This window comes from Zea mays, chromosome 8, assembly GCF_902167145.1.
Source record: "Zea mays cultivar B73 chromosome 8, Zm-B73-REFERENCE-NAM-5.0, whole genome shotgun sequence".
Classification (NCBI taxonomy): Eukaryota; Viridiplantae; Streptophyta; class Magnoliopsida; order Poales; family Poaceae; genus Zea; species Zea mays.
The window spans coordinates 138,764,398-138,836,486 of record NC_050103.1 but is presented as its reverse complement, the minus strand read 5'-3'; the positions used below and the strand labels follow the sequence as shown (position 1 = coordinate 138,836,486).

General features: G+C 47.8%; 2 protein-coding genes across 2 annotated transcripts; both read left to right on the top strand.

Annotated features, from left to right (window-relative positions):
- Nucleotides 1-11,564: 11,564 nt before the first annotated feature.
- Nucleotides 11,565-11,846, top strand: LOC109941887 (VAMP-like protein YKT61). Its single transcript, XM_023300824.1, has one exon. It carries the CDS (start codon nt 11,565-11,567, stop codon nt 11,844-11,846), a length of 282 nt encoding a protein of 93 aa, XP_023156592.1.
- A 46,741-nt stretch (nt 11,847-58,587) lies between these two features.
- Nucleotides 58,588-62,492, top strand: LOC100501293 (uncharacterized). Its single transcript, NM_001362594.1, has 9 exons — nt 58,588-59,096; nt 59,748-60,280; nt 60,376-60,501; nt 60,694-60,793; nt 60,920-60,984; nt 61,091-61,193; nt 61,271-61,409; nt 61,500-61,714; nt 61,796-62,492. The coding sequence occupies exons 1-9, from the start codon at nt 58,674-58,676 to the stop codon at nt 62,369-62,371; spliced, it is 2,280 nt and encodes a 759-aa protein (NP_001349523.1). The 5' UTR covers nt 58,588-58,673; the 3' UTR covers nt 62,372-62,492.
- Nucleotides 62,493-72,089: the final 9,597 nt, after the last annotated feature.

Here is a 72,089-nt window from a genome sequence, read left to right as displayed (position 1 = left end):
ATTAACCAAGTTTTGTGGCTTAAGTTTTCAAGTTTCACAGGATCACCTATTCACCCCCCCCCTCTAGGTTCTCTCACTTAGGCTCAGCCCCAGAAGACGACGAACTCCGCTCCGCCCGACCCAGGGCTCGGACTCGAGCTAAGCCCCGGAAGACGACGAACTCCGCTCCGCCCGACCCAGGGCTCGGACTTAGGCTCAGCCCCAGAAGACGACGAACTCCGCTTCACCCGACCCTAGGGCTCAGACTCAGCCCTGGCCTCAGCCGACGGTCTCCGCCTCGCCCGACCCAGGGGCTCGGACTCGACCACGGCCACGGAAGACAGACTCGACCTCGACCTCGGAGGAGCCTCCACATCGCCCAACCTAGGGCGCGGGCCGGCCACGTCAATGGGAGGCGCCATCATTACCCTGCCCTAAGCTGACTCAGGCTACGGGGAACAAGACCGGCGTCCCATCTGGCTCGCTCCGCTAGATAGGCAATGATGGCGCCCCACACGTTCCCTGACGACGGCAGCTCTCCGCCCCCTTACGGAAGCAAGAGGACGTCAGCAAGGACTCGACACCCCTGACAGTTGTCCCTCCGCCAGGCTCCAGCGCTCCTCCGACGGCCACGACATCACACGAACCGGGCGCCAAAACCTCTCCGGCCGCCACGATGGCGTGTACTCAGGGCGCTAGCTCTCCTCCGCTAGACACGTAGCACTCTGCTACACCTCCCATTGTACACCTGGATCCTCTCCTTACGCCTATAAAAGGAAGGACCAGGGCCCTCTTAGAGAGGGTTGGTCGCGCGGGGACGAGGACGGGACAGGCGCTCGCGTGAGGCCGCTCGCTCCCTCTCCCACGTGGACGCTTGTAACCCCCTACTACAAGCGCACCCGACCTGGGCGTGGGACGAACACGAAGGCCGCGGGATTTCCACCTCTCTCACGCCCGTCTCCGGCCACCTCACTTCCCCCCTTCGCACTCGGCCTCGCGCCGACCCATCTGGGCTGGGGCACGCGGCGACATTCACTCGTCGGCCCAGGGACCCCCCGGTCTCGAAACGCCGACAAGTCTCAACAAAACACAATAACCACAAAGATATCAATCACAGAGATGGCACAGTGGTTATCCCGTGGTTCGGCCAAGACCAACACTTGCCTACTCCACGTTGTGGCGTCCCAACGGACGAGGATTGCAATCAACCCCTCTCAAGCAGTCCAAAGACCCACTTGAATACCACGGTGTTTTGCTTTGCTTTTCTTAATCCCGTTTGCGAGGAATCTCCACAACCTGGAGCCTCTCGCCCTTACACTTGAAGTTCACAAAGAAGCACGGAGCAAGGGAGGGATTAGCAACTCACACAAGACACAAAGATCACAGCAAATACGCACACACAAGACCCAGACTTGAGCTCAAGAGACTAGCACACTAGAACGGAGCTCAAATCACTAGAATGTCGAACAAGTGCGCAGGAATGGAGTGTGAGTGATCAAGAGTGCTCAAGGAATGCTTGGTATTCTCCTCCATGCGCCTAGGGGTCCCTTTTATAGCCCCAAGGCAGCTAGGAGCCGTTGAGAGCAATCTGGGAAGGCAATTCTTGCCTTCTGTCGTCTGGCGCACCGGACAGTCCGGTGCACACCGGTCAGTGTCCGGTGCCCGATTTCTTTCCTTCTACGGTGAAGCCGACCGTTGGCAGCCAGAGAGCCGTTGGCGCACCGGACATGTCCGGTGCACACCGGACAGTCCGGTGCCCCCTTCTAGTCGTTGGCTCAGCCACGTGTCCCGCACAGATCGTGCGGCCGACCGTTGGCCCGGCCGACCGTTGGCTCACCGGACAGTCCGGTGCACAGCGGACAGTCCGGTGAATTATAGTCGTACGTCGCCGGTGAATTCCCGAGAGCAGCCAGTTCGCTCAAGCCAGCCTGGCGCACCGGACACTGTCCGGTGCACCACCGGACAGTCCGGTGCTCCCAGACTGAGCAGACTTTAGCTGAACAAAGCCATCTCATTTCTAATTCGATTTTTCCTGTTTCCAGCACTTAAACACAATACATTAGTCCATAAAATAATGTACTAAGTCTAGAAACATACCTTTTGACATGATTTGCACTTTGTCCACCCCTTTTCATAGTTTAACACAAAAGCACTTGTGTTGGCACTCAAACACCAAAATACTTAGAAATGGCCCAAGTGCACATTTCCCTTTCAATCTCCCTTTTTGGTGATTTATGCCAACTTAACATAAAGCAAGTAGAATAAGTGCAAAATCACTTCAAATAAAAACTCAAATTTGTTTTGAATCAGATTTGGCATATATGGATCATCCTTTGCCACCACTTGGTTTATTTTCGCAAATCAAACTCAATTTCCTATCTCTAAGTCAAACACACATATTAAGACATAAAGAGAGTCATTCCAAGAGAAATTGATTCAAGATTTCAAAAAAAACTCCCCTTTTTTCATAATCAACACTTCTCCCCACAAGAAACCAACTTTTGACAAGAGAGACAATAACAGAGTTTTGACAAACAAAAAGCTCTATTCTTCTATTTTCAAACTCTCTCATTGACAAACAAAAAGCTCTATTCTACTATTTTCAAACTCTCTCAAGTGGTAGCTGATCCATTTATCGCTTTGGCCTTTATTTTCTCCCCCTTTGGCATCAAGCACCAAAACGGGATTAATCTTGGCCCTTTAACCCCATTGCCTCACCAAAATCTTCAACGAAGAGCAAATAGGCAATAAGAGTATAAAGATGAACTTGGAAAAGTTACTCTTTTCATCGGAGTGCAGTGGAAGTCTTGCATGGTCCAAGTCCACCTTTTCCCTTTCAATTCACCTTCGAGACTAAATCAAGCAAACTCACACACATGGTTAGTCTCAAAGGGTCAAGTTGTAACACACCTCCCCCTAAATATGTGCATCACATGCATAAGGACTTGTGAGGTCCGGGGAGTGCTTGTACAACTTGAGCACCACAATAAGCAACAAAATGCAGAATGAACATGATCAAGGGCATAAACACATGTATGCTACAATTCAATCCACGTTCCGCGAATCTAAGACATTTAGCTCACTACGCAGCCTGCAAAAGGTCTTCTCATCTAGAGGCTTGGTAAAGATATCGGCTAGCTGGTTCTCGGTGCTAACATGAAACACTTCGATATCTCCCTTTTGCTGGTGGTCTCTCAAAAAGTGATGCGGATGTCTATGTGCTTTGTGCGGCTGTGCTCAACAGGATTTTCCGCCATGCGGATAGCACTCTCATTATCACATAGGAGTGGGACTTTGCTCAGATTGTAGCCAAAGTCCCTGAGGGTTTGCCTCATCCAAAGTAGTTGCACGCAACACTGTCCTGCGGCAACGTACTCGGCCTCAGCGGTGGATAGGGCAACGGAAGTTTGTTTCTTAGAGTTCCACGACACTAGGGACCTTCCTAAGAATTGGCACGTCCCTGATGTACTCTTCCTATCGACCTTACATCCAGCATAATCGGAATCTGAGTATCCAATTAAGTCAAAGTTAGACCCCTTAGGATACCAGATCCCGAAGCAAGGCGTAGCGACTAAATATCTAAGTATTCGCTTCACTGCCACTAAGTGACACTCCTTAGGATCGGATTGAAATCTAGCACACATGCATACGCTAAGCATAATATCTGGTCTACTAGCACATAAATAATGTAAAGACCCTATCATTGATCGGTATGCTTTTTGATCAACAGACTTACCTCCTTTGTTGAGGTCGGTGTGTCCGTCGGTTCCCATCGGAGTCTTTGCGGGCTTGGCGTCCTTCATCCCAAACCGCTTTAGCAAGTCTTGCGTGTACTTCGTTTGGGAGAGGAAGGTGTCGTCCTTGAGTTGCTTCACTTGGAACCCAAGGAAGTATTTCAACTCGCCCATCATCGACATCTCGAATTTCTGCGTCATCACCCTGCTAAACTCTTCACAAGACTTTTGGTTAGTAGAACCAAATATTATGTCATCGACATAAATTTGGCACCCAAACAAATCACCATCACATGTCTTGGTAAAAAGAGTTGGATCGGCTTTCCCAACCTTGAAAGCATTAGCAATTAAAAAGTCTCTAAGGCATTCATACCATGCTCTTGGGGCTTGCTTAAGTCCATAGAGCGCCTTAGAGAGCTTACACACGTGGTCGGGGTACCGTTCATCCTCGAAGCCAGGGGGTTGCTCCACGTACACCTCCTCCTTGATTGGCCCGTTGAGGAAAGCGCTCTTCACATCCATTTGGAACAACCTGAAAGAATGGTGAGCGGCATATGCTAGCAAGATACGAATGGACTCTAGCCTAGCCACAGGAGCAAAAGTCTCCTCAAAGTCCAAACCTGCGACTTGGGCATAACCTTTTGCCACAAGTCAAGCCTTGTTCCTCGTCACCACCCCGTGCTCGTCCTGTTTGTTGCGGAACACCCACTTGGTTCCCACAACATTTTGCTTGGGACGAGGCACCAGTGTCCAAACTTCATTGCGCTTGAAGTTGTTGAGCTCCTCTTGCATGGCCAACACCCAGTCCGAATCTAGCAAGGCCTCTTCTACCCTGAAAGGCTCAATGGAAGAGACAAAGGAGTAATGCTCACAAAAATTAACCAATCGAGATCGAGTAGTTACTCCCTTGCTAATATCACCCAGAATTTGGTCGATGGGATGATCCCTTTGAATCATCGCTCGAACTTGGGTTGGAGGTGCCGGTTGCGCTTCTTCCTCCATCACATGATCATCTTGGGCTCCCCCTTGATCACACGCCTCCTTTTGATGAACCTGTTCATCGTCTTGAGTTGGGGGATGCACCATAGTTGAGGAGGAAGGTTTATCTTGCTCATGTTGTTCCTGTGGCCGCACATCTCCAATCTCCATGGTGCGTATTGCGGCCGTTGGAACGTCTTCTTCATCTACATCATCAAGATCAACAACTTGCTCTCTTGGAGAGCCATTAGCTTCATCAAATACAACGTCGCTAGAGACTTCAACCAAACCCGATGATTTGTTGAAGACTCTATATGCCTTTGTATTTGAGTCATAACCTAACAAAAACCCTTCTACAGCTTTGGGAGCAAACTTAGAATTTCTACCCTTCTTCACTAGAATGTAGCATTTGCTCCCAAATACACGAAAGTAAGATACATTGGGTTTGTTACCGGTTAGAAGTTCATATGACGTCTTCTTGAGGAGACGATGAAGGTATACCCTGTTGATGGCGTGGCAAGCCGTGTTCACGGCTTCCGACCAAAAGCACTCGGGGGTCTTGAACTCTCCAAGCATCGTCCTCGCCATATCGATGAGCGTCCTGTTCTTCCTCTCTACCACACCATTTTGTTGTGGTGTGTAGGGAGCGGAGAACTCGTGCTTGATCCCTTCCTCCTCAAGAAACTCCTCCACTTGAAGGTTCTTGAACTCGGACCCGTTGTCGCTTCTTATCTTCTTCACTTTGGCTCAAACTCATTTTGAGCTCTCCTTAAGAAGCGCTTGAGGGTCCCTTGGGTTTCAGACTTATCCTGCAAAAAGAATACCCAAGTGAAGCGGGAAAAGTCATCAACAATAACTAGACCATACTTACTTCCTCCTATGCTTAGATAGGCGACGGGTCCGAAGAGGTCCATATGTAGCAGCTCTAGGGGTCTTGATGTGGTCATCACATTCTTGCTGTGATGCGCTCCTCCCACTTGTTTACCTGCTTGACAAGCTGTACAAGGTCTATCTTTTTCGAATTGCACGTTAGTCAAACCTATCACGTGTTCTCCCTTTAGAAGCTTGTGAAGGTTCTTCATCCCTACATGTGCTAAGCGGCGATGCCACAGCCAGCCCATGCTAGTCTTAGCTATTAAGCATGCATCTAGACCGGCCTCCTTTTTTGCAAAATCAACTAAATAAAGTTTGCCGTCTAATACACCCTTAAAAGCTAATGAACCATCACTTCTTCTAAAGACAGACACATCTACATTTGTAAATAGACAATTATATCCCATATTACATAATTGACTAACAGATAGCAAATTATATCCAAGGGACTCAACTAAAAACACATTAGAGATAGAGTGCTCATTTGAAATTGCAATCTTGCCTAAGCCTTTCACCTTGCCTTGGTTCCCATCACCAAATATGATTGAATCTTGGGAATCCTTGTTTTTGACGTAGGAGGTGAACATCTTCTTCTCCCCTGTCATATGGTTTGTGCATCCGCTGTCGATAATCCAGCTTGAACCCCCGGATGCATAAACCTTCTTCTCCCTTGCCATAAGGCATGTGTGACGCTCGTTGGGGAAGAGGGATGACTTGTTGAAGGCGGTGGCGGCGAGTCCTTCATTGTCGGAGTCGAAAGAGGAGCAATCTGAATCCCACTCCTTGCCTAGATGTGCCTCGCCCTTTGCCTTCTTATAGTTCTTCTTCTTCTCCCTCTTGTTCCCTTGATCCTGATCACTATCATTGTCGGGACAGTTAGCAATAAAATGACCAAGCTTACCACATTTGAAGCATGAGCGCTTCCCCTTTGTCTTGGTCTTGCTTGGCTGCCCCTTGCGACCTTTTAGCGCTGTCTTGAATCTCTTGATGATGAGAGCCATCTCTTCATCATTAAGTCCGGCCGCCTCAATTTGTGCCACCTTGCTAGGTAGTGTCTCCTTGCTTCTTGTTGCCTTGAGAGCAAGAGGTTGAGGCTCATTGATTGGACCATTCAATGCGTCGTCCACGTATCTTGCTTCCTTGATCATCATTCGCCCGCTCACGAACTTTCCAAGTATCTCCTCGGGCGTCATCTTGGTGTACCTAGGATTCTCACGAATATTATTTACAAGATGAGGATCAAGGACAGTAAAAGACCTTAGCATTAGGCGGACGACGTCGTGGTCCGTCCATCGCGTGCTTCCATAGCTTCTTATCTTGTTGACAAGGGTCTTGAGCCGGTTGTACGTTTGGGTTGGCTCTTCTCCCCTTATCATAGCGAATCTCCCAAGTTCGCCCTCCACCAACTCCATCTTGGTGAGCATTGTGACGTCATTCCCCTCACGAGAGATCTTGAGGGTGTCCCAAATTTGCTTGGCGTTATCCAAGCCGCTCACTTTGTGGTATTCATCCCTGCACAATGAAGCTAGAAGAACAGTAGTAGCTTGTGCATTTTTATGAATTTGCTCATTAATGAACATGGGACTATCTGTACTATCAAAGTGCATTCCACTCTCTACAATCTCCCATATACTAGGATGGAGAGAGAACAAGTGACTACGCATTTTGTGACTCCAAAATCCGTAGTCCTCTCCATCAAAATGAGGAGGTTTACCAAGTGGAATAGATAATAAATGAGCATTTGTACTTTGAGGAATACGAGAGTAATCAAAAGAAAAGTTCGAATTGACCGTTTTCTTTTTCTCGTAGTCGTCGTCGTCCTTTTGGGAAGAGGAAGATTCGTCGCTGTCGTAGTAGATGATCTCCTTGATGCGCCTTGTCTTCTTCTTCTTCCCGTCTTTGCGCTTGTGGCCCGAGCCTGAGTCGGTAGGCTTGTCATCCTTCGGCTCGTTGAAGATAGACTCCTTCTCGTTGTTGTTGACCACCATCCCCTTTCCCTTAGGATCCATCTCTTCGGGCGATTAGTCCCTTCTTGAAGAGAACGGCTCCGATACCAATTGAGAGCACCTAGAGGGGGGTGAATAGGTGATCCTGTAAAACTTAAAACTTAAGCCACAAAACTTGGTTAAGTGTTAGCACAAAAATCACCAAGTGGCTAGAGAGGAGTCTCAACAAAACACAATAACCACAAAGATATCAATCACAGAGATGGCACGGTGGTTATCCCGTGGTTCGGCCAAGACCAACGCTTGCCTACTCCACGTTGTGGCGTCCCAACGGATGAGGATTGCAATCAACCCCTCTCAAGCGGTCCAAAGACCCACTTGAATACCACGGTGTTTTGCTTTGCTTTTCTTAATCCCGTTTGCGAGGAATCTCCACAACTTGGAGCCTCTCGCCCTTACACTTGAAGTTCACAAAGAAGCACGGAGCAAGGGAGGGATTAGCAACTCACACAAGACACAAAGATCACAGCAAATACGCACACACAAGACCCAGACTTGAGCTCAAGAGACTAGCACACTAGAACGGAGCTCAAATCACTAGAATGTCGAACAAGTGCGCAAGAATGGAGTGTGAGTGATCAAGAGTGCTCAAGGAATGCTTGGTATTCTCCTCCATGCGCCTAGGGGTCTCTTTTATAGCCCCAAGGCAGCTAGGAGCCGTTGAGAGCAATCTGGGAAGGCAATTCTTGCCTTCTGTCGTCTGGCGCACCGGACAGTCCGGTGCACACCGGTCAGTGTCTGGTGCCCGATTTCTTTCCTTCTACGGTGAAGCCGACCGTTGGCAGCCAGAGAGCCGTTGGCGCACCGGACATGTCCGGTGCACATCGGACAGTCCGGTGCCCCCTTCTAGCCGTTGGCTCAGCCACGTGTCCCGCGCAGATCGCGTGGCCGACCGTTGGCCCGGCCGACCGTTGGTTCACCGGACAGTCCGGTGCACAGCGGACAGTTCGGTGAATTATAGTCGTACGTCGCCGGTGAATTCCCGAGAGCAGCCAGTTCGCTCGAGCTAGCTTGGCGCACCAGACACTGTCTGGTGCACCACCGGACAATCCGGTGCTCCCAGACTGAGCAGACTTTGGCTGAACAAAGCCATCTCATTTCTAATTCGATTTTTCCTGTTTCCAGCACTTAGACACAATACATTAGTCCATAAAATAATGTACTAAGTCTAGAAACATACCTTTTGACATGATTTGCACTTTGTCCACCCCTTTTCATAGTTTAACACAAAAGCACTTGTGTTGGCACTCAAACACCAAAATACTTAGAAATGGCCCAAGGGCACATTTCCCTTTCAGCAACCCCCCCCCCCCCCCCCCCCCCCCCCCGCCGCCACTGTGCCGAGCCGTCCCCTCACCCCCACCTGCCCGAGCCATCTCAATCGGCATTAGTGCCATTCCCGCCATCATGGCGAGCTCACCGGTGCTCGCCGTCTCCTCCATCCCTCTCCCTCCCCCGGGCGCCTATAAAAGGACCCGCCCGAGCCCCGTCTTCACCACACAGCCCCGGCCATCTCCACTGCCTTCTTCCCCGAGCCTATCGAGCTAGCGCCGTCGTGCCTCCCTCATCGCTCCGGTGAGCTCCTCTTCCCCTTCCTGGTGATCCTCTGTATAATTAAGCTAGCGCTTGAGCTCCGCCACACGATCACGGTCACGAGGCACACCTCCCCGCCCCCGATTGCACCCAATTGCCGCACCAGCGACCACGCCGCCGCGGACACTCGCCACCGCACCGCGGACCGGCTGCCATAGGCCACCGCCGGTCCAATTCACCCCACCCCCGTGACCCCCTTCACCCGCCCGTGCTTCGCCACCGCTTCCCTGCCGAAGAATCGGACCCACGGCGGAGAACCGCCGCGGGACTCGCCGCTGGCCGGACCCCGGTCGAACCCCCCCTCCCTCCGTTGCCGTCAACGCCGTCAGCCCCTCCCTCTCTCTGGCGTGCGGGCCCGCGCCACGGCGCCGTCCCCCACCGTCGCCCCGCACAGCTGGGCCAGCTGGGCCGCAAGCGCGCGCACACTCGCGCCCAGGTGGGCCGAAATCCCCTCCGGCCCAGCTAGCTGGAAATTCCTTTTTCTTTTTCTTTTCCCATTTCTCTCCCCCATTTTTATATATATACTTATATGCTGATATTTTATGCACCAAAAATAGTCTAAATAAAGTATAGGGCACCAAAATAATGAGATATAAGAAATGACACACCCCCTAAAGTCACCATGTTTGATGTATTGTTATTACCTGTGTTTGATTAGCGGAAGAAGGATCCGATCCTCCGGAACTTATAGCTCCGGAAGAAGGGCAAGAACTCGACCCCACCCCTAGATAAACCTCTTGTGTCAGGAAAGCTTCGACGAAGGCAAGTCCATCCTTCCCTTGATGCATTATTTACCTATTTCTCTCTACCACTGCCTAAGCCTGGAATATGGGATGGGAATCGAATTGCATGATGAGCATGAGAGAGCCCGCATTAACTATTACCCTTGATTACAAGATATGGGATAAATACAAGGGTGCAAGTAACATGTTTTCCAAAAAGTGTGCGATGAAGGGTATTCACCCTCATCACCTGGTGAGTAGGATGATCAAGGACTCTCTGGTTTAGGGGAGGGCCTAAGGTGTTGGCTCAGCTGGTTTAGGCGTGAGCAGAAGGATTGTCCTCTCGTATAAGGACCGGTTTGTCATCTTTCATTACCTGTACTCATAAAAAGTACAACCACTCGAGGCTGTGTGGGCAGCCACTCGATCTGAACTCGTACGATCCAACCCCAGGGTTATGAAGGCTGGGGAGCACCGGGAGGATAAGGAGGGGGAAAGTTTTGTCCGGTTTGGACATGGCGGTGGCCTAACTCCTTCCGGTATAACCGTTAAGGTTAGGACGTGCAAGGAAGGAAAGAGTTTTGGATTAGGATCTCATTGGCCATGAGATTGCAGAGCCGGACTAGTGGGTAAAGTGTACCCCTCTGCGCAGAGTCTAAACCTATTCAAATAGTCTGTGTCCACTGGTATGGACGAGTCTGGTATGGTATGACAATTAGTGTTTCTACTACAACCGGGAACAGGGAAATGTGTGTGTATGTTCTGGAAAGAAAGTGGTGCCACGGGAGCGGGAAGCTCAGTGGTGGTCAAGCAAGTGTTATTTCTATTGTCTTGGGAAAACCTTAAACAATGAGTACTGCCTTTCTCTGAAAAAGTAAGAGTGACTCCAACTCCACCATATAAAGCATGTATAATATAGGTCACTTTCTCTTTACGGGAGCCGGGTGGGCTTGCGGAATACCTAGTGTATTCACCCAGATTTATTTATGTTTTTCAGCAGCTGAAGACTTCTTTTCTGCTATGCTTGATTGATGGGGTTGTGTCTTCACCCAGTTCTGCATGTGGCCTGGGCTATTTTACCTTCCACTGCGCTTTATGATTTTCGGCTCACTCTCGAGCTTGTATCCCCCGGTATTGTAATACCATTATTCAGACTCCGTAACTATTTGAAGTAATGAATGTGGTTACTAGCCTCCTGGGACTAGTAATTATATCACATTTGAGTCCCAAAGGATCGGGACGCTTCAATACCGAATTGCATAACTATCTACACAGGGTAGCATATTTAGTAGCAGTATATATCATAAAATCCCTACTACTAATTAAGCATAGACCGTGGGCGCCCAGCGTGTCCATGCCCCCGCCTCCCTTACACTGGCATGCTGGCCCCACCGCGAGGTCTCGCCTCCCACGCAGAGCAAGCATGCAGATGTCTAAACCCTAAACACCTCAACTCCGCTGCCGCCATCATCGCCCCCCGCCATCACGCCCGCGACCGCGACTGTGCTTCCAATCTCGTTCGTCGCACTTCCAATCTCGACCGCCATCAACGCCCGTAGCCAGCGCTTCCAATCTCCACCACCATCAGCGCCCGGCGCTTGCTTTATATTCTTTCTAGCCTGCGATATCCGTCCATCCAGCCGAGAGGTCGTGTGCGTGTGGATCTCTGCATGGAAGGGATGAAGAATACGACACTCATGGTGCTAAAGTTGTCATCCTCTGGAGTCGGGAGCTCCTCGTCCGGCGGCGAATCGGGCTCGGAGGCGGTGGTGCTCGCGAACGCTATGGACGTCAACCACTTCGGCTACTTCCAGCGCAGCGTCGCCCGCGAGTTCATCGTCTTCGTTGCTCGCACCATCGCTCAGCGCACCCAGCCAGGCCAGCGGCAGTCCGTCCAGCATGATGGTAACCTCATATCTGATCGGCTTTCAAATCTCTATAAGATCTGGGGTCTGTACTAAATTGTCCACGGGCAGCCTTCGGCTATAGATCCGCAGGTGTTTTGATGGCCAGCAAAGAGTAGTGAGATTGTTTGTGCTGCGTGTGGGGAAAATAATGCGGTCTGTTGGTTCATCTAATGTGTGCAACTGATCTTACTATTGTTGAAGTTGTTTTTGGTCATCTGAAGAGAATTCGAGCAACGCTTGAACCAATTGCGCTTGCATCTTGCAGTAGCTGCTAGGCGACCATAACATTATGGCTGACCATGTTTGCTTTAGAGATATGGAATACATTTTTATGTTCATTTCCACCCGCTATTGTGATGTACAATCTCTTTTCATTTAAGAATACAAGGTCCACTCAAACATAGAAATGGGCTTTGTGCAGTTGCATTCATGGATGATCATTATCCTGTATGGAGTGCATTTTCTCTTCTGAATCAGGTACTATCGGGGACCATAATTAGGGGTACCCTCAAGGCTCCTAATTCTCAGCTGGTAACCCCCATCAGCACAAAGCTGCAAAGGCCTGATGGGTGCGAACAAGTCAGGGATCGGTCCATTCGAGGGACTCGATCACGCCTCGCCCGAGCCTAGCCTCGGACAAGGGCAGCCGACCCCGGAGGATCTTTGTCTCGCCCGAGGCCCCTCCAGCAACGAACACATTTTCGGCTCGCCCGAGGCCCTGTCTTCGCCAAGAAGCAACCCTGACCAAATCGCTACGCCAACCGACCAGATCGCAGGAGCATTTAATGCAAAGGTGGCCTGACACCTTTATCCTGACGCGCGCCCTTCAGTCGACAGAGCCGAAGTGACTGCAGTCACTTCGCCGCTCCACTGACCGACCTGACAGAAGGACAGCGCCGCCTGCGCCGCACCGACTGCAGTGCCACTTGACAGAGTGAGGCTGACATGCAGTCAGGCCCGACCTCAGGCACCATAGGAAGCTCCGCTCCGCCCGACCCAGGGCTCGGACTCGGGCTAAGCCCCGGAAGACGGCGAACTCCGCTCCGCCCGACCCAGGGCTCGAACTTGGGCTAAGCCCTGGAAGACGGCGAACTCCGCTCCGCCCGACCCAGGGCTCGGACTTGGGCTAAGCCCCGAAAGACGGCGAACTCCGCTCCGCCCGACCCAGGGCTCGGACTCGGGCTAAGCCCCTGAAGACGGCGAACTCCACACCGCCCGACCCAGGGCTCGGACTTGGGCTCAGCCCCGGAAGACGACGAACACCACTTTGCCCGACCCCAGGGCTCGGACTCAGCCCTGGCCTCAGCCGACGGTCTCCGCCTCGCCCGACCCAGGGGCTCGGACTCGACCACGACCACGAAAGACAGACTCGACCTCGACCTCGGAGGAGCCTCCACATCGCCCAGCCTAGGGCGCGGACCGACCACGTCGACAGGAAGCGCCATCATTACCCTACCCCAAGCTGACTCAGGCTACGGGGAACAAGACCGGCGTCCCATCTGGCTCGCTCCGCCAGATAGGCAATGATGGCGCCCCGCACGCTCTGTGACGACGCCGGCTCTCAGCCCCCTTACGGAAGCAAGAGGACATCAGCAAGGACTCGACAGCCCGGACAGCTGTCCTTCTGCCACGCTCCAGCACTCCTCCGACGGCCACGACACCACACGAACCGGGTGCCAAAACCTCTCCGGCTGCCACGACGGCATGTACTTAGGGCGCTAGCTCTCCTCCGCTAGACGCGTAGCACTCTGCTACACCCCCCATTGTACAACTGGATCCTCTCCTTACGCCTATAAAAGGAAGGACCAGGGCCCTCTTACAGAAGGTTGGCCGCGCGGGGACGAGGACGGGACAGGCGCTCGCGTGAGGCCGCTCGCTCCCTCTCCCGCGTGGACGCTTGTAATCCCCTACTGCAAGCGCACCCGACCTGGGCGCGGGACGAACACGAAGGCCGCAGGATTTTCACCTCTCTCACGCCTGTCTCCGGCCACCTCTCTTCCCCCCTTCGCGCTCGGCCTCGCGTCGACCCATCTGGGCTGGGGCACGCGGCGACATTTCACTCGTCGGCCCAGGGACCCCCCGGTCTTGAAACGCCGACAGTTGGCGCGCCAGGTAGGGGCCTGCTGCGTGTTGACGAACAGCTTCCCGTCAAGCTCCAGATGGGCAGTCTCCAGCAACCTCTCCGGCCCGGGACGGTGCTCCGTTTCGGGAGTCTTGAGTTCATGTCCTTCGACGGCAGCTATGACATGATACTCCTTCCACCGCCGTGCAACGGCGACAATGGCGGCCGACAGCCCGCCCGCCGGCGGCGGAATCAACGACGACTTCCCCGCGTGGAGGAAGAACAACATTCGAGCTCACCCCGTCCTCTCCCCCGCCGATGGAGGAGGAGGCGGGGCAACCAAGGCCAAGCAGGAGGCAGCGCCTCGTCGGCTGTCGAGCGAGTCGACGGCGCCATCGCCCCAATGGGGGGCGCGTCGGGCATCGACCTCGCGTTTGAGACGAAGACGAGCGTCGTCTCCCCGCAACACGTCGATTCCGAGCAAACAGACGACGCCAGCACGCTCGCGAAAGGCTTGCTGGACGTCACCCTCGTACCTGAGACGACGGTGCAGTCAGTCCCCGACGTGACTTCATCACCGCCCGTCGACCAAGAGGTACCGACCGATTCCCATCTCATGCCCCTTGGATTCAGCCTCGACCCGCCAAGCGGCTTCGCTTCGGCGAACGCTCTCGTAGAGGCGAGTCCAAACCCTCTGGGGTATCGTATGCGGTCACCCTGGGACCGGCTGACGGACGTCTCGACCTACGGGCCCTCGAGGTCCGAGGAAGATGACGAGCCCGACTTCTGTTGGGATTTCTCTGGACTTGGTGACCCCAGTGCCATGCGGGACTTCATGACCGCATGTGACTACTGCCTTTCCGACTGTTCTGACGGTAGCTGCAGCCTCGGCGACAAGGACTGCGGCCCAAGCCGCGAATGTTTCCACGTCCATCTAGGGGGTCCCTCTGAAGGCAACCATCTCGGTATGCTGGAGGACGGTGATCTCCCTAGGCCAGTGCCTCGCGTTGACATCCTACGGGAGCTAGTTGTGGTCCCCGTTCAGGCGGGGGGCCATGACCCACAGCTCGAGCAAATCCGCGGGGTGCAGGCCAGGCTTGACGAGGGAGCAGGAGCACTTGAGCCGATCCGCCGGGACGTCGGGCAGGAATGGGCGGGCCAACCTCCGGCCGGAGAAATGCGTCATCTACCCTAGGGCTTCCAGCACCGCATCGCCGACGATGCTAGGATGAGGCCGCCACCCGCTTCCAGTGGGGTCGGCCAGAACCTAGCTGCAGCAGCAATGCTTCTCCGTGCGATGCCGAAGCCATCAACCACCGAGGGACGGCGAATCCAGGGAGAGCTCAAGAATCTCCTGGAGGGCGCCGTGGTCCGACGGGCCAAGAGCTCCGCCTCCCGAAGGCAGGTGTACCCCTCGGAACATCGCGCCGCGACTTCCCGATTCATGCGGGAAGCCTCGGTCCACACCGGGCGCACGCGCAACACAGCGCCTGCGGCCCCGGGATGCCTCGGCAACGAGCACCTTCACCGCGACTGTCGGGCCCACCTCGACGAGAGGGTGCGCCGAGGCTACCACCCCAGGCGTGGAGGACGCTACGACAGTGGGGAGGATCGGAGTCCCTCGCCCGAACCACCCGGTCCGCAGGCTTTCAGCCGGGCCATACGACGGGCGCCGTTCCCGACCCAGTTCCGACCACCGACTACTATCACAAAGTACTCGGGGGAGACGAGACCGGAACTGTGGCTCGCGGACTACCGGCTGGCCTGCCAACTGGGTGGAACGGACGATGACAACCTCATCATCCGCAACCTCCCCCTGTTCCTCTCCGACACCGCTCGCGCCTGGTTGGAGCATCTGCCTCCGGGGCAGATCTCCAACTGGGACGACCTGGTCCAAGCCTTTGCCGACAATTTCCAGGGCACGTACGTACGCCCCGGAAATTCCTGGGACCTCCGAAGCTGCCGACAGCAGCCGGGAGAGTCTCTCTGGGACTACATCCGGTGATTCTCGAAGCAGCGCACCGAGCTGCCCAACATCACCGATTCAGATGTCATCGGCGCGTTCCTCGCCGGCACCACCTGCCGTGACCTGGTGAGCAAGCTGGGTCGCAAGACCCCCACCAGGGCGAGCGAGCTGATGGACATCGCCACCAAGTTCGCCTCTGGCCAGGAGGCGGTTGAGGCTATCTTCCGGAAGGACAAGCAGCCCCAGGGCTGCCCACCGGAAGATGCCCCCGAGGCATCAACTCAGCGCGGCGCCAAGAAGAAGGGAAAGAAGAAGTCGCAAGCGAAACGCGACATCGCCGATGCGGACCTTGTCGCCGCCGCCGAGTACAAGAACCCTCAGAAACCCCCCGGAGGTGCCAACCTCTTCGACAAGATGCTCAAGGAGCCATGCCACTATCACCAAGGGCCCGTCAAGCGCACCCTTGAGGAGTGCGTCATGCTTCGACGTCACTTCCACAGGGTCGGGCCACCCGCGGAGGGTGGCAGGGCTCGCGACGACGACAAGAAGGAATGTCACCAGGCAGGAGAGTTCCCCGAGGTCCGCGACTGCTTCATGATCTACGGTGGGCAAGCGGCGAACGCCTCGGCTCGGCACCGCAAGCAAGAGCGTCGGGAGGTCTGTTCGGTGAAGGTGGCGGCGCCAGTCTACCTAGACTGGTCCGACAAGCCCATCACCTTCGACCAAGCCGACCACCCCGACCACATGTCGAGCCCGGGAAAATAACCGCTCGTTGTCGACCCCGTCATCGGCGACGTCAGGCTCACCAAGGTCCTCATGGACGGAGGCAGCAGCCTCAACATCATCTACGCCGAGACCCTCGGGGTCCTGCGTGTCGATCCGTCCTCGGTCCGGGCAGGCGCTGCGCCTTTCCACGGGATCATCCCCGGGAAGCGCGTCCAGCCCCTCGGACAACTCGACCTTCCCGTCTGCTTCGGAACGCCCTCCAACTTCCGAAGGGAGACCCTCACGTTCGAGGTGGTCGGGTTCCGAGGAACCTACCACGCGGTACTGGGGAGGCCATGCTACGCGAAGTTCATGGCCGTCCCCAACTACACCTACCTCAAGCTCAAGATGTCGGGCCCCAACGGGGTCATCACCGTCGGCCCCACGTACAAACACGCGTTCGAATGCGACGTGGAGTGCGTGGAGTACGCCGAGGCCCTCGCCGAGTCCGAGGCCCTCATCGCCGACCTGGAGAGCCTCTCTAAGGAGGTGCCAGACGTGAAGCGTCACGCCGGCAACTTCGAGCCAGCGGAGACGGTTAAGTCCGTCCCCCTCGACCCCAGCAGCGACGCCTCCAAGCAGATCCGGATCGGCTCTGAGCTCGATCCCAAATAGGAAGCAGTGCTCGTCGACTTTCTCCGTGCGAACGCCAACGTCTTCGCGTGGAGTCCCTCGGACATGCCCGACATACCGAGGGATGTTGCCGAGCACTCGCTGGACATCCGAGCCGAAGCCCGGCCCGTCAAGCAGCCTCTGCGCCGATTCGACGAAGAGAAGCGCAGAGCCATAGGCGAGGAGATCCACAAGCTAATGGCGGCAGGGTTCATCAAAGAGGTATTCCATCCCGAATGGCTTACCCACCCTGTGCTTGTGAGAAAGAAAGGAGGGAAATGGCGGATGTGTGTAGACTACACTGGTTTAAACAAAGCATGTCCGAAGGTTCCCTACCCTCTGCCTCGCATCGATCAAATCGTGGATTCCACTGCTGGGTGCGAAACCCTGTCTTTCCTCGATGCCTACTCCGGGTATCACCAAATCAGGATGAAAGAGTCCGACCAGCTCGCGACTTCTTTCATCACACCCTTCGGCATGTACTGCTATGTCACCAAGCCGTTCGCTTGAGGAATGCGGGCGCGACGTACCAGCGGTGCATGAACCATGTGTTCGGCCAACACATTGGCCGGACGGTCGTGCCTACGTCGATGACATCATAGTCAAGACGAGGAAAGCCTCCAACCTCCTTTCCGACCTTGAAGTGACATTTCGATGTCTCAAGACGAAAGGCGTGAAGCTTAATCCCGAAAAGTGTGTCTTCGGGGTACCCCGAGGCATGCTCTTGGGGTTCATCGTCTCCGAGCGGGGCATCGAAGCCAACCCGGAGAAGATCGCAGCCATCACCAGCATGTGGCCCATCAAGGACTTGAAGGGCGTACATAGGGTCATGGGATGTCTCGTGGCTCTGAGCCGCTTCATCTCACGCCTCGGCGAAAGAGGTCTGCCTCTGTACCGCCTCTTAAGGAAGGCCGAGAGCTTCACTTGGACCCCTGAGGCCGAGGAAGCCCTCGGGAACCTGAAGGCGCTCCTCACGAATGCGCCTATCTTGGTGCCCCCAGCTGCCGGAGAAGCCCTCTTGATCTACGTCGCCGCGACCACTCAGGTGGTTAGCGCCGCGATTGTGGTCGAGAGACGAGAAGAGGGGTATGCATTGCCCGTTCAGAGGCCAGTCTACTTCATCAGCGAGGTACTGTCCGAAACCAAGATCCGCTACCCACAAGTTCAGAAGCTGCTATACGCGGTGATCCTGACATGGCGGAAGCTGCGACACTACTTCGAGTCTCATCCGGTAACTGTGGTGTCATTCTTCCCCCTGGGGGAGATCATCCAGTGCCGAGAGGCCTCGGGTAGGATTGCAAAGTGGGCGGTGGAAATTATGGGCGAAGCAATCTCGTTCGCCCCTCGGAAGGCCATCAAGTCCCAGGTCTTGGCGGACTTCGTGGCTAAATGGGTCGACACCCAGCTCCCAACAGCTCCGATTCAACCGGAGCTCTGGACCATGTTCTTCGACGGGTCGCTGATGAAGACAGGAGCCGGCGCAGGCCTACTCTTCATCTCGCCCCTTGGGAAGCACCTACGCTACGTGCTACGCCTCCATTTCCCGGCGTCCAACAATGTGGCTGAGTACGAGGCTCTGGTCAACGGGTTGCGGATCACCATCGAGTTAGGGGTCCGACGCCTCGACGCTCGCGGTGACTCGCAGCTCGTCATCGACCAAGTCATGAAGAACTCCCACTGTCGTGACCCGAAGATGGAGGCCTACTGCGATGAGGTTCGGCGCCTGGAAGACAAGTTCTACGGGCTCGAGCTCAACCACATCGCCCGGCGCTACAACGAGACTGCGGACGAGCTGGCTAAAATAGCCTCGGGGCGAACAACGGTTCCCCCGGACGTCTTCTCCCGAGACCTGCATCAACCCTCCATCAAGATCGACGACACGCCCGAGCCCGAGGCGCCCTCAGCCCAGCCCGAGGTACCCTCGGCTCAGTCCGAGGCATCTTCGGCACGGCCCGAGGCACCCTCAGCCCAGCCCAAGCCACCCTCGGTTCGGCCCGAAGCACCCTCGGCACCCGAGGGTGAGGCACTGCGTGTCGAGGAGGAGCGAAGCGGGGTCATGCCTAATCAAAACTGGCAGACCCCGTACCTGCAATATCTCCACCGAGGAGAGCTACCCCTCGACCGAGCCGAGGCTCGGCGGTTGGCGCGGCGCGCCAAGTCGTTCGTCTTGCTGGGAGATGGGAAGGAGCTCTACCACCGCAGCCCCTCAGGCATCCTCCAGCGATGCATCTCCATCGCCGAAGATCAGGAACTCCTACGAGATATACACTCGGGGGCTTGCGGCCATCACGCAGCACCTCGAGCCCTTGTCGGAAATGCTTTCCGGCAAGGTTTCTACTGGCCGACGGCGGTGGTCGACGCCACTAGAATTGTCCGCACCTGCAAAGGGTGTCAGTTCTACGCAAGGCAGACCCACCTGCCTGCTCAGGCTCTGCAGACCATACCCATCACCTGGATAGGCGCAGAGTTGGCTGAAAGGTACCAACTCCCACGGAGTTGTGTTCCCCCAACGACAAGGCGGAAGGACTGCAGGCATCCCCCATCCGAGGGCTCGGAAGGTGGAAAGACACGATGCATAAGGGAGCACGAAGACATGGTCACCTTTCAAGGGGGTCACCCTCCTTTTAAAGGCGACTCTCCCTACTTGCGTCCCCAGCCGTCGTGGACTGAGTCTTCTCCAACACGCTCCAAGGTCCTCCCCCTACGGCGCGGGGGTTGGGTCCCACGCGTCATAAAAGCTGGCCTAGAGCAGAAGAAGCCAAACCGCCGTGCGCGGTGCATGCAACGGGCGAAAGGGCGGGCAGCCATGCAGGCGGCATGCAAACCGCGCCAAGTGGGCGCACTTCTCCGACTCCCAACACGCCCAGCATGGAGGCCCAGGCCCACGCGTCATGCAACCGGCGCGCCGGATGCTGCGTGCGAGCAACTGCACCGCCGCCCGCGCCACTACCGCGCCTCCTCGACTGCGGAACCAATACCGCGACTCGAGGCGACCCAGCGCACGACCCAGCAGCGCCAGCCTGGCGCGACGGTCAATGCGGCCAAAAATGGGTCGGCAGTAATGGCGGTGGCAGGCGGGCAGGAGCAGCGGTCACGTCGTCAGCCAAGCTTACGTCCCACCCGGGGGCAGCGAGAGAACCCTCTCTCACGGCGTGAAGACGACGCACCCGTGTTCCGTCCCTCGAACGGCTCGCGCACGCGCAACGGCCGCCCCGCGAACCGCACGCCCCGTCGCGTTAACTCCGCGGCGAGAAAGGCGGCGCCTCTGGCAGGGGAAGCGAGCGATGCTTCGCCTTCGCCATAATGACCGCGTCAAAAAAGGTACGACACGTCGTTCAAATTCCGCATCCTTTTCCTTTTCCTCTTCCTCTCTCTTACAACAGGGACCGGGAAAAGGGGATACCCCGAAAAGGATCCTTCCCCGTGAAGGAACCAGGCTCCGAGCCTCCCTACTGATCAGAGGTTCGAAGGCTGGCCCCTCGGAGGGGTTCAACAGCTGCCTCAGAGCGCGTGGGCTCCACACCCACTACTGGTCAGAGGTTCGAAGGCCGGCCCCTCGGAAGGGTTCAACGACCGCCTCAGGCTACTCGGGCTCCGCGCCCACTACTGATCAGGGGTTCGAAGGCTGGCCCTCGAAGGGTTCACAGCCGCCTCAGACGCAGAGCGAGGGATGACCATGGGTACGTTCGATACATAACCAAGGCTCGGGCTGCGCTCCCGAGGTACCCTAGGACATTTCCGAGACCAGCGGGAACGATCTTGTAACGGAATCCCATCAGAGGGAGGCATCGAGCCCTCGGACCCCGTCGACAGGGGACCGGGTCCGGCAGATCACCCGCAGGTACTTTTGGGCGCGCCTCTGGGCCTCTAGCCGACCCCTAGCAAATGGGGCACGGACGTCCGCTCGGATTACCCGCCAGCAGCTCACCGGAGACACCATGTTCGGCGCCCGCCGATGGCAACATGGCGCTTTCCCACCCTCCTCCTTGCAGAAAGGCGACGCAGGGGCGTATGTAAAAAAGTCGAGTCTGTCCCTGATCGCCCTCTCGCCCTGTGCAGAGGCTCGGGGGCTGCTCTCGCAAACCCGGCTCCGGCCAAACCGTTGACAGCGTCAACATACCAGCCCGAGAACTTAGGACCCGACCGTGCACCCGGGCTACGGCCAGCTCGCATGAGGGAACGACCAGACCAGCCAAGGCATTGCGCGAGGCATTAAGACCTCGGAGGAGTCAAACCACTCCTCCGAGGCCTCGGGGGCTACACCCGGCGGGTGCGCTCGCGCGCACCCACCGGAACAAAATGCAACCGAGAAAGGCTGGTCCCCTTGCAAAAAAGTGCGACAAAAGCCTCCAAGCGAGTGTTAACACTCCCTTCAAGGCTCGGGGGCTACTGTCGGGGACCATAATTAGGGGTACCCTCAAGGCTCCTAATTCTCAGCTGGTAACCCCCATCAGCACAAAGCTGCAAAGGCCTGATGGGTGCGAACAAGTCAGGGATTGGTCCATTCGAGGGACTCGATCACGCCTCGCCCAAGCCTAGCCTCGGACAAGGGCAGCCGACCCCGGAGGATCTCCGTCTCGCCCGAGGCCCCCTCCAGCAACGAACACATTTCCGGCTCGCCCGAGGCCCTGTCTTCGCCAAGAAGCAACCCTGACCAAATCGCTACGCCAACCGACCAGATCGCAGGAGCATTTAATGCAAAGGTGGCCTGACACCTTTATCCTGACGCGCGCCCTTCAGTCGATAGAGCCGAAGTGACTGCAGTCACTTCGCCGCTCCACTAACCGACCTGACAGAAGGATAGCGCTGCCTGCGCCGCACCGACTGCAGTGCCACTTGACAGAGTGAGGCTGACAGGCAGTCAGGACCAACCTCAGGCACCATAGGAAGCTCCGCTCTGCCCGACCTAGGGCTCGGACTCGGGCTAAGCCCCGGAAGACGGCGAACTCCGCTCCGCCCGACCCAGGGCTCGGACTTGGGCTAAGCCCCAGAAGACGGCGAACTCCGCTCCGCCCGACCCAGGGCTCGGACTTGGGCTAAGCCCCAGAAGACGGCGAACTCCGCTCCGCCCGACCCAAGTCTCGGACTTGGGCTAAGCCCCGGAAGACGGTGAACTCCGCTCCGCCCGACCCAGGGCTCGGACTCGGGCTAAGCCCCTGAAGACGGCGAACTCCGCACCGCCCGACCCAGGGCTCGGACTTGGGCTCAGCCCCGGAAGACGACGAACACCGCTTCGCCCGACCCCAGGGCTCGGACTCAGCCCTAGCCTCAGCCGACGGTCTCCGCCTCGTCCGACCCAGGGGCTCGGACTGGACCACGGCCACGGAAGACAGACTCGACCTTGACCTCGGAGGAGCCTCCACATCGCCCAGCCTAGGGCGTGGACCGACCACGTCGACAGGAAGCGCCATCATTACCCTACCCCAAGCTGACTCAGGCTACGGGGAACAAGACCGGCGTCCCATCTGGCTCGCTCCGCTAGATAGGCAATGATGGCGCCCCACACGCTCTGTGACGACGGCGGCTCTCAGCCCCCTTACGGAAGCAAGAGGACGTCAGCAAGGACTCGACAGCCCCGACAGCTGTCCTTCCGCCAGGCTCCAGCACTCCTCCAACGACCACGACACCACACGAATCGGGTGCCAAAACCTCTCCGGCTGCCACGACGGCATGTACTTAGGGCGCTAGTTCTCCTCCGCTAGACGCGTAGCACTCTGCTACACCCCCCATTGTACACCTGGATCCTCTCCTTAGCCTATAAAAGGAAGGACCAGGGCCCTCTTACAGAAGGTTGGCCGCGTGGGGACGAGGACGGGACAAGCGCTCGCGTGAGGCCGCTCGCTCCCTCTCCCACATGGACGCTTGTAATCCCCTACTGCAAGCGCACCCGACCTGGGCGCGGGACGAACACGAAGGCTGCGGGATTTCCACCTCTCTCACGCTTGTCTCCGGTCACCTCTCTTCCCCCCTTCGCGCTCGGCCTCGCGCCGACCCATCTGGGCTGGGGCACGCGGCGACATTTCACTCGTCGGCCCAGGGACCCCCCGGTCTCGAAACGCCGACAGGTACCATTCGTTATCCACTAGACTCCCACTTGCCTTTGCTTTTGGTTTAAGCTCAGGATACCAATTGTAAGCTTTAGCCAGTCACTTTTCATTATGTTCAGTTAAAAGTTTGTGTTTCTAAACAATCTCATAAGATTGTTAGTATAACAATAGATTTGTATGAATGACACTATTAGTTTGCTGCTTGCTAGCATACAACATACTATGTAGTTGCAGTTGCACTCAACACTGCTACAATGTTCTGTGCACTGGACATTGGCAATGCCAAAACTGTTTGCTCCTCCCTAGATGTCTATTGGTTGTGTTAACTTCAAATAATTAGTTGTGCCTGCATACAACTAATGGAATCTTTTTACATGACACAATTTATGCTTTCTATATTCAAGAGATTAGTTTTCTAGGGAGATATCTCATTATGGTTTCATATTTTGTGGTTTTACACATCCCTTAACCAGAATGATTTAGAAATTTGGCTGTAGTTTGCAGAGAAAATTCTCTCAGCTTTCCTTTTTGTGGCATGGTTTATCATTAAAATTTCACTTCACAAAATGGAAACCTAGAGACTAACATCAACACTAAGGGACCAGTGGAAAGAAAAAATGAGCAAACGATAGAAGAGAATTATATACCTTATTTTTAGATTGATATCTACAGCTACAGAGATGCTAGATAAAAATGTCGACAACTTTATTGCTATTTTCAAGTAGTTAACCTGGATCGACACGCCTTGACTATAAGCATGGCAAAGCACGACTATCTTGTCAAACCGTTATAGCATGCTACCGAGGAAGGCCGCAGGTACATATGTGGTCATTTGTCATCATTTTTCATTTGATTTGGTGCCTCCATGGTCTATGTATGGATGTCATATTTCTCATGACATGATCATTGCTAGCTTAGCCATGTTGTTCATTTGACCATAGTACTCAGCAGTGGGAGTCCATAATATTTTAGTTATTATTTGTTACTGACACATGCTATTTTTCCTTACCATATTGTTACTTGGTGATGGAGTAAATGATGCCCCTGCTCCAAAGAAAGTTGATATTAGTATACCAGTTGTTGATGCCATTGATGCAGCCAGGTTTGCTTTTGATTTTGTCCTGACAAAACCTAGCTTCAATGTGATAATTAGTGTCGTTCTTACCGGCTGACCAATTTTCCAAAGGATGAAGAACTACATTGTATGTCAGAAGGAAACCTAATGAAATAGATTTCCAAAAAAACAGTTACTTTCTTTGATCCACCTTCACCTTTGCAATCTATGCTATTTCCATGACAATATGTATTGTGGTATGTTTTCTTGTCTTGTTCTTTAAAAGTAGAAGTTGCGCAACTTTTTGTATTAGCCTTCTTTGACTATAGTTGTTTTGTAACTTTCTGTTGCTTAGTTATGTAAAATATGTTTCTGTATTTATTTGAGTACTTATTTTGGTTGTTATTTAATTAGGTATAGTTGATTTTGTTATGCAACAAGTTTTAATTAGAACCACACATGTAATTAGATTCGTCTTAGATCTTTAAAGTTTTGTGAATAGTCTATCATTATTGCATTTGGCTGCTCAGTGTTTAACGACTACTCCATCCATCCCAAGTTAAAATTCGTTTTAAATAATTACTAAATTCATACAATACAGGTGTACACGATTTATACATGGTCTAAATTTATTATCATCTATTTGATTATAGACATAAAAATCAAGAGCTATTGTATGCCGTTGCAACGCACGGGCACCCAACTAGTAGTCCTTACGAGTCTAGCTGCATGGCTGTTGCAGCGATCCTAAATTTATGGAGAAAATAAAGCATTTAAAAATAGAAACCGCCACATATATGTTTCCTAAATTTACGCGCATGTAAGGGAACGTGTTTGACTCATGCATGCATTTCCTTTTTTACGCGCACAGACGTGGGCGCGGGTGTTGCAACCGACAGACTGGTCCAGTCGGTGCGCTGGGTTGAACCAGATTGTAGGGTGATCGGTCTGGGCTTCCTTTAACTATTAGAAGCCCAGGGCTCCCGTTATACCTGCCCTATATATATTGTATATTAGTAGCCCTGGACTTCCAATAACTAGAGGAAGCCCAGGCCAGACAGTGCAATCCGGTCGAGCCGGACCAGGTCCAGACGTCTATAAAAGAAAATCTGAAGTGCTAAGGTTCTGTTTTTCACGTCCAATCCCGATTCATTAGCAACGGCGGTTGCCCGATAGCACGTGCGGCGGTGGACCCCCGGCCAGTGGTGGCGGTGGCGGTGGTCGCGGCTCCCCGACCTCGGCGTGCGGTGGCGGCGGTTCCCAGGCCACCGGTGGCGGCTCCTCGATCTAGAGGGCGAGCAACGGTAGTGCCCTTGTGCGGGCAAGCAGCGGCGTCCCCGGGGCCCCGAGGCGGCTGCACTTCTAAGGCCGGCGAGCAAGCGGTGCCTCTCGATGTGCGAGTAGCGATGGCGACACATGAGGCGCGAGGTTCGAGCGACGTCACGGAAGGTGCGAGGTGCGTGCAGCGACGATCGCGCATGACATCCTCCGATCCGGCGCAGTTCGGGTGGCTCGAATGACGACATACATCTGTGCTTATGTCGTCGACGACGTCCTCCGGTGACTACCTCCTACGATTTGTGTTTTCTTTTCAATTATTGTGTTTTATGCCTACCACATGTATTATTTACGCTAAAAACTGTACGATTTTATGCTTGAACATGAAGTTCGTATATCAATTTGCTGCATGCATATTTTTTGTATGCACATTGGAAAGGTAATTCCTTGATTTATGTTGTTTGTAATCACCATAAAAAATCAAATTATTTATGTTTATAAATGCCAGATTTGTAAGTATTTATGCGACGATGTATAAGAATTTATGCTCTATGTGACTTATGTCATCCAATTCTTTGCGCGCATGAACTGGAAAGAAAAATATAATCCAAAATTTGCGCGCATACAATGAAAACTTTCACGATTTGCCATAATTTTTTGATGTGTATAAAAATAGAAATCGCATGCATGCGACTGTCATGTTTTTCGGATTCGCCATAAAAATAGTATCATAATAACAACCTACTAGAGCTATCAACCTCTAATATTGGATCGATATTTACGCTTATAATTGATGGATTTTATGCTCAAAACTTAAGGGTTTTACGCTCCAACCTGGAGATGTGTCCACCAGTGAACAACATGCCATATTTTTTACGTAGTGTATCGAATTGCATACATATCTGCACTGTGTAGTATAATTAGTATCAGTATATATCATAAACTAGTTCTAATGTGTTTAGCTGTATGGCTGTTGGAGGGATCTTATATTTATGAAGAAAATAAAACATTAAATACGATTTTTTGTTTCTATGCATGCAATTCATTTCATTTCATTCCACATTTTTTCATCATAAATTCGTGCGCATGCAGCTGGTAACAGATTTTTACGCAGTATACCGAATTGCATAATTATCTACACAGTGTAGCATATTTAGTATCAGTATATATCATAAAATGGTACTTACGAGTCTAGCTGCATGACTGTTGCAGCGATCCTAAATTTATGGAAGAAATAAAACATTTAAAAATAGAAACCATCACATATATCTTTCCTAAATTTACGCGCATGCAAGAGAATGTGTTTGACTCATGCATGCATTTTACCATAATTTTTGGATCTGTATAAAAATAGAAACTGCATGCATGCGGCCGCCATGTTTTCGGACCTGCCATAAAAATAGGATCGTAATAACAACCTACTAGAGCTATCAACCTCTCACATTGGCTCGGTATTTATGCTTATAATTAAGGGATTTTATGCTCAAAACTTAAGGTTTTTACGCTTCAACCTGGAGATGCGTTCACCAGTGAACAACATGCCATATTTTTACGCAGTGTACCGAATTACATAAATACCTACACCATGTAGTATAATTAGTATCATTATATATCATAAACTAGTTCTAATGTGTTTAGCTGCATGACTGTTGGAGGGGTTCTATATTTATGAAGAAATAAAACATTAAATACGATTTTTTGTTTCTATGTATGCAATTTATTTCCTTTCATTGCACATTTTTCCATCATAAATTCGTGCGTATGCAGCTGGTAACAGATTTTTACGTAGTATACCAAATTGCATAATTATCTATATAGTGTAGCATATTTAGTATCAGCATATATCATAAAATGGTCCTTACGAGTCTAGCTGCATGACTGTTGCAGCGATTCTAAATTTATGGAGGAAATAAAGTATTTAAAAGTAGAAACCGTCACACATATCTTTCCTAAATTTACGCGCTTGCAAGGGTACGTGTTTGACTCGTGCATGCATTCCTTTATTGCGCACACAGACGTGGGGCGGGTGGCGCACCCAACAGCCTGGTTGAGTCGACGCGCTGGGTTGAACCAGGTTGCAGGGGTGGTGATAGTCGCCTAGAGGGGGGGTGAATAGGGCGAAACTGAAATTTACAAATATAAACACAACTACAAGCCGGGTTAGCGTTAGAAATATAAACGAGTCCGAGAGAGAGGGCGCAAAACAAATCCCAAGCGAATAAGCAAGTGAGACACGGAGATTTGTTTTACCGAGGTTCGGTTCTTGCAAACCTACTCCCCGTTGAGGAGGCCACAAAGGCCGGGTCTCTTTCAACCCTTCCCTCTCTCAAACGGTCCCTCGGACCGAGTGAGCTTCTCTTCTCTAATCAAAACCGGGAACAAAACTTCCCCGCAAGGGCCACCACACAATTGGTGCCTCTTGCCTTGATTACAATGGAGTTGTGATCTCAAGAACAAGTGAGAAAGAAAAGAAGCAATCCAAGCGCAAGAGCTCAAATGAACACGGCAAATCACTCTCACTAGTCACTAGGGCTTTGTGTGGAATTGGAGAGGATTTGATCTCTTTAGTGTGTCTAGAATTGAATGCTAGAGCTCTTGTAGTAGTTGAGAAGTGGAAAACTTGGATGCAATGAATGGTGGGGTGGTTGGGGTATTTATAGCCCCAACCACCAAACTTGACCGTTGGCTGGAGGCTTCTGCTCGATGGCGCACCGGACAGTCCGGTGCACACCGGACAGTCCGGTGCCCCTGCCACGTCATCACTGTCGTTGGATTCTGACCGTTGGAGCTTCTGACTTGTGGGCCCGCCTGGGTGTCCGGTGCACACCGGACATGTACTGTTTGATGTCCGGTGCACCGGCATGGGCGATTCTGACTTCTGCGCGCGCTGAGCGCGCATTAAATGCTCCGCAGGGAGCCGTTGGCGCCGCAGGGAGCCGTTGCTCCGCTGGCACACCGGACAGTCCGGTGCACACCGGACAGTCCGGTGAATTTTAGCGGAGCGGCTGCCGCGCGAACCCGAGGCTGGCGAGTTCAGGAGGCCGAGCTTCCTTGGAGCACCGGACATGTCCGGTGCACACCGGACAGTCCGGTGAATTATAGCGCGCCGGCTTCCGAGAATTCCCGAAGGCGAAGAGTTTGAGTCTGAGTCCCCTGGTGCACCAGACAGGTACTGTTCACTGTCCGGTGGCACACCGGACAGTCCGGTGCGCCAGACCAGGGGTGCCCTCGGTTGCCCTTTTGCTCCTTTATTGAATCCAAAACTTGGTCTTTTTATTGGCTGAGTGTGAACCTTTTACACCTGTATAATCTATACACTTGGGCAAACTAGTTAGTCCAATTATTTGTGTTGGGCAATTCAACCACCAAAATTATTTAGGAACTAGGTGTAAGCCTAATTCCCTTTCAATCTCCCCCTTTTTGGTGATTGATGCCAACACAAACCAAAGCAAATAGAGAAGTGCATAATTGAACTAGTTTGCATAATGTAAGTGTAAAGGTTGCTTGGAATTGAGCCAATATAACTACTTTACAGGATATGCATGGAATGTTTCTTTCTTTATTTAGCATTTTGGACCACGTTTGCACCACGAGTTTTGTTTTTGCAAATTCTTTTGTAAATCCTTTTCAAAGATCTCTTGCAAGTAGTCAAAGGTAAATGAATAAGAGTTTGTAAAGCATTTTCAAGATTTGAAATTTTCTCCCCCTGTTTCAAATGCTTTTCCTTTGACTAAACAAAACTCCCCCTAAAAGAGATCCACCTCTTAGTGTTCAAGAGGGTTTTGATATACCATTTTTGAAATACTACTTTCTCCCCCTTTTGAACACAATAAGATACCAAATGATAAATACTTTTGGAAAGCACTAAGTTTTTGAAATTGGTGGAGTTTTTGAATTTGGTGGTGGTGGTGCGGTCCTTTTGCTTTGGGCTCATTTCTCCCCCTTTTTGGCATGAATCGCCAAAAACGGAATCATTAGAGCCCTAGAAGTAAGTTCTTCCTCTTTGGTCATAAATGAATGAGTTAAGATTATACCAAAGACGAAGTCCGGTCCTTTTGCTTTTGAGCTTTTACTCTCTCCCCCAAGGATGAAGTCCTTTTCTTTGATGCTCATTTCTCCCCAAGGAATAGAGAGTTGCTCGGAGTGATGGCGAAGCATGAGTTACGGAGTGGAAGCCTTTGTCTTCGCCGAAGACTCCAATTCCCTTTCAATATACCTATGACTTGGTTTGAAATAGACTTGAAAACATATTAGTCATAGTACATAAAAGAGATATAATCAAAGGTATTCAAAGGAGCTATGTGTGCAAGCTAGCAAAAGAAATTTCTAGAATCAAGAATATTGAGCTCATGCCTAAGTCTGGTAAAAGATTGTTCATCAAGAGGCTTGGTAAAGATATCGGCTAATTGATCTTTAGTGTTAATGTAAGAAATCTCGATATCTCCCTTTTGTTGGTGATCCCTAAGAAAATGATACCGAATGGCTATGTGCTTAGTGCGGCTATGCTCGACGGGATTGTCGGCCATTTTGATTGCACTCTCATTATCACATAGCAAAGGAACTTTGGTTAATTTGTAACCATAGTCCCGCAGGGTCTGCCTCATCCAAAGTAATTGCGCGCAACAATGGCCTGCGGCAATATACTCGGCTTCGGCGGTGGAAAGAGCGACCGAATTTTGCTTCTTTGAAGCCCAAGACACCAAGGATCTTCCCAAGAACTGGCAAGTCCCCGATGTGCTCTTCCTATTAATTTTGCACCCCGCCCAATCGGCATCCGAATAACCAATCAAATCAAATGTGGATCCCCGAGGGTACCAAAGCCCAAACTTAGGTGTGTAAGCCAAATATCTCAAGATTCGTTTTACGGCCGTAAGGTGTGATTCCTTAGGGTCGGATTGGAATCTTGCACACATGCAAACGGAAAGCATAATGTCCGGTCGAGATGCACATAAATAAAGTAATGAACCAATCATCGACCGGTATACCTTTTGATCCACGGACTTACCTCCCGTGTCGAGGTCGAGATGCCCATTAGTTCCCATGGGTGTCTTGATGGGTTTGGCATCCTTCATCCCAAACTTGGTTAGAATGTCTTGAGTGTACTTCGTTTGGCTAATGAAGGTGCCTTCTTGGAGTTGCTTGACTTGGAATCCTAGAAAATACTTCAACTCCCCCATCATTGACATCTCGAATTTCTGTGTCATGATCCTACTAAACTCTTCACAGGTAGACTCGTTAGTAGACCCAAATATAATATCATCAACATAAATTTGGCATACAAACAAGTCATTTTGAAGAGTTTTAGTAAAGAGTGTAGGATCGGCCTTGCCAACTTTGAAGCCATTAGCAATAAGGAAATCTCTTAGGCATTCATACCATGCTCTTGGGGCTTGCTTGAGCCCATAAAGCGCCTTAGAGAGCCTATAGACATGGTTAGGATACTCACTGTCTTCAAAGCCGGGAGGTTGCTCAACATAGACCTCTTCCTTGATTGGTCCATTGAGGAAGGCACTTTTCACGTCCATTTGATAAAGCTTAAAGCCATGGTAAGTAGCATAGGCTAATAATATGCAAATTGACTCAAGCCTAGCTACGGGTGCATAGGTTTCACCGAAATCCAAACCTTCGACTTGTGAATACCCTTTGGCCACGAGTCGAGCTTTGTTCCTTGTCACCACACCATGCTCATCTTGCTTGTTGCGGAAGACCCATTTGGTTCCTACAACATTTTGGTTAGGACGTGGAACTAGATGCCATACCTCATTCCTAGTGAAATTGTTGAGCTCCTCTTGCATTGCCACCACCCAATCCGAATCTTGAAGTGCTTCCTCTATCCTGTGTGGCTCAATAGAGGAAACAAAGGAGTAATGTTCACAAAAATGAGCAACCCGAGATCGAGTAGTTACCCCCTTATGAATGTCGCCGAGGATGGTGTCGACGGGGTGATCTCGTTGGATTGCTTGGTGGACTCTTGGGTGTGGCGGCCTTGGTTCTTCCTCATCCTCCTTTTCTTGATCATTTGCATCTCCCCCTTGATCATTGCCATTATCTTGAGGTGGCTCATCTTCTTGATTTTGCCCTTCATCAACTTGAGCCTCATCCTCATTTTGAGTTGGTGGAGATGCTTGCATAGAGGAGGATGGTTGATCTTGTGCATTTGGAGGCTCTTCGGATTCCTTAGGACACACATCCCCGATGGACATGTTCCTTAGCGCGATGCATGGAGCCTGTTCTTCACCTATCTCATCAAGATCAACTTGCTCTACTTGAGAGCCGTTAGTTTCATCAAACACAACGTCACATGAGACTTCAACTAGTCCAGTGGACTTGTTAAAGACCCTATATGCCCTTGTGTTTGAGTCATAACCAAGTAAAAAGCCTTCTACAGTTTTAGGAGCAAATTTAGATTTTCGACCTCTTTTAACAAGAATAAAGCATTTGCTACCAAAAACTCTAAAGTATGAAATGTTGGGCTTTTTACCGGTTAGGAGTTCATATGATGTCTTCTTGAGGATTCGGTGAAGATATAACCGGTTGATGGCGTAGCAGGCGGTGTTTACCGCTTCGGCCCAAAACCGGTCCGGTGTCTTGTACTCATCAAGCATGGTTCTTGCCATGTCCAAAAGAGTTCGATTCTTCCTCTCCACTACACCATTTTGTTGTGGTGTGTAGGGAGAAGAGAACTCATGCTTGATGCCCTCCTCCTCAAGGAAGCCTTCAATTTGAGAGTTCTTGAACTCTGTCCCGTTGTCGCTTCTTATTTTCTTGATCCTTAAGGCGAACTCATTTTGAGCTCGTCTCAAGAATCCCTTTAAGGTCTCTTGGGTTTGAGATTTTTCCTGTAAAAAGAATACCCAAGTGAAGCGAGAGTAATCATCCACTATTACAAGACAATACTTACTCCCGCCGATGCTTATGTAAGCAATCGGGCCGAATAGATCCATGTGGAGTAGCTCAAGCGGCCTGTCGGTCGTCATGATGTTCTTGTGTGGATGATGGACTCCAACTTGCTTCCCTGCCTGGCATGCGCTACAAATCCTGTCTTTCTCAAAATGAACATTTGTTAATCCTAAAATGTGCTCTCCCTTTAGAAGCTTGTGAAGATTCTTCATCCCAACATGGGCTAGTCGGCGATGCCAGAGCCAACCCATGTTAGTCTTAGCAATTAAGCAAGTGTCGAGTTCAGCTCTATCAAAATCTACCAAGTATAGCTGACCCTCTAACACTCCCTTAAATGCTATTGAATCATCACTTCTTCTAAAGACAGTGACACCCACATCAGTGAATAGACAGTTGTAGCCCATTTGACATAATTGGGAAACAGAAAGCAAGTTGTAATCTAATGAATCAACAAGAAAAACATTAGAAATGGAATGGTCATGAGATATAGCAATTTTACCCAATCCTTTGACCAAACCTTGATTTCCATCCCCGAATGTGATAGCTCGTTGGGGATCTTGGTTTTTCTCATATGAGGAGAACATCCTTTTCTCCCCGGTCATGTGGTTTGTGCACCCGCTGTCGAGTATCCAACTTGAGCCCCCGGATGCATAAACCTACAAAACAATTTTAGTTCTTGACTTTAGGTACCCAAATGGTTTTGGGTCCTTTGGCATTAGACACAAGAACTTTGGGTACCCAAACACAAGTCTTGGAGCCCTTGTGCTTGCCCCCAACATATTTGGCAACTACCTTGCCGGATTTGTTAGTAAGCACATAAGAAGCATCAAAAGTTTTAAATGAAATGGCATGATTATTTGATGCATTAGGAGTTTTCTTTCTAGGCAACTTGGCACGGGTTGGTTGCCTAGAGCTAGATGTCTCACCCTTATACATAAAAGCATGATTAGGGCCAGAGTGAGACTTCCTAGAGTGAATTCTCCTAATTTTGCTCTCGGGATAACCGGCAGGGTACAAAATGTAACCCTCGTTATCCTGAGGCATGGGAGCCTTGCCCTTAACAAAGTTAGACAAATTTTTAGGAGGGGCATTAAGTTTGACATTGTCTCCCCTTTGGAAGCCAATGCCATCCTTAATGCCAGGGCGTCTCCCATTATAAAGCATGCTACGAGCAAATTTAAATTTCTCATTCTCTAGGTTGTGCTCGGCAATTTTAGCATCTAATTTTGCCATATGATCATTTTGTTGTTTAATTAAAGCCATATGATCAAGAATAGCATTAACATCAATATCTCTACATCTAGTGCAAATAGAAACATGCTCAACATTAGATGTAGAGGGTTTGCAAGATTTAAGTTCTACAACCTTAGCATGCAACATTTCATTCTTAGTTCTAAGGTCGGAAATGGTAGTATTGCAAACATCAAAATCTCTAGCCTTAGCAATCAAATTTTCATTCTCTAATCTAAGACTAGCAAGAGAAATGTTTAATTCTTCAATCCTAGCAAGCAAATCATCATTATTATTTCTAGGATTGGGAATTGAAACATTACAAACATGAGTATCAACCTTAGCACTTAAAATAGCATTTTCATTTCTAAGGTTGTCAATCATCTCACGACACGTGCTTAGCTCACTAGATAATTTTTCACATTTCTCAATTTCAAGAGCATAAGCCTTTTTAACCTTAACATGTTTTTTGTTTTCTTTAATTAGACAATCCTCTTGGGAATCCAAAAGGTCATCCTTTTCATGAATAGCACTAACCAATTCATTCAATTTTTCCTTTTGAGCTATGTTAAGGTTGGCAAAAAGGGAACGCAAATTATCTTCCTCATCACTAGCATTGTCATCACTAGAGGATTCATATTTAGTGGAGGATCTAGATTTAACCTTCTTTTTGCCGTCCTTTGCCATTAGGCACTTGTGGCCGACGTTGGGGAAGAGAAGTCCCTTGGTGACGGCGATGTTGGCGGCGTCCTCGTCGTCGGAGGAGTCGCTTGAGCTTTCGTCGGAATCCCATTCCCGACAAACATGGGCATCGCCGCCCTTCTTCTTGTAGTACCTTTTCTTCTCCTTTCTTCTCCCCTTCTTGTCGTCGCCTCGGTCACTGTCACTAGATATAGGACATTTAGCAATAAAATGACCGGGCTTACCACACTTGTAGCAAACCTTCTTGGAGCGGGACTTGTAGTCCTTCCCCCTCCTTTGCTTGAGGATTTGGCGGAAGCTCTTAATGACGAGCGCCATCTCCTCATTGTCAAGCTTGGAGGCGTCTATTGGTTGTCGACTTGGTGTAGACTCCTCCTCCTTTTCTTCCGTCGCCTTGAATGCAACGGGTTGAGCTTCGGATGTGTCGCCAAGCTCGTTGATTTTCCTCGAGCCTTCTATCATGCACTCAAAACTTACAAAATGCCCGATAACTTCCTCGGGGGTCATTTTAGTGTATCTAGGATTACCACGAATCAATTGAACTTGAGTGGGATTTAGAAAAATGAGAGATCTTAAAATAACATTTACCACTTCGTGGTCGTCCCACTTCTTGCTCCCGAGGTTCCGCACTTGGTTCACCAAAGTCTTGAGCCGGTTGTACATGTGTTGTGGCTCCTCCCCTTTGTGAAGCCGGAACCGACCGAGCTCCCCCTCGATCGTTTCCCGCTTGGTGATCTTGGTGAGCTCATCTCCCTCGTGCGCAGTTTTGAGCACATCCCAAATCTCCTTTGCATTTTTCAACCCTTGCACTTTGTTGTATTCTTCCTTGCTTAGAGAGGCAAGGAGTATGGTTGTGGCTTGAGAGTTGAAGTGCTCGATTTGGGCCACCTCATCCTCATCATAGTTTTCATCCCCTACGGATGGTACCTGCGCACCAAACTCAACAACATCCCATATGCTTTTGTGGAGCGAGATTAGATGAAATCGCATTAAATCGCTCCACCTAGCGTAATCTTCACCATCAAAAGTTGGTGGTTTGCCTAGTGGGACGGAAAGTAAAGGTGTATGTTTGGAAATGCGAGGGTAGCGTAGGGGGATCTTACTATACTTCTTGCGCTCTTGGCGCTTAGAAGTGACGGAGGGCGCATCGGAGTCGGAGGTCGATGTTGATGAAGTGTCGGTCTCGTAGTAGACCACCTTCCTCATCCTCTTGTGCTTGTCGCCTTTCCGATGCGGCTTGTGGGAAGAAGATTTTTCCTTCTTCTCTTTGTGATGAGAAGAAGATTTCTTCTCCTTCCCTTTGTTGGAGGAGCTCTTCTTCTTCTCCCTCCTTTTGGTGCGGGACTCTTCCGATGAAGTGCTCCCTTGGCTTGTAGTGGGCTTTTCGCCGGTCTCCATCTCCTTCTTGGCGTGATCTCCCGACATCACTTCGAGCGGTTAGGCTCTAATGAAGCACCGGGCTTTGATACCAATTGATAGTCGCCTAGAGGGGGGTGAATAGGGCGAAACTGAAATTTACAAATATAAACACAACTACAAGCCGGGTTAGCGTTAGAAATATAAACGAGTCCGAGAGAGAGGGCGCAAAACAAATCCCAAGCGAATAAGCAAGTGAGACACGGAGATTTGTTTTACCGAGGTTCGGTTCTTGCAAACCTACTCCCCGTTGAGGAGGCCACAAAGGCCGGGTCTCTTTCAACCCTTCCCTCTCTCAAACGGTCCCTCGGACCGAGTGAGCTTCTCTTCTCTAATCAAAACCGGGAACAAAACTTCCCCGCAAGGGCCACCACACAATTGGTGCCTCTTGCCTTGATTACAATGGAGTTGTGATCTCAAGAACAAGTGAGAAAGAAAAGAAGCAATCCAAGCGCAAGAGCTCAAATGAACACGGCAAATCACTCTCACTAGTCACTAGGGCTTTGTGTGGAATTGGAGAGGATTTGATCTCTTTAGTGTGTCTAGAATTGAATGTTAGAGCTCTTGTAGTAGTTGAGAAGTGGAAAACTTGGATGCAATGAATGGTGGGGTGGTTGGGGTATTTATAGCCCCAACCACCAAACTTGACCGTTGGCTGGAGGCTTCTGCTCGATGGCGCACCGGACAGTCCGGTGCACACCGGACAGTCCGGTGCCCCTGCCACGTCATCACTGTCGTTGGATTCTGACCGTTGGAGCTTCTGACTTGTGGGCCCGCCTGGGTGTCCGGTGCACACCGGACATGTACTGTTTGATGTCCGGTGCACCGGCATGGGCGATTCTGACTTCTGCGCGCGCTGAGCGCGCATTAAATGCTCCGCAGGGAGCCGTTGGCGCCGCAGGGAGCCGTTGCTCCGCTGGCACACCGGACAGTCCGGTGCACACCGGACAGTCCGGTGAATTTTAGCGGAGCGGCTGCCGCGCGAACCCGAGGCTGGCGAGTTCAGGAGGCCGAGCTTCCTTGGAGCACCGGACATGTCCGGTGCACACCGGACAGTCCGGTGAATTATAGCGCGCCGGCTTCCGAGAATTCCCGAAGGCGAAGAGTTTGAGTCTGAGTCCCCTGGTGCACCGGACAGGTACTGTTCACTGTCCGGTGGCACACCGGACAGTCCGGTGCGCCAGACCAGGGGTGCCCTCGGTTGCCCTTTTGCTCCTTTATTGAATCCAAAACTTGGTCTTTTTATTGGCTGAGTGTGAACCTTTTACACCTGTATAATCTATACACTTGGGCAAACTAGTTAGTCCAATTATTTGTGTTGGGCAATTCAACCACCAAAATTATTTAGGAACTAGGTGTAAGCCTAATTCCCTTTCAGGTGGTCGGTCTGGGCTTCCTTTAATTAATGGAAGCCTAGGGCTCCCGTTAGCCATATATATATATACAGAGAGAGAGAGATGCTAGTTTGCTACGCATAGCACTGGTTTGTTGTGCTATAAACGGTCATAGCCGCACGATGGAGCAGTCGATGGCCGGATGTGGATTAGCCTCCCGCGAGCGCACGCTGCCGCAGATTGCGCGGGGCCCATGATCTTTGAAAGTCGCCTAGAGGGGGGGTGGATAGGCGAAACCTGAAAATAAAAACTTTATCCCCCAACTAGATCCCTTGATTAGTGGTTAGAACAAGATATACAAATATCGGAGTATAAAACTAAGTTCTTGCTTGTAAAGAGTATTGTGCTTAAGTAATGCGGAAGTGATAAATCAATACTACTAATAAGTTATAGTATAACAAAGCAAGAAGCCTTAGATGAGAAGAGCACTAGGTCAAGTTCTTTCTTGCAACGTGTTGCTTCACTGAATGGGAATTTAACTTGAAGCAACACCAAATGAGGTTATCAAATAATGGTGCAAGAAAACTTAGAGCAAAGGAAAGCAAACAAATCACAAGCAATAAACACAATGAACACGGGTGATTTGTTTTACCGAGGTTCGGCCCTCGAAGGCCTAGTCCCCGTTGAGGAGTCCACTCAAGGACGGGTCTTTTTCAACCCTTTCCCTCTCTCCACCGATCACACAAGGATCGGTGAGCTCTTCTTCTTCTCAAGGATCACTCTCGATCCCGCAAGGACCACCACACTCTTTGGTGTCTCTTGCTAGCTTTTACAAGCCTCCAACACTTTGGAGGAAGTTTGAATGGGAGTCAAAACTCCACGCACAAATGAACACAAGGATGAAGCACACACTATCTCTCAATGTATCTCACAAGGCACTAGGACTAAACTCAATTGAGTAGCTCTCAATTGCTCGCTCTCTTTTTTGTGGCACTTGTGTTGGTTGTAGTGGGCTAGATCTTGTGTATAGGATGTATCAATGAATGTAGGTGGTTGGGAGGGCTTGAGTATGTCAACTAGATGACTTGGAATGTTGCTTGGACTCCCACACCTTGAAGTGGCCGGTTGGGGTGGTATTTATAGCCACCATCCAATTTTGTAGCCGTTGGAGAAGCTGCTGGCGATGGGCGCACCGGACAGTCCGGTGCACACCGGACATGTCCGGTGCGCCAGCCATGTCATCCTATCCGTTAAGATTGGAGCTGGTCGACCGTTGGAGGCTTTGTCCTCATGAGGCACCGGACAGTCCGGTGCAGCACCGGACAGTCCGGTGCCCCTCTGACTTCTGCTCTGACACTCTGAATTCAACTGTACACTTTGCAGAGTCGACCGTTGCGCGCAGATGACCGTTGCTCCGCTGGCACACCGGACAGTCCGGTGTACACCGGACAGTCCGGTGAATTTTAGCGGAGCGACCTCCCACTTTCCCGAAGTTGGCCAGTTCAGAGCCGCTTCACTCTGGAGCACCGGACACTGTCCGGTGGTGCACCGGACAGTCCAGTGAATTATAGTGGGCTGCGCCTGAGAAACCCGAAGGTGAAGAGTTTGAAGGCAATCCTCCCCGGTGCACCGGACACTGTCCGGTGGCACACCGGACAGTCCGGTGCGCCATACCAGGGAGCACTTCGGTTTCTCTTTGCTCCTTTCTTTTGAACCTTGTCTTGTTCTTTTTATTGGTTTTGAGTTGAATCTTTGGCACCTGTAGAACATGTAATCTAGAGCAAACTAATTAGTCCAATTGTTTGTGTTGGACATTCAACCACCAAAATCATTTAGGAAAAGGTTTAAAGCCTATTTCCCTTTCAATCTCCCCCTTTTTGGTGATTGATGCCAACACAAACCAAAGCAAATATATAAGAGAATAATTGAACTAGTTTGCATAGGATAGGTGCAAAGATTGCTTGGAATTAAACCAATATTCATTTCATAAAATATGCATGGATGCTTTTCTTTGTTTTTAACATTTTGGACCATGCTTGCACCTCAAGTTTTGTTTTTGCAAATGTTTTGGAAATTCTTTTTCAAATTCTTTTGTAAATAGTCAAAGGTAAATGAATCATAAGATTTGGAAATTTCTCCCCCTATTTCAAATGCTTTTCCTTTGACTAAACAAAACTCCCCCTAGATTAAATCCTCCTCTTAGAGTTCAAGAGGGTTTTAAGATATTGATTTTTGAAATACTACTTTCTCCCCCTTTTGAACACAATAAGATACCAATTTGAAATTTTCAATTGAACTCATTTTAAAATTAGGGTGGTGGTGCGGTCCTTTTGCTTTGGGCTAATACTCTCTCCCCCTTTGGCATGAATCGCCAAAAAACGGAGTCATCAGAGCCCATTCTATAAGTTGTCTCCCCCTTTGGTAAATAATATATGAGTGAAAGATTATACCAATGTGGAGAGATAGTATGGAGTGATGGCGAAGGGTAGATAATACCAATAGAGTTGAGTGGAAGCCTTGTCTTCGCCGAAGACTCCATTTCCCTTTCAATCTACGACTTAGCATAGTAATATACTTGGAAACATATTAGTCGTAGTCATGGTACGAGAATAATAGGATATATGCATTTGTACCAAAATGAAAGAGATATGATCAAGAGATATGTCAATTAAGCATGATCATAGTTCTATATAATATAGATTTCTCCCCCTAAATATGTGCCTTGAGAGGAATACATATTTTGGCCTTAAATGCCAAGTGCACATAATTAGGTTAATGAGAACAAGTCTATATCATAGAGAAAGTGAAGTGCATTGTGTCATAGTATATGTGTGATGCTCAAGACAGTTTATGCACTTATGAAAGCATGTTGCAAACATTTTAAGCATTTTCCTTTAAAGATTTCAAAGAGACTTAAGGACCATCCACCTTTGGAACAAAGGTAGCTTATCCTCGTTACAAGGTTAAGCTTTAAGCTCTTTGACAATAGAACCACTTCATCTAGTTTTAGCAAAGATGCAATAATGCATGAGTGAAATTTTAAGAGGTTAAACTAGGTATGAAGCAGGGATAAATGCAAAGGACATGCTTTCTCTTCCTTTTATACAAGATATGCAAAGAGTGTATATAAGAGGAAGATTTTAGGTACATATGTAAATGATAGAAATAAGTTTTACCCGTTTTGTACCTTTACTTGTAGACGCTCTCTTCATTGTGCTTTTGTCCTTAGTCTTGTTTGCTTAAGACCTATGCTCAATGACAATGTGTGAAAATATTTTGCACAAGAGAGAGTTCTTACAACTAGTGATCCTTTTCTAAGTCATGGTTAACATATATTAAGTGGATCACAAATTGTATAAATGAATCATGAATTCTCCTTTTAACTTAGTGCATATCAAGAGAGGTATCGATTGGAGAGAATATGAGGCACTAAGTGTCATTTGATGTTATTCTATGATCAAACAAACAATGGATGCGATCAAGAGAGTAACATATTGGAATAGGAATTAAACTTAAAATAGGAGAATCCAATAAGCATGCTACTTTAGTAATGAGAGCAATAATCCTTGATAAAAGCAACATTATTTTAACAAGATGGATTGATGTGTAGTAGCATACTTCATGAGAAACACTATTCTTATGCAAGAGACTATATGAAATTACTAAGATAAAGCAATAGTCTCAACATAATCAAAATATAAGAATGAACTCCCCCTAAAGATATGCATCAAGAAATTGAAAGAATTGATTTTGATGCATTCACCTTTAAAGACACAAAGGGAGACCCATTACACACCTTGATCGAGGCTTATAAAATTTGCAATAATCAACTTAAGCCTGGTTATTCCATAATGAAAAGGATTTGGAATGCTTACAACCACACCATTGATTGTTGTGAAGACCTTATTGTCCAAGTGGGTGTTATTGTCCTTGATGTTCTTCCTTTTTCATTTGAGTGTCCTCCCTTTGTAGTTGTCTCTTTTTCCTTCCAAGCTTATTGAAAATACTCAAGAGAGATGTTAATAGCGCAAGGGAGTATATGGTGAAAGATGATTACTTTAGATAATTAACATACATGATTCATCATCCACAAATCACACAGACATGAAGTAAAATCCTTAACATTTGTGCTTATTACTAAAAAGGAATATGCACTATTTAACTATTTGATCAAACATAGGATTTTGCTTCTTCATATTGAATTTTATTAATTATTACTTCAAAGCAAGTCAATATGAGAACATTTATAGCAAAGGTATGAAATAGATTCTAATGGATAAGTGCATTTATGAGAATGTGATTGAATGCACATCAAGACAAATTTAGTCCTCCAAAGAATCTATTCTTCAAGAATGATAATTTAGAGAGAATAACCATTGAAGGGAACTATATTAAAGAGATGAGTTCCCATGCCTTTGCTTTTACCTTTCTTCCCTTTTGGTGAAGAGTACCCTTTGAGGCTTGTGGCTTTAACCTTGCACTTACTCTCTTGTAGATTTTCATAAGTAGACTCAAGAGAAATGTTAAAAGCAGCACAAGCACTAGTTTCCCTCTTTGTAATCATTTTGATAAGGAATGAAAAGTGGATTACTAAAGCATGGAAACTTTATAATATGAACTAGATTATTCCAATAAGTATGCTAAGTTTTAACTCATAAAACAAGCATGGTTAAATTCTTGATACTATGGGAATAAATCTAATCCATAACATGGAGAGCGATAAATGAAGAAGAATCATATCCAATTTAAGCAATAAAACATACAACATAAATTATTGGATTGATTTTTCTTGACATGATAAATTACGCATCCCCAAAGAGAAATTTATTCCTATAAGTGAGACTACTTAAATTACTTAGATAAAAACATTAGTCTCACTTTTCTAGCTATAGAGAGAATTTTCCTTTTATAAGTGTCCTAAGTATTTGAATTCCTTACATGACACTTTATTCTTTTAAGAATATGAAATATCTCTCTATATCTAGAACAAGGCAATAATAGAATAATTAGTGTAAACCTTGCCATGGGAAATAGCAACAATTTTAAAGCATGTAGATTGTCATAATATAGAAATGAAGAATATGCAATCTACCATATGGGAGGAATTTCTTCAAAGAATGGTGACATAAATTTAAAAATATCTTAAGTCTTCCTTTTTCTATGTGACTACACAAGACACATGAGAAATGATAAGTTAAGACACTTGCACTTAAAAGCATAGATGTTACCATCCTTTGGCATTCCTCCATATTGTAGGCTTTGACTTTTCGGCATAGGATAATTCTTTATTTCCTACAACATCAACAACTTCCCTCGAGATGATATGAGTTTAAGGTATAACAATTTAAAATAACCTTGGGTCAATCTTGGATATCGGTAGCTTGAGTCAACAAAAATTGAATTGACTCTCTTAAGCACCCCAAGGCTTCATACCATCTCCTTCTCCTACAAAGCTTGTCAAGCACATTTTGGTACCCATCGCTTGATGGGTCCGTTAAGGTTAGTCGACAAAGATCTAGGAACCCAAAAGTCCTTTGTGTTAGCACTAGGTAAACTCATTACCTTTCTAGCACAAGTTGCAATTTTGGGTTGCCTAGTTACATGAAAATCAATTGACAAGTTAGGAGTGGAATTGTTGCCAATGGGACAATCCTTGCATTGATGTCCCTTCTTTCGGCATGTGTAGCACAGGCGTCTTCCAAGTTTTGAAGATTTCTTCTTTCCTTGTTTGTTGCTTGCTACATGGTTAGTAAAAACTTTCTTTTCTAACCCTATGCCTTTTTGTTTTAAATGGGGACAAGATCTAAGTAAGTGTCCCTTCTTGGAGCATTTAAAACAAAGTCTATCATCCTTGTTAATAATCAAGCCATTTTTAATGTAGGGACATGACCTAATCAAGTGCCCCTCTTCAAAGCATTCACTACACCTCTTAATGTGAAGTGTGGCTTGATCATTACCTTGGATGTTACCTTTTGTGGAGGCGTGGTTGAGGCTTTTGGAGGAGGTGTTGAATTTCTTCTTTTGTTTCTTCCTCTTGGCATTCCTCAAATCCTTGACATTTTCTTCAAGGGATGTAGTGCATGCCACGGTTGTTCCCGTCTCAAGCTTCGTCATCATGTGATCACGGTTATCTTGAGAAGGTTGAGCAATGCACTTCCCTTTTAGTTGTGTCAAGCTCATTTTTAGCCTCTCATTTTCTTCCTTGAGCTTTTGATATGTATCATCATTTGTTCCTGCAAGTTCTAGCTCAAAAGAAGATTTGCTTGTCGACGGACAACAAGCATTAGCACATGGTAATATAGTATCAATTTGAATACATGTGCACGAGTGAGGTTGTTGGGATTTTAAATTTTCTATCACAACCTCATGAGTAATGTTTAATATGATATGATCATCTCTAAGATTTTCATGAGAGCATAGGAGCATATCATATTTTTCTTGAAAAGCTAGATTTTCAATTTTTAGCTTTTCTACTTGGTCCTTAAGCAAGGTATTCTTATTTACTAATTGGGCGATACAATGTAAAGCGCTATCTTGCTCAATTGAAATAGTTTCATACCTTTGGACCAAATCAACATGAGAGCACTTTAGCTCCTCATGTTCTTTAGTCAACTCGTCAAAGCATTGCATCTTCATGGAGAGAATACTTTCTAGCCTTTGACGAGCTTCGCCTTGCTCTCTCGCTCTTTCTAGAAGTTTGAGCATGACCGCCTTATCTTCTTGGCTTAGGCGAGCGTAGAGTTGCACAAAGCTTCTTTCTTCCTCCTCATCCTTATTTGTGCTTTCGCTATCATTTTCATTAGCCACACAACATATGTGGGAATCGAAATGGGAAGACAAACCTCTTGGAGAGGTGGATTCATCGTTTGTGATAGTCGCCTAGAGGGGGGTGAATAGGGCGAAACTGAAATTCTCAAAATTAATCACAACTACAAGTCGGGTTAGCGTTAGAAACATAAATGAGTCCACGAGAGAGGGAGCAAAACAAATCGCAAGCAAATGAAGAGTGTGACACACGGATTTGTTTTACCGAGGTTCGGTTCTTGCAAACCTACTCCCCGTTGAGGAGGCCACAAAGGCCGGGTCTCTTTCAACCCTTCCCTCTCTCAATCGGTCCCTCGGACCGAGTGAGCTTCTCTTCTCAAATCACTTGGGAAATAAACTTCCCGCAAGGGCCACCACACAATTGGTGCCTCTTGCCTCAATTACAAGTGAGTGTTTGATCACAAGAAAGAATCAAGAAAGAAGGAAGCAATCCAAGTGCAAGAGCTCGAAAGAACACAAGCAAATCTCTCTCTCTAGTCACTAGGGCGTTGTGTGGAATATGGAGAGGATTTGATCTCTTTGGTGTGTCTAGAATTGAATGCTAGAGCTCTTGTAGTAGTTGGGAAGTAGAAAACTTGGATGCAATGAATGGTGGGGTGGTTGGGGTATTTATAGCCCCAACCACCAAACTTGACTGTTGGCTGCTCGATGGCGCACCGGACAGTCTGGTGCCCCCTGCCACGTCATCACTGCCGTTGGATTCTGACCGTTGGAGCTTCTGACTTGTGGGCCCGCCTGGGTGTCCGGTGCACACCGGACATGTACTGTTTGCTGTCCGGTGTGCCAGTATGGGCGCGCCTGACTTCTGCGCACGCAGAGCGCGCATTAAATGCGCGGCAGAGAGCCGTTGGCACGGAGATAGCCGTTGCTCCGTAGTCGCACCGGACAGTCCGGTGTACACCGGACAGTCCGGTGAATTATAGCGGACTGGCCGATGGAGTTTCCCGAAGCTGGCGAGTTCCTGAGGCCGCTCCTCCTTGGCGCACCGGACACTGTCCGGTGTACACCGGACAGTCCGGTGAATTATAGCGCGAGTGCCTCTGGAAATTCCCGAAGGTGGCGAGTTTGCGTTGGAGTCCTCTGGTGCACCGGACATGTCCGGTGGTGCACCGGACACTGTCCGGTGGCACACCGGACAGTCCGGTGCGCCAAACCAGAGGTGCCTTCGGTTGGCCCTTTGCTCCTGTGTTGAATCCAAATTTGATCTTTTTATTGGCTGAGTGTGAACCTTTAACACCTGTATAACTGATATACTAGAGCAAACTAGTTAGTCCAAAGATTTGTGTTGGGCAATTCAACCACCAAAATTATTTAGGAACTAGGTGTAACCCTAATTCCCTTTCAATCTCCCCCTTTTTGGTGATTGATGCCAACACAAACCAAAGCAAATATAGAAGTGCATAATTGAACCAGTTTGTATGATGTAAGTGTAAAGGTTGCTTGGAATTGAGCCAATATTAATACTTGCAAGATATGCATGGATTGTTTCTTTCTTAGATAACATTTTGGACCACGCTTGCACCACATGTTTTGTTTTTGCAAACTCTTTTGTAAATTCTTTTCAAAGTTCTTTTGCAAATGGTCAAAGATAAATGAATAGGATTTTGCAAAGCATTTTCAAGATTTGAAATTTTCTCCCCCTGTTTCAAATGCTTTTCCTTTGACTAAACAAAACTCCCCCTAAAGGAGATCCTCCTCTTAGTGTTCAAGAGGGTTTTGATATATCATTTTTGAAATACTACTTTCTCCCCCTTTTGAACACAATAGGATACCAATTGATAAATACTCTTGGAAAACACTAAGTTTTTGAAATTGGTGGTGGTGCGGTCCTTTTGCTTTGGGCTCATACTCTCTCCCCCTTTGGCATGAATCGCCAAAAACGGAAGTATTAGAGCCCTCGAAGTGCTATCTTCCCCTTTGGTCATAAATAAATGAGTTAAGATTATACCAAAGGCGAAGTCCGGTCCTTTAGCTTTGGGCTCTTACTCTCTCCCAAAGACAAAGTCCTTTTCTTTGATGTTTATGTCTCCCCAAAGAATAGAGAGTTGCTTGGAGTGATGGCGAAGTATGAGTTACGGAGTGGAAGCCTTTGTCTTCGCCGAAGACTCCAATTCCCTTTCAATATACCTATGACTTGATTTGAAATACTCTTGAAAACACATTAGTCATAGCATATATAAAAGAGACATGATCAAAGGTATATTTATGAGCTATGTGTGCAAGTTAGCAAAAGAAATTCCTAGAATCAAGAATATTGAGCTCATGCCTAAGTTTGGTAAAAGTTTGTTCGTCAAGAGGCTTGGTAAAGATATCGGCTAATTGATCTTTAGTATTAATGTATGCAATCTCGATATCTCCCTTTTGTTGGTGATCCCTAAGAAAATGATACTGAATGGCTATGTGCTTAGTGCGGCTATGCTCGACGGGATTGTCGGCCATTTTGATTGCACTCTCATTATCACATAGCAAAGGAACTTTGGTTAATTTGTAACCGTAGTCCCGCAGGGTTTGCCTCATCCAAAGTAATTGCGCGCAACAATGACCTGCGGCTACTCGGCTTCGGCGGTTGAAAGAGCGACCGAATTTTGCTTCTTTGAAGCCCAAGACACCAAGGATCTCCCCAAGAACTGGCAAGTCCCCGATGTGCTCTTCCTGTTAATCTTACACCCCGCCCAATCGGCATCCGAATAACCAATTAAATCAAATGTGGATCCCCGAGGGTACCAAAGCCCAAACTTAGGAGTATAAGCCAAATATCTCAAGATTCGTTTTACGATCGTAAGGTGTGATTCCTTAGGGTCGGCTTGGAATCTTGCACACATGCAAACAGAAAGCATAATGTCCGGTCGAGATGCACATAAATAAAGCAATGAACCAATCATTGACCGGTATACCTTTTGATCCACGGACTTACCTCCCGTGTCGAGGTCGAGATGCCCATTTGTTCCCATGGGAGTCTTGATGGGCTTGGCATTCTTCATCCCAAACTTGTTTAGAATGTCTTGAGTATACTTCGTTTGGCTAATGAAGGTGCCCTCTTGGAGTTGCTTTACTTGGAATCCTAAGAAATACTTCAACTCCCCCATCATAGACATCTCGAATTTCTGTGTCATAATCCTACTAAACTCTTCACATGTAGACTCGTTAGTAGACCCAAATATAATATCATCAACATAAATTTGGCATACAAACAAGTCGTTTTCAAGAGTTTTAGTAAAGAGTGTAGGATCGGCTTTGCCGACTTTGAAGCCATTTGCAATAAGGAAATCTCTAAGGCATTCATACCATGCTCTTGGGGCTTGCTTGAGCCCATAAAGTGCCTTAGAGAGCCTATAGACATGGTTAGGATACTCACTATCTTCAAAGCCGGGAGGTTGCTCAACATAGACCTCTTCCTTGATTGGTCCATTGAGGAAGGCACTTTTCACATCCATTTGATAAAGCTTAAAGCCATGGTAAGTAGCATAGGCTAATAATATGTGAATTGACTCAAGCCTAGCTACGGGTGCATAGGTTTCACCGAAATCCAAACCTTCGACTTGGGAGTATCCCTTGGCCACAAGTCGAGCTTTGTTCCTTGTCACCACACCATGCTCATCTTGCTTGTTGCGGAAGACCCATTTGGTTCCTACAACATTTTGGTTAGGACGTGGAACTAAATGCCATACCTCATTTCTAGTGAAGTTGTTGAGCTCCTCTTGCATTGCCACCACCCAATCCGAATCTTGTAGTGCTTCCTCTACCCTGTGTGGCTCAATAGAGGAAACAAACGAGTAATGTTCACAAAAATGTGCAATACGAGATCTAGTAGTTACCCCCTTATGAATGTCGCCGAGGATGGTGTCAACGGGGTGATCTCGTTGGATTGCTTGGTGGACTCTTGGGTGAGGCGGCCTTTGCTCTTCATCCTCTTTGTCTTGATCATTTGCATCTCCCCCTTGATCATTGCCGTCATCTTGAGGTGGCTCATTTGCTTGATCCTCTACTTCATCAACTTGAGCTTCATCCTTATTTTGAGTCGGTGGAGATGCTAGCGTGGAGGAGGATGGTTGATCTTGTGCATGTGGAGGCTCTTCGGATTCCTTAGGACACACATCCCCAATGGACATATTCCTTAGCGCTATGCATGGAGCCTGTTCTTCTCCTATCTCATCAAGATCAACTTGCTCTACTTGAGAGCCGTTAGTCTCATCAAACACAACGTCACAAGAAACTTCAACAAGTCCTGAGGACTTGTTAAAGACTCTATATGCCCTTGTGTTTGAGTCATATCCTAGTAAAAAGCCTTCTACAGTTTTAGGAGCAAATTTTGATTTTCTACCTCTTTTAACAAGTATAAAACATTTGCTACCAAAAACTCTAAAATATGAAATATTTGGCTTTTTACCGGTTAGGAGTTCATAGGATGTCTTCCTGAGGATTCGGTGTAGATACAACCGGTTGATGGCGTAGCAAGCGGTGTTGACCGCCTCGGCCCAAAACCGATCCGAAGTCTTGTATTCATCAAGCATGGTTCTTGCCATGTCCAATAGAGTTCGATTCTTCCTCTCCACTACACCATTTTGTTGTGGGGTGTAGGGAGAAGAGAACTCATGCTTGATGCCCTCCTCCTCAAGGAAGCCTTCAATTTGAGAGTTCTTGAACTCCGTCCCGTTGTCGCTTCTAATTTCTTGATCCTTAAGCCGAACTCATTTTGAGCCCGTCTCAAGAATCCCTTTAAGGTCTCTTGGGTATGAGATTTTTCCTGCAAAAAGAACACCCAAGTGAAGCGAGAATAATCATCCACAATAACTAGACAGTACTTACTCCCGCCGATGCTTATGTAAGCGATCGGGCCGAATAGGTCCATGTGTAGGAGCTCTAGTGGCCTGTCACTAGTCATGATGTTCTTGTGTGGATGATGAGCACCAACTTGCTTCCCTGCTTGGCATGCGCTACAAATCCTGTCTTTCTCAAAATGAACATTTGTTAATCCTAAAATGTGTTCTCCCTTTAGAAGCTTATGAAGATTCTTCATCCCAACATGGGCTAGTCGGCGGTGCCAGAGCCAACCCATGTTAGTCTTAGCAATTAAGCAAGTGTCGAGTTCAGCTCTATCAAAATCTACCAAGTATAGCTAACCCTCTAATACTCCCTTAAATGCTATTGAATCATCACTTCTTCTAAAGACAGTGACACCTACATCAGTGAATAGACAGTTGTAACCCATTTGACACAATTGGGATACGGAAAGCAAACTGTAATCTAAAGAATCTACAAGAAAAACATTGGAAATAGAATGGTCAGGAGATATAGCAATTTTACCCAAACCTTTGACCAAACCTTGATTTCCATCCCCGAATGTGATAGCTCGTTGGGGATCTTGGTTTTTCTCATATGAGGAGAACATCTTCTTCTCCCCAGTCATGTGGTTTGTGCACCCGCTATCCAGTATCCAACTTGAGCCCCCGGATGCATAAACCTACAAAACAAGTTTAGTTCTTGACTTTAGGTACCCAAATGGTTTTGGGTCCTTTGGCATTAGACACAAGAACTTTGGGTACCCAAACACAAGTCTTGGAGCCCTTGTGCTTGCCCCCAACATATTTGGCAACTATCTTGCCGGATTTGTTAGTCAAAACATAAGATGCATCAAAAGTTTTAAATGAAATATTATGATCATTTGATGCACTAGGAGTTTTCTTTCTAGGCAACTTAGCATGTGTTGGTTGCCTAGAGCTAGATGTCTCACCCTTATACATAAAAGCATGATTAGGGCCAGAGTGAGACTTCCTAGAATGAATTCTCCTAATTTTGCTCTCGGGATAACCGGCAGGGTATAAAATGTAACCCTCGTTATCCTGAGGCATGGGAGCCTTGCCCTTAACAAAATTAGACAATCTTTTAGGAGGGGCACTAATTTTGACATTGTCTCCCCTTTGGAAGCCAATGCCATCCTTGATGCCCGGGCGTCTCCCATTATAAAGCATGCTACGAGCAAATTTAAATTTCTCATTTTCTAAGTTGTGCTCGGTAATTTTAGCATCTAGTTTTGCTATATGATCATTTTGTTGTTTAATTAAAGCCATATGATCATGAATAGCATTAATATCAACATCTCTACATCTAGCACAAATAGATACATGCTCAACAATAGATGTAGAGGGTTTGCAAGAATTAAGTTCAACAATCTTAGCATGAAGAATATCATTTTTATCTCTAAGATCGGAAATTGTAACTTTGCACATATCATAATCTTTAGCCTTAGCAATTAAATTTTTATTTTCTACTCTAAGGCTAGCAAGAGAAATATTCAATTCTTCAATCCTAGCAAGCAAATCATCATTATTATTTTTAGGATTGGAAGTTGAAACAATGCAAACATGAGAATCAACCTTAGCATTTAAACTAGCATTTTCATTCCTAAGGTTGTCAATCATTTCACGGCAAGTGCTTAGCTCACTAGATAATTTTTCACATTTTTCTACTTCTAGAGCATAAGCCTTTTTAACCTTAACATGTTTCTTGTTTTCTTTAATTAGACAATCCTCTTGGGAGTCCAAAAGGTCATCCTTTTCATGAATAGCACTAATCAATTCATTTAATTTTTCTTTTTGCTCCATGTTAAGGTTGGCAAAGAGAACACGCAAATTATCCTCCTCATCACTATCATTATCATCACTAGAAGACTCATATTTAGTGGAGGAGTTAGATTTAACCTTCTTCCGTTTGCCGTCCTTTGCCATGAGGCACTTGTGGCCGACGTTGGGGAAGAGAAGTCCCTTGGTGACGGCGATGTTGGCGGCGTCCTCGTCGTCGGAGGAGTCGCTTGAGCTTTCGTCGGAATCCCACTCCCGACAAACATGGGCATCGCCACCCTTCTTCTTGTAGTACTTCTTTTTCTCCTTTCTTCTCCCCTTCTTGTCGTCGCCTCGGTCACTGTCACTTGATATAGGACATTTGGCAATAAAATGACCGGGCTTACCACATTTGTAGCAAACCTTCTTGGAGCGGGGCTTGTAGTCTTTCCCCTTCCTTTGTTTGAGGATTTGGCAGAAGCTCTTGATGACGAGCGCCATTTCCTCATTGTCGAGCTTGGAGGCGTCTATAGGTTGTCGACTTGGTGTAGCCTCCTCCTTCTTCTCCTCCGTCGCCTTGAATGCGACGGGTTGAGCTTCGGATGTGGATGGATCATCAAGCTCGTTGATCTTCCTTGAGCCTTCGATCATGCACTCAAAACTTACAAAATTCCCGATAACTTCCTCGGGGGTCATTTTAGTATATCTAGGATTACCACGAATTAATTGAACTTGAGTGGGGTTAAGGAAAATGAGAGATCTTAGAATAACCTTAACCATTTCGTGGTCGTCCCACTTGACGCTTCCAAGGTTGCGCACTTGGTTCACCAAAGTCTTTAGCCGGTTGTACATGTGTTGTGGCTCTTCCCCTTTGCGAAGCCGGAACCGATCGAGCTCCCCCTCGATCGTTTCCCGCTTGGTGATCTTGGTGAGCTCATCTCCTTCGTGCGCGGTTTTGAGCACATCCCAAACCTCCTTGGCGCTCTTCAACCCTTGAACTTTGTTATACTCCTCTCTACTTAAGGAGGCGAGGAGTATTGTTGTCGCTTGAGAGTTGAAGTGCTCGATTTGGGCCACCTCATCCTCATCACAGTCTTTATCCCCTACGGATGGTACCTGTGCACCAAACTCAACAACATCCCATATACTTTTGTGGAGTGAGGTTAGATGAAATCGCATTAAATCACTCCACCTAGCATAATCTTCACCATCAAAAGTTGGTGGTTTGCCTAATGGGACGGAAAGTAAAGGTGCATTTTTAGAAATGCGAGGGTAATGTAGGGGGATCTTACTAAACTTCTTACGCTCTTGGCGTTTAGAAGTTACGGAGGGCGCATCGGAGTCGGAGGTCGATGTTGATGAAGTGTCGGTCTCGTAGTAGACCACTTTTCTCATCCTTTTGTGCTTGTCCCCTCTCCGATGTGGCTTGTGGGAGGAAGATCTCTCCTTCTTCTCTTTGTGGTGCGAAGAAGATTTCTTCTCCTTCCCTTTGTTGGAGGAGCTCTTCTTCTTCTCCTTCCTCTTGGTACGGGACTCTTCCGATGAAGTGCTCCCGTGGCTTGTAGTGGGCTTTTCGCCGGTCTCCATCTCCTTCTTGGCGTGATCTCCCGACATCACTTCGAGCGGTTAGGCTCTAATGAAGCACCGGGCTCTGATACCAATTGATAGTCGCCTAGAGGGGGGTGAATAGGGCGAAACTGAAATTCTCAAAATTAATCACAACTACAAGCCGGGTTAGCGTTAGAAACATAAACGAGTCCACGAGAGAGGGAGCAAAACAAATCGCAAGCAAATGAAGAGTGTGACACGCGGATTTGTTTTACCGAGGTTCGGTTCTTGCAAACCTACTCCCCGTTGAGGAGGCCACAAAGGCCGGGTCTCTTTCAACCCTTCCCTCTCTCAATCGGTCCCTCGGACCGAGTGAGCTTCTCTTCTCAAATCACTTGGGAAATAAACTTCCCGCAAGGGCCACCACACAATTGGTGCCTCTTGCCTCAATTACAAGTGAGTGTTTGATCACAAGAAAGAATCAAGAAAGAAGGAAGCAATCCAAGCGCAAGAGCTCGAAAGAACACAAGCAAATCTCTCTCTCTAGTCACTAGGGCGTTGTGTGGAATATGGAGAGGATTTGATCTCTTTGGTGTGTCTAGAATTGAATGCTAGAGCTCTTGTAGTAGTTGGGAAGTAGAAAACTTGGATGCAATGATTGGTGGGGTGGTTGGGGTATTTATAGCCCCAACCACCAAACTTGACCGTTGGCTGCTCGATGGCGCACCGGACAGTCCGGTGCACACCGGACAGTCCGGTGCCCCCTGCCATGTCATCACTGCCGTTGGATTCTGACCGTTGGAGCTTCTGACTTGTGGGCCCGCCTGGGTGTCCGGTGCACACCGGACAGGTACTGTTTGCTGTCCGGTGTGCCAGTATGGGCGCGCCTGACTTCTGCGCGCGCAGAGCGCGCATTAAATGCGCGGCAGAGAGCCGTTGGCACGGAGATAGCCGTTGCTCCGTAGTCGCACCGGACAGTCCGGTGTACACCGGACAGTCCGGTGAATTATAGCGGACTGGCCGATGGAGTTTCCCGAAGCTGGCGAGTTCCTGAGGCCGCTCCTCCTTGGCGCACCGGACACTGTCCGGTGTACACCGGACAGTCCGGTGAATTATAGCGCGAGTGCCTCTGGAAATTCCCGAAGGTGGTGAGTTTGCGTTGGAGTCCTCTGGTGCACCGGACATGTCCGGTGGTGCACCGGACACTGTCCGGTGGTGCACCGGACAGTCCGGTGCGCCAAACCAGAGGTGCCTTCGGTTGGCCCTTTGCTCCTGTGTTGAATCCAAATTTGATCTTTTTATTGGCTGAGTGTGAACCTTTAACACCTGTATAACTGATATACTAGAGCAAACTAGTTAGTCCAAAGATTTGTGTTGGGCAATTCAACCACCAAAATTATTTAGGAACTAGGTGTAACCCTAATTCCCTTTCAGTTTGGTCTCCTCCGTTCATTTTCTTCTTCTTCCTTGCAAGGGTTAGTATCACAAATACCAAAGGAAGTAGAAGCACAAAATGAACTATCATGTTTGGACTCATTAAATTTGCTTTTAATTCTAGTCCAAATATCATGCGCATCATGGATTGATTCGTCATAATTCGATATGAAGGCACGATAATCTTCTTTGCTAAGAGAATTGCTTAAGATGTCAAAAGCTAGGTAGTTTAAGCGAAAACATCTTTGATCCTCCTCGGAGACAATTTTTCCGTTATAACTAGGAGCGAAGATACTCTTGTCTAAAATTTGTTCTAATTGTGGATCTACCGTTCTAAAAGCGTTTATTACTCTAGCAGACCATGAATCATAATTAGAACAATTGGAAAGTAATATCTCAAGAGTTACCTCCTTGTTCTCTTGGGTCTTCTTGTTCTTTTGGGATCTTTTACGAGCCATCACTTCGAGTTGTTAGACTCAGGATGAAGTGCCTAGCTCCGATACCAATTGAAAGTCGCCTAGAGGGGGGGGGTGGATAGGCGAAACCTGAAAATAAAAACTTTATCCCCCAACTAGATCCCTTGATTAGTGGTTAGAACAAGATATACAAATATCGGAGTATAAAACTAAGTTCTTGCTTGTAAAGAGTATTGTGCTTAAGTAATGCGGAAGTGATAAATCAATACTACTAATAAGTTATAGTATAACAAAGCAAGAAGCCTTAGATGAGAAGAGCACTAGGTCAAGTTCTTTCTTGCAACGTGTTGCTTCACTGAATGGGAATTTAACTTGAAGCAACACCAAATGAGGTTATCAAATAATGGTGCAAGAAAACTTAGAGCAAAGGAAAGCAAACAAATCACAAGCAATAAACACAATGAACACGGGTGATTTGTTTTACCGAGGTTCGGCCCTCGAAGGCCTAGTCCCCGTTGAGGAGTCCACTCAAGGACGGGTCTTTTTCAACCCTTTCCCTCTCTCCACCGATCACACAAGGATCGGTGAGCTCTTCTTCTTCTCAAGGATCACTCTCGATCCCGCAAGGACCACCACACTCTTTGGTGTCTCTTGCTAGCTTTTACAAGCCTCCAACACTTTGGAGGAAGTTTGAATGGGAGTCAAAACTCCACGCACAAATGAACACAAGGATGAAGCACACACTATCTCTCAATGTATCTCACAAGGCACTAGGACTAAACTCAATTGAGTAGCTCTCAATTGCTCGCTCTCTTTTTTGTGGCACTTGTGTTGGTTGTAGTGGGCTAGATCTTGTGTATAGGATGTATCAATGAATGTAGGTGGTTGGGAGGGCTTGAGTATGTCAACTAGATGACTTGGAATGTTGCTTGGACTCCCACACCTTGAAGTGGCCGGTTGGGGTGGTATTTATAGCCACCATCCAATTTTGTAGCCGTTGGAGAAGCTGCTGGCGATGGGCGCACCGGACAGTCCGGTGCACACCGGACATGTCCGGTGCGCCAGCCACGTCATCCTATCCGTTAAGATTGGAGCTGGTCGACCGTTGGAGGCTTTGTCCTCATGAGGCACCGGACAGTCCGGTGCAGCACCGGACAGTCCGGTGCCCCTCTGACTTCTGCTCTGACACTCTGAATTCAACTGTACACTTTGCAGAGTCGACCGTTGCGCGCAGATGACCGTTGCTCCGCTGGCACACCGGACAGTCCGGTGAATTTTAGCGGAGCGACCTCCCACTTTCCCGAAGCTGGCCAGTTCAGAGCCGCTTCACTCTGGAGCACCGGACACTGTTCGGTGGTGCACCGGACAGTCCGGTGAATTATAGTGGGCTGCGCCTGAGAAACCCGAAGGTGAAGAGTTTGAAGGCAATCCTCCCTGGTGCACCGGACACGGTCCGGTGGTGCACCGGACACTGTCCGGTGGCACACCGGACAGTCCGGTGCGCCATACCAGGGAGCACTTCGGTTTCTCTTTGCTCCTTTCTTTTGAACCTTGTCTTGTTCTTTTTATTGGTTTTGAGTTGAATCTTTGGCACCTGTAGAACATGTAATCTAGAGCAAACTAATTAGTCCAATTGTTTGTGTTGGACATTCAACCACCAAAATCATTTAGGAAAAGGTTTAAAGCCTATTTCCCTTTCAATCTTCGTCCTTTGCACGCGTTAGTATGGGACACAACTCCGTTAACAAGTAAAACGTCTCGTTCCCAACCAAATCTCCGTCTGGTTGCGCTTTTCATCTGCGGAGCTCGCTATCGTTGTTTCCAACCATGGTACAGACAAAGTGTTTCCTTCTTTATCATGTAAACATCCTTCTTTATTTGCAAAAATGTAAAAGGCGAGAGGTTTGCCACAGTACAGAGGCAGTGTATCATACAACTGTATTTGCAAGTGCACTCGGGTTCACAAGTTTTATTTATGAGGGCTATGTCGTCTCATACAGAGAATGCTCTTCTTGCTCTACCATCAACCCAGAATAAAGTTCTTCAAGTGGCCATTGTCATCCACCTTGACCTCACAAAAAAATTCAGGATCCTCTTCTTGTTTCTTATGAAAATACACCAAAGTTGATTCCACATCCATACCAATGAGTTTTTGCCTTGCAGATGCTATCTCATTACTAACATCCTTTCTTTTGAACTTTAGGTTGCTCATACCACCATGCAAAGCACCCAAATACTGATGTATCTTTGAGGTCTCAATATTTTGGGCACGCATATCTTCAATGACTTCCTTATCCGCATCTTCCATTGATCGGTGAGAGCGAAGGTTTCTTATCTTTGAAGGAGATGTGACCATAAGATGGTTATGGTTATCATAAAAAACACTAACTCGCCACACTCCATCCTCCAATGCCACTCTAAGACGTGCTTTGCAACCGGTTCGGGTGAGAGCAACCTCCTTTTGGGGCTTTGTTGATTTCCTGTAGTCTGCATTAATTTTACAGCTTCCTTGACACCTTTAGAAAATCCTGCCTTGGAGCAAAACCACAATCTAGATGTGATTACCCCTGATTTCGATGTTGTATGTGTAGTGGCACGAATACTAAACCCTTTATTGAAGGCATATTTATTATAGAATCTCTTTGCTTCGTTCTGTGAAGAAAATTCTTTTCCCACAAATGGAGTCCACTGTAAATGCTCGTGTGGATCAATTATGTCGTCGTTGCCATCAACCGTGCTGGCCATGTTCAGTCCTATTAAAAAGAAATATCAAATTGATAGTCTCAAGTAGTAACAGGCTCAAGTAGTAACGCTGAAATCTGCAACCTTACAGAAACAATATATATAATTATATACGGGTGTGGGACTAAACCTAGAAGAATTTTTTTACGGACCCTACAAAGACTGCTTAAAAACAGAGGACTGAATCAACAACTGGACTAGGCTTACCTTATTGTGGATGCGCCATATTGATATGATCCTGCTGTGCTACACCTTCACCGGCTTCCATGGAGTGGATGCTGCACCACGCCTGGATGTTCCTCCGCTGCCTCAGTTGCCATGGCTGCAGAGAAGAGGAAACAACGATCGCAAACAGAGCGGATGAAAAGCGCAGCCAGACGGATATTTGGTTGGGAACGGTGCTGTTTTACTTGTTAACGGATTTGTGAGATCATGGGCCCCGCGCAATCTGCGGCAGCGGCGGGAGGCTAATCTACATCCAGCCATCGACTGCTCCATCGTGCGGCTGTGACCGTTTATAGCACAACAGACCAGTGCTATGTGTAGCAAACTAGCAACTCTCTCTCTCTATATATAAAGGTTTAGTTGGCTAGAGAAAGGAGAGAGAAAACATGAACCATTGTTCTTGTTACCTTAATCTACTACTTTCTTCTCTTCTTTGGTGCTTTGCCGAGAAATGCATCCGAGTCTCTCTAAGAAAGTGAGATGAGCGCTGTTGCTTGACCAATTACTGGTAGCAATAGATCATTTGAGTCTATGCGAAACTGAGATCAGCTGTTGCTTGACCAATTACCGGTAGCAACACAAGCACCCTGATATGTTGAGTTTTCATCAAAGGTACACAGGAACGAATCGATCAAATCAAATAATGGTTTGTTTGGAAGCACAAAGTCTTAAGAAACTGCTTTATAGAAACTATAGCGGTCCTAAACATACTAGTTTATAATCCAGTTTTTCTAAAATCAAGAAGTTACTATCCCCTAACTAAAACCAGCTTTTGTTTATTTCATCACACTATGTCTTCGTTGGTTTCATGAAATTTATATCTATTGGCACCGCTTTTTAAAAATACAGGAAAAATATGTTACTAATTAACATCCTCGGACTTTTTTCTTCATAAATCAGTTTCTAGAAATTAGAAATAGGAATAGTAACTAATTAAGAGCAACTCCAATAGTTCTCTAAAAGACTTCCTAAATCAATAATTTAGGTAGTTAACATAAAAACTATTCTCCAACAGTTCTCTAAATGAACTTTCTAAATTTAACAACTTGTCATCTAACCTCATTTTCTCTCTACATTTGGCAACCATTTAACAACTCCCTAAACAAAAATATTGACTGCATTATATAGTTTTTGTGACTTATTTTTTATGTGGATAGATACAAAACAAAATTACAACCTATATTTAGAGAACTATTGGAGAACTCACATTTTTTTACTCCAAAAGCCATTTAGCAACTTCTTAAATCTATGATTTAGAGAGCTAAAATTTACATAACTATTGGAGTTGCTCTAAAAAAACTGCGTTCGCTTCCCAACAGACGCTAGAATCGGAAGTATGGGCAAATGCGTCACTCCATCGGAGCCGCCCACTTGCCATGTCCTGATGTCCATATGGTATCTTCCCATTGGCGCTCACTTCCGGAAAGCCTTGATTCACGTTCAGGGATCCAACTTTTCAGTCACCGATCTGTGGGCCCCGGCCGTAAAAGGAATCTGTACCCCACCCGTTCCACCTCTTCCCGGCGAAAGTGGCGCCATGGGGGGAAACTGGTCTGGGAAGGAGAGTGGTGGCCGTGCCTGCCCTCCCCCCGCCCGGCCAGCGGCAAACCCAAAATTTGAACCCGCCGCTTCGACTGACTACTACCCCACCATCCAAAACCCCACTCCGGCCTCCGCCGTCATTTCCTCTCCCCGCCAATCCGCCACCATTTCCAGTTCCGACCGACCTCGAAACCCTAGCCCCCAGACCATCCCACTCGCAACCGCCATGCCGGACCTCCCCTGCGACGGCGATGGCGTCTGTATGGTCTGCCGCGTCGCATCCCCGCCGGAGGTCGACCTCCTCACCTGCTCCACCTGCACCACGCCCTGGCACTCTCCGTGCCTCTCCAAGCCCCCCGCCCTCGCCGACGCCGCCAGCTGGAGCTGCCCCGACTGCTCCCCCGACTCCGCTGCCGTCGCCGCTCCCTCGGGCCCCGCCAACACCCTGGTCGCCGCCATCCGCGCCATCGAGGCTGACCACACACTCTCCGACCAGGAGAAGGCGCGCCGCCGCCAGGCCCTCCTCACCGGCGACGCCCCCGACGGCGCGGACGACGATGACGACGAAGCGTCCGACGATGCCCTTGAGATCGTCGGCAAGAACTTCAGCTGCGTTTTCTGCATGAAGCTCCCTGAACGACCCGTCACGGTAACGTTTCCTCTCTCCCCATCTAACAGCAACCGCCGAATTGGCTTGTGGACTTTCCTTGCTTACTTCCTTCTTAATTGAACCTGTATTCGTACACTTCTTTCTTTAGTCCCAGTGCCGGGGGGGGGGGGGGGGGGGGGGGGAGGGGGAGGTTACAAATTTAGTCAAACTCAAAAAATCTTGACTAGCGTGGGTAACGTAGTGACAGTTATTTTGGGATGGAGCGAGTATATCCTTGTTTTCCGATCGGATTTTTTTTACCGTTCTGGAAGTACCTGCATAACGTTTATTCGCTATGTTCCTTCACCGGGAAGATTTGATTTACTCAAACTTACCAGATACCACGGATCATGCACTGTCTGTATGTAAGCTGTTTGCCTGATTGTTCTCAACAAAACCATTTAAGACTGGTTTAGTGACAAGGGAATTGGAGGTAATCCATGAGGGGGAAATCTCTTGCTATTTAAAATTGAATAGCAAGGGATTACCTCCCCATGGATCCCCTCCAATTTCCTTGTCACCAAACCAGCCCTTATTGTTTTGCTGTACTTTAGTTGGTAACATACTGTTAATCTCTTTAGGAGATGAATAACCATTTCACTCAATAATTGTTTATGCCAGTCCTAATCCATATATTCTTTTCTTTTGCAGACACCCTGTGGCCATAACTTCTGCTTGAAATGCTTCCAGAAGTGGATTCAAAATCAGAAGAGGACGTGTGGGAAATGTCGGGCGCAGATCCCGGCCAAAATGGCTGAGCAGCCAAGAATCAACTCCGCACTAGTCGAAGTTATCAGGATGGCTAAGATTTCAAAGAATCCTAACTCTGCTGGCTCAGCAGTTCCATATCACTATCTACGAAATGATGATAGGCCTGATAAGGCCTTTACAACTGACAGGGCTAAGAGGGCTGGAAAAGCAAACGCATCAAGTGGCCAGATCTTTGTGACTATTGCACCTGATCATTTTGGCCCCATTCTTGCAGAAAATGACCCCCGCAGGAATATGGGTGTTCGAGTCGGGGAAACATGGGAAGACCGACTTGAGTGCAGGCAATGGGGTGCTCACTTTCCTCATGTGGCTGGCATTGCTGGCCAGTCTACGCATGGTGCTCAATCAGTAGCCCTCTCAGGAGGGTATGAAGATGATGAAGACCATGGAGAGTGGTTTCTTTACACCGGAAGGTTTACTAATTTAATTACTTGCTGTTCTCTTTTTCATGATTGATCCTACATGTATTCTCCTGGTTGAAATGTCTGGAAAATTATATCTAATGCAGCGGTGGGAGGGATCTAAGTGGTAACAAGCGGACAAACAAGGAACAGTCATCTGATCAGAAATTTGAGAAGCTGAATGCTGCTTTACGCATTAGTTGCTTAAAGGGCTACCCTGTTAGGGTTGTACGGTATACTTTCTTTTGCCATATTTACACATAAAACAGCGAGGTTTGCCATGTTTCCTGTGTTGTCTTTCCTTGTCTATTTGCTTGTTTCTGGAATTCTTAAATATTGATGTTCTTGGGTGTTTTGACAGTCGTCTATATATGCTTCGTGTCCTCCAATTGCTGGACCTTTGTCTCACTATATTGTCTTAAAAGGTCGCACAAAGAGAAGCGGTCCTCATATGCTCCTGAATCTGGTGTGAGGTACGACGGGGTTTACAGGATTGAGAAGTGCTGGAGGAAGATTGGTATTCAGGTAACTTGGTTCATGTATTCAGATTGCACGTGTATCTATGCTTGCATATTATGCAGCTACTTATTAGCTAACAGTGGGCAAACATGTTGATATGTATTTACTCTTCTGTCTTTTTCTTTGCCATAGGGTAAGTTCAAGGTCTGCAGGTATCTCTTTGTACGCTGTGACAATGAACCAGCTCCTTGGACCAGGTTGGACAAAACACTTCGTGTCATCACTGTCACTGCTAGATTAGTTCTTGACCTTAAAGAAAAAAATGTGTGATCTTCCTGCTGACATCTGTACTGTGCTTTTTAGTGACGATCACGGTGACCGTCCAAGACCATTGCCAAAGATAAAGGAGCTGCAAGGTGCAACTGATATAACAGAGAGGAAAGGGCGCCCTTCATGGGATTATGATGTATGTACATCTGTTTCTTCTTTCAGTGTTACCATAATATGTTATGGAATATGGATGATTTGTATTCATTGTGATAGGATAAAGATGGCTGGAAATGGGTGGTGCCTCCGCCAGTCAGCAGGAAGCCTGTTCTATCTGGGGATCCTGAGACCGACAAGCAAATCCGTAGAGCAACAAAGCGTGTTCATTTGTCTGTTGCTGAAAGGCTGCTTAAAGGTTCATGCTCTTCCGATTTGATTTATTATTTAACTCTTGGGTTCATTTTATGATATTTTTGTGAAAGCATGGTGTTCCCTGTTCCTGCAGAATTTGCTTGTTCGATATGCCGGGCGGTGATTAAAGAACCACTTACGACTCCATGTGCCCACAACTTTTGCAAGACTTGTTTGCTTGGGGCATATGATAGCCAGTCTTCTATAAGGGAAAGAAGCCGTGGTGGTCGGACTCTAAGGGCACAGAAGATTGTGAAGACGTGCCCTTCTTGCCCAACTGACATCTGTGATTTTTTAGAGAATCCCCAGGTGTGTTGAAGTACTGAGTTTGTTGAAGCATATATATACTTTAGAGCGTGGAGTTGGTCACATGATATGCTTTTGTTTCAGATCAACCGAGAAATGATGGAGCTGATTGAGACTTTGCAACGCAAGGCTGTTGAAGAAGCCAAGATGACTTCAGATGATGCTGAGGAATGTGGTGATGGTGATTCGGAGGAAAATGATGGTGATTTGGTGAAGGGAGAGGATGTTAGTGGTTTGAATGAGGGAGAGCAAGACAGTGCAGACGCTGATGCTAATGTTGAAGGTTCTGTGAAGATTGTGGTTGAAATCAAGGAGGAAGGAAAAGATGATAAAAGGTCAAAGATGGGCGCGACTGAAGTGGTGGATGTGTTAGTTGATGAAGATGCTGTGAAGCAGACGAAAAAGCGCAAGGTTGATGCTGAGGCTGGCACCAACGGTGGCAAGAGGATGAAGAGCAGTAGTACCGTGGAAGAGGTTGCTGTGTGCGTCACTCCTGTGAAACGGAGCAGGAAGAGTGGTGATATGGATGATGAGCGCAACGGCAGTCCTGCTGTGAGCAGCGGCCGCAGGGTGACTCGCAGCAGTGTGGATGACACTGGATCTGCTGATAGTCCGGCGAGGAGGACTAGAAGCCGTGCCAGAGCTGATGCTGGTTGCTGAAGGGGTAGAGGAAGCGGGGAGGCGGCAGAACCGCAGAAGCCAGCCGTGTCTTTTTTGGGTGGTTGTACGTACATATACTGGGAGCCTTGCCTTATATTTTGGTTGAGGGGTGCAAGTCAGATACTGTTTGCTGTGCACACCTGTTTCTTTTGGTTTGGGAGACCGATTGCTGCTTCCTGGATGCTAAGCGTTCATCCAAGACCCTTAAAACATTTTATTCCCGGTTCCTATTTGAATTGAATTTCTGCCTATGATTACAGTTCTCTTATACGCCTGGATTTATTTAATCTATTCTGAGAGCCACTCTAACATGTACCAAAAATACAGCTACCAAAACAGAGATATTGGAATCTCCTTATAAAAGTATAAAATCCAATAAAAACAATAGTACTCCAACAGCTCCATATACTTTCCCTATAAGCCTTTTTGAATCGGCCAATAACGGTTGAATTAGGTTATTTTATCTCGTGCCACTAAGAAACTGCGATGCGGTGTTACATGCATTGAGTACAACCGATTGTTTAATAAATTTGCCATTTGTTTGTAGGGTGTCCTAAGTTACTTGATAAACGTTGATCTCGATTTGATTTTTTGCAAGTTTCACATAACTAAACAAAGATAAGTCATTGACCATCCCTATATTTGGTCTGGGAGCCATATTCAGACTGAATTTTGACAACATTTATAGACTATTTTTTTTTTATAAACTAGAATAAATTTATAGACAGTTTTGATGAAACTAAACAGACTGGTTCTCTCAACGTAACTAAGAGCAACTCCAACAGGTACCAAAAATACAGCTTCCAAAACAGAGATATTGAGATATTTTTAAAAGTATAAAATCCAATAAAAACAATAGTACTCCAATTGCTCTATATACTTTCTCTAAAAGCCTTTTTGAATCGGTCAATAACGGTTAAATCAGGTTGTTATATCTCGCGCTGCCAAGAAACTGCGATGCGGTGTTACATGCATTGAGCATTTTTTATACTCTATGACGCTGATTCTTTAACAAATTTGCCATTCGTTTGTAGGGTGTCATGAGTTATCAAACCTAATAAATGTTGATCTCGATTTGATTTTTTTTGCAAGTTTCACATAATACTGAACAAAGATGAGTCATCGACCATCCCTGTATTTGGCCAGGGAGCCATATTCAGACTGAATTTTGACAGCATTTGCAGACTGAATTTTGACAGCATTTGCAGACAACATTTTTTTTTGCATAAACTAGAATAAATTCATTGACAGTTCTGATGAAACTACATAGACTGGTTCTCTCAACAGAACTAAGAGCAACTCCAACAGGTACCAAAGATACAGCTCCCAAAACAGAGATATTGGGATCTCCTTATAAATATAAAATCCAATAAAAACAATAGTACTCCAACAACTCCATGTATTTCCCTAAAAGCCTTTTGAATCGATCAATAACAGTTGAATCAGGTTGTTTTTTCTCACGCCGCCAAGAAACTGCGATGCGGTGTTGCATGCATCAAGCATTTTTATATGCTATGACAGACAAGGCAGAGTACAACAGATTCTTTAAGAAATTTGCCATTCGTTTGTAGGGTGTCATCAGTTACTTGATAAACGTTGATCTCGATTTGATTTTTTACAATTTTCATATAATACTAAACAAAGATGAGTCATCGACCATCCTTGTATTTGTTCAGGGAGCCATATTCAGACTGAATTTTGACAGCATTTGCAGACTGCATTTTTTTTTCATAAACTAGAATAAATTCATAGGCATTTCTGATGAAACTAAACATATTGATTCTTTCAACGGAACTAAGAGCAACTCCAACAGATACCAACAATACAACTTCCAAAACAGCGATATTGGGATCTCATTAAAAGTATAAAATCCAATAAAAATAATAGTATCCAACAACACTATATATTTTCCATAAAAGCTCTTTTGAATCGGTCAATATCGGTTGAATCAGGTTGTTTTATCTCGCGTCACCAAGAAACTGCGATGCGTGTTGCATGCATCAAGCATTTTTAAACGTTGATCTTGATTTAAGAAATTTACCATCCATTTGTTGAGTGTCATTAGTTCCTTGGTAAACGTTGATCTTGATTTGATTTTTTTTGCAAGTGTTGACGCCTTTTTGAGGCGTCAATTACTCAAGAGAACCAGCGGCGGTGCTCTCTGGTCAGGCGCGGACGGTCCGCGGCCCAGGGCCGGACGGTCCGCGACCTGGCGCGAGGCGGCGGTGCTCTCTGGTTAGGCGCGGACGGTCCGCGGCACAGGGCCGGACGGTCCGCGACCTGGTGCAGGAGCTCGGGTTGCCTGCCTGACGGCCGGACGGTCCGCGCGTGCGCAGGGGCGGCGGAAGATCGCCGGCGGCGCCTGGATCTCGCTCCCGGGAGGGACCCCGTCGGGGAGGAGAGATCCTAGGAGTTGTCTAGGCTCGGGTAGACCGACCTAGACTCCTCTAATCGACGTATAGTCGAGGAGAGGCGGAGAATTTGGGGATTGGAAGGCTAAACTAGGGCTAAACTAGAACTACTCCTAAGATAAAATGTGAAATAGAAGTTGTATTGATTCGATTGTTGATTACAAATCGGCCGTATACCTCTCTATTTATAGAGGAGGGGGGCTGGACCCTTTACAAACTAATTCTCGAGCTTATCCCGCGATTTTAGCTAAAAACCGTAGCACAAAACTCGGAACCCTAATCTGCTCTGCGCACGCGCGGACCGTCCGGCCTACAGGCGCGGACAGTCCGCCGGCTCATTTTGGTGTCAAACATATGCCCCCTGCCTTTTGGTGGAGCTGAGCGAACCAAAAGCAACTAACTCGATGTGATCACATCAGTTTTCTTAGGCATCTTGACACTTGCTAGGATGATACGTAGTGGCCTTAGTCCCGATGGTTGACTCAACGGACGTGACTCTTTTAGCTTTGATCGAACTGTCAGTCCCAACACCGTCGAGCGTCATAGCGATCCTGACCAATCCGTCACCTTACTTTTTCTAATTTTCCAAGTGTTCTGGCGTAGCTTCGTAGTCGACCAGGTCTTCCCCTTGTAGGTCATCTTCCTCCATGGGTGTCGGTACATCGTTGGTGGTGTCTTGGTGTAGTGCGGATGGTTCGGCCTCAGGGGTCGGATGGTCCACGTCCTGTACGGTTGGTCTGGTCTTTATAGCCGGACTGTCTGCTGTACCTGCAAAGAGCTGCACAGTTGCTGTTTTATTTTCTGTCTTTATGTCCGTTTGATTTTCCTCAACGGCCTTTGGTCTCCATCTCTTTTGTGGTGGCGGATACTGCGGATGTGTGTCATTGAATATTTTTTCCGCCTCCTTCTCCTGATTCTCCTTTGCTCTAAGGCGTTGTAATTTTCGCTTTTGCGATCGTGTCAATCCCGATGGGCACCATCGGGGCATGGAGTATTTTGGATCGGCTATTTTATTGACAGTCGTACTTTCTTTTTTGTTTGTGTTGGCCGATTCACCAAAAATCATCGGCCCTTCGTTATTTTGTTGTACGACGACATCTGTCGTTCCTATTTTAATGACGTCTCCCTTTTTCGTACTGTTGGAGGTTGTAGCTGTATGCCCCCCTGCCGGATTAGTCAGCCTTTGGGGCCGAACTGTTCGGCAATCTTGCTGGGCCTGTGCTTGTGGACCAGATTGAGGGGCTCTCAATCGGTCTTGTACTGGAGGTGTCAACCTATTGAATACAGATGTTTGGGGTGCCCCCCAAGCGGGGTACTGTGGCATCCTAAATGGGTATGGTGGCATGCCCCACATTTGATTTGGGACGTATGGTGGATGTATGTATGTGTATGAATATGGCATAGGTAGATATGGTGGTGGAGGTGTCCATGCAGGTACGTTAGGTCTTAATTGAACATTATGACCTCCCGTCCTTTCCGATTGGTGTGGTGGTCCAATCGGCCTAACCTGCCGTCGCACCTGGGTGGGTAAGCAAGGTCCCTTTGGTGGCCGGTCGCTGGAGCCAGCCTTCTTTTTCACATATTTAGACAATAATTGATCAAAGGTCGGGCTAGATTTTACCAACCGACCAGTTGCCTTGAACGTGTTAGTTTTCCACGTACCTATTTCTGGTCGTCGTGGTTTGAAGGTACGTGGTTGCCGCGGCTCTTCGACGTTGCCGGACCGTCCGTCGGAACGCTTCGAACCGTCCGGTGATGTTACGGACCGTCCGCGCCTAGACACCGGACCGTCCGCGATGCGTAGTATGGGTTCTCGCGCATATCCCCTTGTCTGTGCTTGCCCCCCGGCGCTGGAGTTTGTGATGGTTACCTTCAGTGTCTCCCCTCCATCAGGAGTCTTCTCGGCCATCACTTTCCTGCAAGAAATTTTGTTGTTTCCATCGGCCTCCCGTGCGTTGCCGATGATGACTTCTTTGTCTTTGCCCTTATCGGCTGTGTTGGGCCGAATTAGGACCTTTTTGCCATTAAAGTCGATCACATTCATTGGGAAGGGCTCCGTGTCCTCCTGAAATTTCAATCGTCCCTCATTAATGGCCGATTGAATTTGTCGTCGGAACACATTACAATCATTAGTGGCATGGGAAAATGAGTTGTGCCACTTGCAATATGCGCGACGCTTTAGTTCGTCGGCAGGTGGAACGATATAATCAATTTTAATGTTACCATTTTTTAGTAATTCATCGAATATCTTATCACATTTGCCGACATTAAATGTAAACTTAACCTCCTCCTGTCGTTCCTTTTGAACTGACTGCAAGGAGTAGCAAGCCGAAGATTTGGCCTGCTCGGGCCAAACTATTTCGGCAGTGTAAACTTTCTTTGGTTCATCGTCCGAACTACTTTGATTGTGTTCTACTATAGGGACATTATGATGAACCGTTCTGACTAGTTCTTTGCTTCGGCTTTCACAAGCCGAAGCTCTCTGATGTAATTGTGCTAGAGTAAAGAACTGGATGCCTTCTAATCTCTCTTTTAAATAATAGCGCAATCCATCAAAGGCTATTCCCGCCAGTTGTTTATCTGTTAAATGAATTTGAAAGCATCGGTTTCTCGTATCCTGGAATCTCCGGATATAATCACTAACCGATTCATCCTTTTCTTGTCGTAGGGTCACTAAGTCTACTAAATCTAGCTCATAATCACCAGAGAAGAAATGTTCATGAAATTTTTGCTCTAAGTCTCCCCATGACAAAATGGAATTAGGAGGGAGCGTGGCATACCATGTGAATGCAGTCCCTGTTAAGGATAATGAAAATAAACGCACACAGAATGCTTCGGTGTCGACCAATTCTCCTAATTGTGCTAGGAACTGGTCTATGTGCTCACGCGTGCTCTTTACTTGGTCACCCGAAAACTTTGCAAACTCGGGTATCCTGGTTCCCTGTGGGTATGGGTGGTGATCAAATCGACTATCATAAGGCTTCTGATATGATTGCCCCCCAGGGATCATGCTTACTCCAAGCTTATCTCGGAACGCCCCGGCTATTTCTTCCCTCACTATACCAATGGCAGCCGGTGCAAGACCACCGGCTCTCTGGTCAAACATAGGTGGGGTTGGTTGCATGTTAGTATGTTGTCATTCCCCCCATTGGTTTGAGCTACGTGGTGCATTTCCATTTGCCCTATATGGCTCATATGTTTGATCGTTTCTTTCCGGCCTTCTAGGTGGGGCTGGAAAGCTTTCCTGGGCTCTGGATCCTGAATTAATGGGCTGGTGCATTGCATAATGTGATGGGAAGTGTTGTTGGGACGGGCGAGGATTCAGGTAATAACCCCCCTCAAAAGACTCATGCGCGGACTGTCCGGATACGTACCCGGACCGTCCGTGATTATATGCGGACCGTCCGTCGTTGTATGCGGACTGTCCGACTGGATAGTTTAAATTCGGTGCCCTATGTGGTGGCTCGGGTGCGTGTCTAGGTAACTCATTAAAAATGGGTCCGGTTGTGGCTGACCCGGATGGTCCGCGCTCGCGAGCGAACGGTCCGGACATGTGTAGATCGGCTGGTTTACTGCCGATTTGCGTTTGCTCAGGGTACGTGTCCATCGGCATCCCATAAGGGGGTTGTGACTGGTCGTGACAACCTTTAACCGATGTATTACGTGTATTATCTCCTAATTCAACCTCGTGTGAAGGAAAATTTGCTATACTAGATTTATCAAATGCACGTACTAGTCTCCTACAATCGTTTTGCATAACCCCTATGATATTTTGCATCTGTTCTCGCTGTTCGTCTATGTAAGCTTTAAGAGATTGGAGTTCGTTGGTGCTACTTACATTTGGGGTAATCGTAGTAGGTCGGAGCGAAGCCAGATCTGTCGCCCGTTGCCGAACGACTTTGTTGTTCCTGTCCACTTTGAAGTTAGCCAGGAACTTCGCCTTTGCTTCTTGGATCAGCTGCTCCTGGCGCTCCTCGAACAGGAGCTGTTCTTCAGCCGACAAGGCTTCCCATGTCGGTGTGATGATATTGCTGGTGGAAACCTCAGAGCTATCTTTTGAACCGGCCATTGAGGGCCGATTTGATAGGTCTATATGTGTTGTTCCCAGCGGAGTCGCCAAAAAGTATGTTGACGCCTTTTTGGAGGCGTCAATTACTCAAGAGAACCAGCGGCGGTGCTCTCTGGTCAGGCGCGGACGGTCCGCGACCTGGCGCGAGGCGGCGGTGCTCTCTGGTTAAGCGTGGACGGTCCGCGGCACAGGGTCGGACGGTCCACGACCTGGTGCAGGAGCTCGGGTTCCCTGCCTGACGGCCGGACGGTCCGCGCCCTAGGGCCGGACGGTCCGCGCGTGCGCAGGGGCGGCGGAAGATCGCCGGCGGCGCCTGGATCTCGCTCCCGGGAGGGACCCCGTCGGGAAGGAGAGATCCTAGGAGTTGTCTAGGCTCGGGTAGACCGCCCTAGACTCCTCTAATCGACGTAGAGTCGAGGAGAGGCGGAGAATTTGGGGATTGGAAGGCTAAACTAGGGCTAAACTAGAACTACTCCTAAAATAAAATGCGAAATAGAAGTTGTATTGATTCGATTGTTGATTACAAATCGGCCGTATACCTCTCTATTTATAGAGGAGGGGGGCTGGACCCTTTACAAACTAATTTCCGAGCTTATCCCGTGATTTTAGCTAACAACCGTAGCACAAAACTCGGAACCCTAATCTGCTCTGCGCACACGCGGACCGTCCGGCCCACAGGTGCGGACAGTCCGGACCGCGGACCGTCCGGCCTCAAGGCCGGACAGTCCGCCGGCTTATTTTGGTGTCAAACAGCAAGTTTCACATATTACTAAACAAAGATGAGTCATCGACCATCCCTGTATTTGGTCAGGGAGCTATATTCAGACTGAATTTTGACAGCATTTACAAACAATATTTTTTTGCATAAACTAGAATAAATTCATAGGCAGTTATGATGAAACTAAACAGACTGGTTCTCTCAATGAAACTAAGGGGGTGTTTGGTTTCTAGGGACTAATTTTTAGTCCCTACATTTTATTCCATTTTAGTTCCAAAATTGCCAAATATAGAAACTAAAACTCTATTTTAGTTTCTATATTTGGTAATTTATAGACTAAAATAGAATAAAATGATGTGACTAAACATTAGTCCCTAAAAACCAAACACCCCCTAAGAGCAACTCCATTAGGTACCAAAAATATAGCTCCCAAAACAGAGATATTGGGATCTCCTTAAAAGTATAAAATCCAATAAAAACAATAGTACTTCAACAGCTCCATATATTTTCCCTAAAAGCCCTTTTGAATCGGTCAATAACAGTTGAATCATGTTATTTTATCTCGCGCCGCCAAGAAACTGCGATGCGGTGTTGCATGCATCAAGCATTTTTTATACGCTATGACGGACAAGGTAGAGTACAACAGATTTTTTAAAGAAATTTGCCATTCGTTTGTAGGGTTTCATCACTTATCTGATAAACGTTGATCTCGATTTGATTTTTTTTTTGCAAGTTTCACATAACACTAAACAAAGATGAGTCATCGACCATCCCTATATTTAGTCAGGGAGCCATATATAGACTGAATTTTGACAATATTTATGGACTATATTTTTTTGCATAAACTAGAATAAATTCATAGGCAGTTCTGATGAAACTAAACAAATTGGTTCTCTCAACGGAACTAAGCATATTGTTTGTCTGAACGAAACAGTAAACTACTTGTATGAAACCAACAAATAATGGTTCTATGAAACTAACTAATGATCATCTGAACCAACCAAGTGACGAGTGCGAGGAAACGAAAACCAAGAGATGCTTTGGGAGCCTGGGGTCGGCGAACTTGTGCGCACTGCAGCAGGCTGAATTCGCGTGAGAGGGTGTAGGTGTAGGGAGAACGGTTGAGCTGCTGTTGGACGCAAGGTTTTCTTTTTTTTCCCAAAAAAACTAATTGGGTTCAATGTTTAAGGGATTGTTGGAGTTTCTCTACCGTGTCTTACTTGCTTGCTTGGAAATTCTTTGGTCTTGAATGGGATTGAGAAAAAGTAGATTAAAAATGGTATTTATTGGGGCTCATTTTATTTTTGGATTGGGATTGAATCTCCTCATGGCGCGTTCATTTTGGCCGGTTTGGCCTATTTCGGGCCTAGTTTTAGAAGGAAAGAAATCATCCTGTTTGGAATTGAGCCGTTTGTTTAAAAAATGTTCGCTTAGATCTCGATGAAAAATAAGAACGGTCTGGTTTGGATTTTTTTCTTCCACCACAATCCGGCAGCAATCCTAGTCTACTACCCTCTGGATCCAATCCACAACGCTGGTGGCTGAGACGCAAAGACGACCGCCCCAAATGACGGCGCGAAGCAGCAACGACGACCACCCTCCCCATTGCCTTCTCACCGGTAAGCCTTCATCCATGCTTTCAAAGTTCGCGGTGGTCCCACCCAGCGGCGCACGTGTAGCCGCCGCTGGTGCAACGGACGCTGAGGCGGCGGGAAGGGCACGCTTTGTTGCAATGGCTGTCAAACAAGATACTTTGTTGCTTCTCTCTTGTCGAGTTGAATGGCTGAAGTTATCATCTATAGTTGTACAGTTGTGATATTCTGGCCTCTGGGATGGTGATATCCTAGCCCAAGGCTTAATAGAATTAATAGAGTACTTATATCAACAAGTTGCATCTTCTTTTTCGGAAGCCTATCTCAAAAGAACCTCCTGGTTAAGCGTGCTTGGCTTGGAGCAATTTGAGATGGGTGACCGACCGGTAAGTTTTCTCGGGTGCGCATGAGTGAGGCCAAAGTGCGCACAAAAGACTCGTGTTGATCTGTGGGGACAATATATGATCCTAGAGAGCTGCTATGAGTAAGTATTGCTGGTCTAAGAGTGAATGTGGTGTTACAAATGGTATCAGAGCCGACCCTCACGGTTTCACGGCGTGTGTGAGTTAGGGGTTCAGGTACATGGCGCATGGCGCATGTGAGCCTGGAGTGGTCACATGGCATGGCATATGACGACACTAGACACACATACGTGGCTAAGATGAGAGGTTCCTGGATTAGGGTTGACCGACAAGGACGTCGGTCTTATAAGGGGGTGGATTGTGATATCCTGATCCTGGGATGGTGATATCCTAGCCCAAGGCTTAATAGAATTAATAGAGTACTCATATCAACAAGGTGCATCTTCTTTTTCGGAAGCATATCTCGAAAGAACCTCCTGGTTAAGCGTGTTTGGCTTGTAGTAATTTGGGATGGGTGGCCGACCGAGAAGTTTTCTCGGGTGCGTATGAGTGAGGCCAAAGTGCGC

Coding starts and splice junctions, on each gene's coding strand:
- LOC109941887 (XM_023300824.1), top strand. CDS start 11,565: ATGAAGAATACGACACTCATGGTGCTAAAGTTGTCATCCTCTGGAGTC.
- LOC100501293 (NM_001362594.1), top strand. CDS start 58,674: ATGCCGGACCTCCCCTGCGACGGCGATGGCGTCTGTATGGTCTGCCGC. Junction 59,097..59,747: donor TCCCTGAACGACCCGTCACG/GTAACGTTTCCT, acceptor TTTCTTTTGCAG/ACACCCTGTGGCCATAACTT. Junction 60,985..61,090: donor GAACCAGCTCCTTGGACCAG/GTTGGACAAAAC, acceptor TGTGCTTTTTAG/TGACGATCACGGTGACCGTC.